This window comes from Dromiciops gliroides, chromosome 2, assembly GCF_019393635.1.
Source record: "Dromiciops gliroides isolate mDroGli1 chromosome 2, mDroGli1.pri, whole genome shotgun sequence".
Classification (NCBI taxonomy): Eukaryota; Metazoa; Chordata; class Mammalia; order Microbiotheria; family Microbiotheriidae; genus Dromiciops; species Dromiciops gliroides.
In genome coordinates this window covers 617,929,366-618,001,454 of record NC_057862.1, presented here as the reverse complement: position 1 = coordinate 618,001,454, position 72,089 = coordinate 617,929,366, and positions in this window count along the sequence as shown.

Here is a 72,089-nt window from a genome sequence, read left to right as displayed (position 1 = left end):
ATAAGAAGAGGTCATGAAAAGATCAGTCCACAATAAATGAGTGGCCAAAGAATAAAGAAAACAGTTCTCAAAAGAATTACCAAACTATTATCAATATTATGAAAGAATCTTCCAAATCACAAATAATAAGAGAAATGCAAATCAATACGACCCTGAGGTTTGCTCCATCCTCAGGAAAGATTTCAAAAAAGATGAATAGTCAATTTTGGATGTAATATGCAAGTGTGGCCACATTAATTCGTGGTGATGGAGTTGTGAATTGGTACAAACATTCAGAAAAACAATTTGGAATAATGAAAATTATATTTAAATGTTGGATATGTCCATGCTCTGAAATTCAGAAAATCCACCAAAAGGTGATGAGGCCAAGGACGTCAAGGACAAGAAAAGAAAAGCTCCCTATACATAAAAAATATTTTAGCAGCACTTTGTAATAGAAAAAAAATAGAACTAAAATACATGTCCATCAATAGGCAAATCAATAGCAAAAAGGCCAAGTGAATTCTAGTACATGAATATAAAGGAATACCTTCTAGTACTACCAGAAATGACAACTTTGATAAATATGGAGAAGCATAGGGAGATTTATAAGAACTGATGCAAAGTGAATTAGGCAGGCACAGGAAAAGCAATATACACAAGGGTTATAATACTAAACAAAAAGCAACGATAAAACATCGACGCAGAATACTGCAAAATTGTAATGACTAGCTGGGCCTCTAAGAAGGAATTTGCTCTGCTTCTTTGCATAGAGAGGATACTTTTTGATCAAATTGGTTAATTTTGGTGAACTATTTTTTTTTCCTTTTTCTTATTCTTTATTATAAGTAATGGCTCTCAAAAAAACAAGTAATGGCTCTCAGGATGGGTGGAGGAGGTAGGGGTTGGGGAGAAGAACATAGGAGAAGAATATAGGTGATATAATTATAAAACATCAATAAAATTATATTTAAATGGGTTATGAGATTCTTGTTTCCCATTCCTTTTCTTCCATGGACCCATTTATGTGAAGTTCCTCCCTCTCTTCCTCATTTCTTCTTTGATATATTCTTTTTTTTCTTCCCTTTTATTTCCTCTCTTAAAACAAAACAAAATACAACCACACTCAGCACCTATGTTTGTTTTGTTTATTTTCAACCTTAGTATTATGAGTGGACACTTTCCTCTTCTTCTCCAATTAGAGTTTAAGTCCATTAGCAACTTATTAAAAAGCAGACATCAGAGGACAGCTAGGTGGCACAGTGGATTTAGGAGGACTTGAGTCCAAATCTGACGTCAGACGCTTGACACTTACTAGCTGTGTGACCTTGAGCAAGTCACTTAACCTTCATTACCCTTCCCCCACCCCGAAAAAAAAGCAGATATCACCTTTCTGACAAAGGTCCATATATTCCATTACTAATAGAATGTATGGCTATGATAGCTGTACTATAATGAAAATTAAGCACCATGATTGGTGCTGGAGAAGACTTTTTTATGTAAAACATTACTATATTAGTCATTTTGTATAAAAAAACCTTGAATAAAAGAAAAAAATGAAAGAAAGTGAAAAAATAGCATGCTTCAGTCTGTGTTCAATTAATATCGGTTCTTTCTTTGAAGATGGATAGAAAGCTTCATCACTAGTCCTTTGGGATTGTCTTGGATTGCTGAGAATAGTTAAGTCAATCACAGTTCTTCATCAAACGATATTGCTATCACTGTGCACAGAGTTCTCCTTGTTCTACTCACTTTGCTATACATCATTTCATGTAAGTCTTTCCCAGTCTTTCTGAAGTCATCCTGGTTGTCATTTCTTATAACACAATAATATTCCATCAACATCATATACCACACAGCTTGTTTAGGCATCCCCCAATTGATGGGCATTTTCTTGATTTCCAATTCTTAGCCACCACAAAAAGTGCTGCTATAAATATTTTTGTACAAATTGGTCTTTTTCTCCTTTTTGGTATGTCTCTGGGATATAAACCTAGCAGTAGTATTGCTGTATCAAAGGGTATGCACAATTCTATAGCCCTTTGGACATAGTCTGAAGAAGACTTTTGAGAGTTCCCTTGGACAGCCAGTCATTACTTAATTTTTTTTTTTTTTGCTGGGCAATGAAGGTTAAGTGACTTGCCCAGGGTCACACAGCTGGTTAGTGTCAAGTGTCTGAGGCTGTATTTGAACTCAGGTCCTCCTGAATCCAGGGCCAGTGCTTTATCCACTGTGCCACCTAGCTTCCCCCAGCCAGACATTACTTAAGGAACTAATTCAGGTTATTCACTGGAAGGTCAAATACTGAAGCTGAAGCTTAAATACTTTGACCACATAATAAGAAAGCATTGGGGAAGACTGAAGGCTAAAGGAGAAGAGGAAGGCAGAGGATGAGATGGAGAGATAGAGTCATGGAAGCAATGAACATGAGCTTGGACAGACATTGAGAGATTGTAGAAGAGAGAAGGGCCTGGTGTGGTGTGCTCCACGGGATCTTGAAGGGTCAGGCATGACCTAATGACTAAACAACACCACCTTTATCATTTAGTCCCTTCCAATTGTTTCTCATGAATTCTATGTTTACATTTCTTTCTTTCTTTTTCTTTTCTTTTTTTTTTCAGGACAATGAGGGTTAAGTGACTTGCCCAGGGTCACACAGCTAGTAAGTGTTAAGTGTCTGAGGCCAGATTTGAACTCAGGTTCTCCTGACTCCAGGGCCGGTGCTCTATCCACTGCGCCACCTAGCTGCCCTCACTCTATGTTTACATTTCAAAGTTTCTGCTAAGTTCTTTTCCATTTCATCAGGAATATTTGAAGTCTGCTGTTATAGTTCTGTCCAACTGAAAGAAATGAATCCTTATCTAAAATAGATTGACTTAGAAAACCACAAGTTAACTATCTATGGTGTGTTGTATTTGTTTATTTTGTTAAATATTTCTCAGTTACATTTAATCTTGTTCAGTTGCACTCAGGAGTTTTATGTCCACTGGGTATGAGTTTGACACTTCTGCTCTATTCTATTAAAGGTCCAGGTTTTCCCCCGTTAAATTTTGCTAAAAGTTACAGGTTGTCATTCTCGATTGTAAGCATTTTAGAATGACCTATTGTAAGATTTTCTCTTAACAGCAGTTTTTGCTAAATCTTATGTGATCCTGACTGTAATTGTTAGGTACTTGAATACCTTCTTTGTGACTGAAATATTTTTTCCTTGACTTGCAAGTTCTAATTTTTGGTTATGAAATTCCTGGGAATTCTGAGTTTGGAATTTCTTTTAGGAGATGATTGATTATTTTTTTTTTCTATTTTCACTTTGCCCTCTAACAGATTCTAACACATTATGATTTTTTTGACATCCAGGTATTTTGACCATGATTTTCAAAGAGTTGGATGATTTTTCATTTCTATTCCTTTGACTTGTTTCCATGTCAGTTGTTTTTCACAGCAAATTTTCTCCTATTTTCATTTTTTTATATTTCTTGTCATCTTAGGGAGTCATTGAATTTTGCCTATTTTATTCAATTTTTCACAGAGCTCATTATATGAGAAAGGTTTTCTACCTTCTGTTCTAAGGTATATTTATTATCCTGTCATTTTTTTCTCCTGTATTCTAATTTTGTTGTTTAGTCTTCATTTCTTCTGTCCACTCTTATAGTTTTTTGGCCATACTTTTTTTGTTGTTGTTATGACATTACTCTCTTATTCTATGGCCACCTCCTGGTCACCTCTTAATCTATAATATTTCTTAATTATCATGCATTTTCATCTATTTACTCATATTTTCAGCCTCAATTATTAGTTTGGATTTTTATACTTTGGTCAGTTCTCTCTGTCATGCCAGGAAGTGTTGAGTTAGAATTATTTGGCCCTCTCCTCTCTATAGTTTGGTGCTCCTAACAATCTTTACATGGTGACTGGTAGTGGGATTCGTCCTCTAATTTAATAAATTGATTATGTTTCAATCCCCTGGTGTTCCACTATAGGTTCTGGTGTGGGATGGTCCATTTCTCCTCCTCTTATATAAACATAATATGGAAATTCTATAAATACATTTATATAAATATGATATATAAATTATATAAATATAGCACATAGAACATAAATATAATAGCCAATGGATATTACATAATCTCCCATGGGGAAAATGGTTTCATCCTCTGCTGTGGCTCTGAAAAGGCCCCTGTGAGATGCTAGAGATCTCTAGTCTTGGGCTTCCTACACAACCCATTCAGCCCTCATGGCCTGCATTATTTCTGCCTCCTACTGTGGATGTCAGTGCCCCAAGGAATGCATGACCAAGACCTCCTCTTTCCTTGTGCAGGAAGCTGTGGAGATTGTTTCTATTCTGATAATCCAGGGCTGGGATCTGGCTTTAGGTGCTTGATTAGCAGAACTGGACTGGTTTATAACACTCTTGCTCAGAATAACAGCTGCCTACAGGAGTTCATATTGGCTCTTCGACTCCCCACCCCCTTTCTTGCCTCCACTATGTTTTGTGCTGGGTGAGACCACATCCCAAGTTATCATTAGTTTTCCTATTTTAGCACCTCTACTACTCTCCTCCAGCCTTCTTCTTGCCATCTTTTTTGTATTATGATGGACATTGACATTGAGGATTTCTTTATCATTGGTCTTTCTGAGGCTGCTTTCCGATATTTGCTGGATTTTATGTGGTAAAGTTAGGCTCCTCTGTGTCTTTTCCTCATACTAACTTCTAAGTTAGGAAGACCTGAGCTCAAGTCCCACCTCAGACACTAGTTGTGTGACTCTGGGCTAGTCACTAAACCAAACTAAGTTTCCTTATGTACACAATGAAGATAACAATGGCATCTACCTCACAGCCTGGTTGTGAGGAGCAAATGATTTAAGAGATGACAAAGAGCTCTGCAAACCTTAAAACACTAAGTCCTAGCTATTATGACCTTTTGAAGGTTCTTCAGAAATGATGAGAAAGAAGGAGGGGAGGGCGGATGTAGAGAATGGGATATTGAGCAGTATTCTGGTGGTATAATGATCTCCAGCTGAACTCTTTCCACATCCCTACAGTTCGTTGGTGGATCCGATGGGTGGGAAATCCATTTTCTTCCTGCAGTCCCTGCCAAGAATATCAGGTTTCATTTAACCAGAAAGTTCTGGCAAGTTTAGAGGAGAGCCTGGCTGTAGCCAGACCTTTCTGTTGGCTTTCTCTAGGGAGAAGGAGCTTTCCAATGAGCAAGAAATCTTTCCCTTGGATCCGAACTAGGAAAACAGCAGGGGAAGAAGATTTGCTGCCAGGAATTAATCCCAAGCCTCCTTAGCCCAGACAGTCACACTCCCTCCTAGATTAATAACAATGTAGTTAATTAGCCATAAAAGAATGTGTGTGCTCACACCCATATCTTACACTGATACAAAACCATTTACAAATCTGCCATTGCACAAGAGAACCCAGCAGCCTGTGCCGGCAGTTACCCTCACACACATCATCTTGCTATAAAATTTACCTCCTCAGCAGGAGAGCTGCTCGGAAGGTCCCCAGAGGAACATCTCCCAACCATAAATATTAATGATAATGAACTTGAAAAGGCCAGCTTAATAAAATATCTACAAAGACAATTAGATATCTTTATCATTACTGTTTCTTGAATCCCAGGCTCTGCAAGGTGGGAATGCCAATGTGGGGCCAAGCTAATGCTTCTCTGAGAGATAGGAGTCAGTATAGGGCCATATCGTACTGATCCTGCCTCCTTTTGTCCCCCACCTCCCCGTGTGTTGACTTCTAAAGGACACACAGCTCAAGGAAAAGAGCAGGTGTGCTGGCTCCTTCCCTCTTATACTGGAGCAATTACAAACTCTCTCCAGCAGATGGAAGATGTACGGCAGGATAGCCAGCCTCTGCCAAGCTCAAGAAAAGAAAGCACCCTATGTCTCCTAAATCTGTTCCTTCCTTTCCACTCCCATTACCACCTTTCTATTCACAGGAAGGAATTCCTATTCACTGTAAAAGTTCTGACTTAGATGGGACCTCGGTTAGCATCTAGTCTAATACCTATTAGCCATGATTTGTCATTATTTTTGCATCATGGACCCCTTTGGCAGCCTGCTAAAGCCTATGGACCCTTTCTTAGAATAACATTGCTAAGTGCATGATGATGAAATACATAGAATTACAAAGAAAACAACAACACTGAAATATGTTTTTAAAAATAAGTTTAGGGGGCAGTTAGATGGCACAGTGGATAGAGCACTGGCCTTGGATTCAGGAGGACCTGAGTTCAAATCCGGCCTCAGAAACTTGACACTTACTAGCTGTGTGACCCTGGGCAAGTCACTTAACCATCACTGCCCAGCAAAAATACCCCAAAAAACAAAAAACAAAATAAAAAATAAACTTGTGGATGCCTGGTTAGGAACCCTACACCAAACTGAAAAGAATCCATTCTAAGGCATCTCTGGCAAGTACACAAACACTTCCAGGGATGGACAAGTCCACTATTGATTAAGGGAGCACCTTCCACTATCAGGTAGATCAAATTGTTAGGAATCTCTTCCTTACATTGAGCCAAAATCTAACTCTCTGTAATTTCCAACTAATTATTCCTGGCTATGCCACTGGGTTCCAAACAGACCCTATCTGGTTCCTCATTCATATTGATAGCCCTTACAATACTTGAAGACAGTTAACATCTTCCCCTCTAAAGTCTTTTCTAGCTACTAGCTGCTTTGGAGCAACTAGATGGTTCAGTGGATGGAATGCTAAGACTCAGGAAGATCTAAGTTCTTAGATATTTAGTGGCTTGGTAACCCTAGATAAGTCATTTAACCTCTGACTAACTCAGTTTCCTGATCTGTAAAATGGGGATAATGATAGTACACACCTCCCACAGTTGTCATAAGGATCAAATGAAATAATATTCATAAATATTACACAGTGCCTGGCACCTAATAGGCATTACTTAAATGTTAGAAATTACTGTTATTAATTTTCTAGAGACTAAATATACCAAGTTCCTTCGAGTGACTTCTTTGATGTTGTTTTTTGTTCCCTCACCATACTGGTCTCTTGTAAACTCACAGAATATCACCATTGGAAGGGGGTTCCAAATAAATTCCAGTTTTTGCATACCTTTCCTAAAACACCATACCCCAAATTGAACATAATAGTCCAGTTGTCCAAACAAGGTATACCAATACAAGCATATGCTTCATTCTAGACACCTACTCTACTGCAGCCCAAAGTCTTAAGAACTTTGATCCATGTAGCACTGATGATTCATATTGACCTTGCTGTTCAGTAAAACTCATGGATTTTTTCCTTCTCCTTTCTTGTCTCTTCTTCTTGGCTTCCTTTAAATTTTATCAAAAACCCCAAATTCTTCTGCAAGAATCCTATCCTGATTCTTTTGATGTTAATGCCTCCTTTCTACAATTATCTTCAATTGATCCTTTATGCATGTTATTTGTAAGTATGTTGTCTCCCCCATTAAACTGTAAGCTCTTTGGGACTGTTTTAGCCTTTCTTTGTATACTCAGTGACTTAATAATGCTTATTGGCTTGAATTAACTTGACTTTTTTACACAATTCCCCCAGCAGAATATAAGGTCCTTGAGAACAGAGACTGTTTTTCATTTAGTCTTTGTATTATGTGCCCAGTTTTTACTACTCACTTAATAAATGCTTACTGACTAATTTAAAAAATTAAAATATAAGTGGAAAATGAACACCTACTAATATCATATAGTGGAAAGAGTCCTTTACTTGGAGTCAGGACAAATATTTGAATTCTCTCTGGCATTTTTAATCTAGATGACCAAGTGGAAATCATTTCACCACCCTGAACCTCAATTTCATCATCTGTAAAATGAGGATAATAATACCTGTAGGGAGAGGCAGTTTGGTACAGTAGACAGAGAGATGGCCTCAGAATTAGGAAGAAGTGGGTTTAAGTCCCACTTCTGACACATATTGGGTGTGTGACTCTAGATAAATCACTTAAACTTTTAGTTCCCCAGATACCAATCTTCACTGGTTGAAGAAATTCCTCATTTGGAGCTCCCTACGTGATGAGAATGTAGGTTGCCATTACAGTCCTCACCTCTCAGGGCAGCTCCCTGACATCATGTATCCTCATCTTCATCCCAGCCACAATCTGTCCTTCTGCTCCTGCTCTGTGATCCAAATGAGACCAGCAGAAACAATGGCTGGGAAGAGCTTTTCCCCTCAACTCTTCCTTCCCTAGGAGCATATCCTCTCATTTCCACCTGGGCTTTTCTCAGTATTGCCACTGCTGCTGTTGCTGTTGCTCCAAGATGTTTGAATAGACTTAATTCTTTCCCTCATGGATCACATAATCCACTTCAATTAGGGGCTGGGGCATGTGCTAACCCCATCAGCTCGCTTAGATGGTGTTTTCATGTGGAAGATGCTAAGAAGCTTCTTCTGGAAGAATCATGAGGATGAAGGAAGTGGACGTGTGGTCGTTCTGTAACTGGTTTCTGATTTGCCTACCTTAGAGTTTGGAAAAGCACCCTCCCCCTCCAATTGGCTGTTATATCTTGAAGTCAATATCCCTTTGTGAAAACCAAGAAATATTATTTAGATTAAATGGAATTGGGGTACTAATTGTCCCTTAACAAATAAGAGGGAAAATAGCTGGTGAGGCTCCAGCAAATAGCCAAGAAAACAGATAATCTCCCAAACCCTCAACGCACTCCTGAATTTAAAGAGAAGATGTAGGTTGCCTAGCCCTTGGGGAAGTGTAGAGCATATGTGTTTTACTAGTAAGAGATAATACACTTACACACATAATTAGTATACACAACAATACTTAACAACTGTCTAGGGAGATGCAAGCAAAAATGAAAGTGGAGTCTGAAGGAAAAAAGTACTATTCATTACAACATTTAGAGGGGCACTATTTATTGAAATTAAGGAATGATTAGGAACTCCACACGAAAAGAGGGCAGATTTGGTACTGGCTAAGAAATAGACCGTTGGATAAATTAAATAGGTTAGGCACAGGGAGACAAAGTAGTAAATGACTATAGTAATCTACTGTTTGATAAACTGAAAGACTCAAACTTCTGGGATAGGAACTCAGTATTTGACAAAAACTGCTGGAAAAACTGGAAGATAGTTAGCAGAAACTAGGCATAGATCAACATCTTATATACCTTATACTAAAATAAAGGTAAAAATGGTACATAATTTAGACATAAAAGGTGATGCCATAGGTAAATTAGAGAGAAGGAATAGTTTACCTCTCAGATTTATGGAAAGGAGAACAGTTTATGACCAAACAAGAGATAGAGATATTATGAAATGCAAAATGGATGATTTTTGACTACATTAAATTGAAAAGGATTTGTACAAACAGAAGCAAATGCATCCAAAATTAGAAGGGAGACATAAACTGGAAAAAACAATTTTTAACAGCTAGTACTTCTGATAAAGATCTCATTTCAAAAAAATTTATAGGGAACTAAATCAAATTTATAAGAATGCAAGTCATTCCCCCAAATGAGAAATGGTCAAAGGATATGAACAGGCAGTTTTCTGATGAAGAAATCAAAGCTAACTATTGCCAGTAGAGAAAAAATGCTCTAAATCACTATTGATTAGAGAAATGCAAATTAAAAACAACTCTGAGGGTACCACATCATACGTAGTCACATTGACTAATATGACAGAAAAAAGAAAAAAATACAATGTTGGAGAAGCTGTTGAAAAATTGGAACACTAATGCATTGTTGGTGAGCTGTGAAATGATCCAACCATTCTGGAGAGCAATTTGATCTATGCCCAAAGGGCTATAAAACTGTGCATACCATTTGACCCAGAAATACCACTATTAGGTCTTTATCCCAAAAGATTTACAAAAAAGGGAAAAGGATCCACATATACAAAAATATTTATAGCTGCTCTTTTTGTGGTAGCAAGGAATTGGAAATTGTGGGGATGCCCATCAATTGGGGAATTGCTGAACAAGTTGTAGTATATGAATGCCATGGAATATTATTGTGCTGTAAGAAATGAGTAGGCAGATTTCAGAAAATCTGGAAGGACTTACATGAACTAATGCTGAGTGAGATGAGCAGAAACAGGAGAACATTGTATACAGTATCAACAACCTCATGTGATGATCAACTGTGATAAACTTGACTCTTCTCAGCAATACAATGGTCCAAGATAATTCCAAAGGACTCATGATGGAAAATGTTCTCCAAATTCAGAAAAAAAAAGAACTGTGGAATCTGAATGTAGATTGAACCATAATGTTTCTACTTTTTTTGGTTTTGTTTTTGTTTTGTTTTTGAGGTTTTTTCCCCTTTTGTTCTGATTCTTCTTTCACAGCATGACTAATGCAGAAATAGTTTAATGCGATTGTACATATAGAACCTATATCAGATTGCTTGCTGTTTTGGGTAGGGGGGAGGGAGAGGAGGGATAGAGAAAAATTAGGAACTAGAAATCTTATAAAAACAAATGTTGAAAACTATCTCTACATGTAACTATAAAATAATAAAATACTTTTATGATTAAAAAAAAGAAAAAAGAGGGCAAGAAAGGATAAGAAAGCACTTTGCCTGAAGCATTTGTATCATTGGAAGCCAAGATGGCAGAGTAGCAGGAATAACAGCCGGAGCTCTTTCCCTCCATCTCTTCCACAAAAGTCTAGAAAATATATTCTATCTGCCCTGAATGGAAATCTAAGGGAAAAAAATCACAGCAGATCCTTTTTCCCGCCCTAGGTGGGCATAAGGAAACAGACATGTCTATGGACACTGGGGGTTTGAGGTCTGGTTAAGATCACTCTTCAGAGAATTTGGAGTATAAGGACTGAATAGGCTCAGCGCTGCCCAACTGGCACCTCAGTCACGTCACTATCCATCAAGTCCCAGATCTGGAGGGGGGGGGGCTGAGGAAGGGATTTGCATCTACTGGTGATGTTCCAGACTGTACCCAGTGAGAGAGCAAGCTCCAAAGCAAAATAGTAGCCATGTGCTCTGACCCTTAGGAGTAAAACAGGGTCTCAGCTCCAGGATTTAGCCAGTCTGAAACCTGCAGAGGGATAACCATTGACAGGATCCCAGACCAAAAAGGACCCTGCAGTTCTGGTCCTTTGAAAGCAGCGGAGCTTTCCAACTGGCTAATAGTGGCTGAGGCTAGCAACAGTCTGTCTACTGGAACTTGCTACCAGAGGCAAGATGCAAGGAATGTTATGCAGACCCAAACTTAGGTCAGAAAGCTGTAGAGCTCAGGGATTCGATTTTGCTCTGAATCAGACTACTTCAAAAAGCTCCAATAGCCTATAGACCACACACCCCACCAAGCTGTCCCTGAGATCGTAGCATAACACAACATTCACTACCCCCAAGAAAATAGCAGAAGGCCAGGAGAGGACAAAAAGCTCAACTGAGGCAAAGAGCCCAACCTTAAATTAAATTAAATAAACTAATTAAAGTCTGAAGTCTGAAAGTGGGCTGGAAGAATAAGCAAACATGAAAAGAATCCCACCCCAAAGAGCTATTATGGTGACAGGGATGCCCAAGGCATAAACTCAAAAGAGTATGATTTCAAAATATATACAAACAAAGCCTCAAAGAAAAACACAGGTATGGCAATCAGAATTTCTGAAAGAGATATAGCTTGAGAAGCTTTTATTTTTTTTAAAAATCTAAAGTATTATTTTAAAAACCAAATGAGAGCACTTGAGGAAAAAAAGGAAAATAAATAAAAAGATATGGAGGAAAGATTTGGAAAGAGAATTAACATAAGTATAGAACCTTAATTAAGGGGGGGAGGGGGAGGACAATCTCCCTGAAATTTAGAATCCACCAAAGAGAAATTAGTGACTCCTTGAGAAAACAAGAAATATTAAAAACAGAAGACTGAAAACAATCTTAAAATGTAAGATTTCGGGGGTGGCTAAGGTGGCGCAGTGGATAAAGCACCGGCCCTGGATTCAGGAGGACCTGAGTTCAGGTCCAGCCTCAGACACTTGACACTTACTAGCTGTGTGACCCTGGGCAAGTCACTTAACCCCCATTGCCCTGCCAAAAAAAAAAATATGTCAGATTTCCCATAACTGGGGCAGCTAGGTGGTGCAGTGGATAAATCACTGGTCCTGAATTCAGGAGGATCTGAGTTCAAATCCAGCCTCAGGCAGTTGACACTTACTAGCTGTGTGACCCTGGGCAAGTCACTTAACCCTCATTGCCCTGCAAGAAAATAAAAGAATACATTCAAAAAAAAAAAAAAAGATTTCCCATAACTAAAGCAGTTGTACCCTGGTAGGAGTTTGGCTGAATGTTGTGTACATGGATTTTGATTACCCTGCCCAACACCAACTCTAACCCTGCCATACTATAGGATCAGTCCTCCTCAGGTCTCTTTCCAGATTTAGATAGCGATCTGGTCTGATGAGGCTCAAAGATTACGAAAAAAAAAAAAAGGCAGACATTTTCTTTCTAGTTGGCTTGTCTCTCTTAAGACTAAGCTAGAAAAAAAGCTTATCCTCTCAACACTTTTTGACTTGAACTAAAATCATATAAATGACCTTTTTTACTATCAATTTCAAATAGCTTAAGGGCTGAAACAAGCATTAAATACATGGCATAGTGGACTACAATATATTTCAGGGAGGTTGACTCTCCTCCCTCCCATCCCTCCCACCCCTCATCTCCTAAGAAGGTAAATTATTGTTGTTGGTCCATCCTTTTTTTTTAGTGAGGCAATTGGGGTTAAGTGACTTGCCCAGGGTCACACAGCTAGTAAGTGTTAAGTGTCTAAGGCCAGATTTGAACTCAGGTACTCCTGACTCCAGGGCCAGTGCTCTATACACTATGCCACCTAGCTGCCCCTTGGTCCATCCTCCTTGAAGAAGACCATGACACTGGGGTGATTCCATGACTTGTACTGAATTGGATTTTAAGTGAGGTAGGGCTGTGAAAGGTCACCAACCTCACGCTTTCCTCCAGAGTCATCTGGGTCCAGTAGCAAGATATACATCAGGATGACTGGATATGGCCCTGGATATTTAAGGCAACTGGGGTAAAGTGAATTGCCCAGGGTCACACAGCTAGTAAATGTCTGAGGTAAGATTTGAACTTAGGTCCTCCTGACTCCAGGTCCAGTGCTTTAATCACTGTGACACCTAGCTGCCCAGGAGGAGCAATAGAGAAGAAGTGATTAGATAGGATCGACACTGCTCATTGTTTTCCTTCTCTTCCATCTCTCAACGTAGCCTCTCTGCCTCTTCTCAGCATGGTTTTTCAGTGGAAGAAAATTCTCCCAAGGTCAAAAGTTCTGGAAACTTGGGCAAACCCTGGATATTGCTTTCATATCCCCCACCAGGTCTCCAAGGTAATATCCCTAGGGAAGGGGACATCACACTTATAGGAAGGTAAAACATTATTAAAATGGTTTTATATTTATATTACAGTTTATATGATATTACTATATTATTAGTTCATGTTAATTAATTGAATGATTGATAGTAATTAATATTATATATTTATATAATTAATACTATAATTATAGTTGGCTCTTGTGTTTCAGTTGCCTTGCAAATAGAAATACATCCTGTTGGGAGGAAGAGCCAGGTCCATTTTTTCCACTGGGAAAGATGCACATTAATCAGTAGTACTGAACAGATGGATGTTGGTGTAAAAAAAAACAAAACTATAAAATCTGGAGCCAGAAAACCTGGGTTTAAATACAGGCTCTACTTCAGATTTCTTATGTGGCTTTTGGTGCCCCTCCAAACCTCAGTTTCCATATCTATAAAATGAAGAGATTGAACTCAGTAGCTTCCAAGGCCATGCCCAGCTCTAAATCTAGCATCCTTTGACTTTGATCAAGTTGATTCCCGATCTCTGCCACCTCAGATTATCCATTTTTAAAGCGGGGATGACATTATCTGTACCACCTACCTTGTAGAAAGGCAGGAAGGTTGGATCCCAGGATTGTAGATCATACAATTTAGAATTAAAAGGACCTTCGTGAACATCTGGTTCTCATTTTATCATTTATATTTTATACAATGTATTATATTATATAATTTATAAAAAGATTCTTATTTTATAGAGGAGGAAATTATGACCTAATGACTGGAGGTGACCTTCCTAAGGTCATACATGAAGTGAAAGAGGTAGCGCCTTTTCTTATGAGGAAGAGTCTTCCTAGACCTGATAGAAATCAAAACCCTTCTTACCATTGATAGACCTTAAGATTTCCAGTGGAAAAAACACCAGTTCTAGAGTTGGAGAACCTGTTCAAGTCTTACCTCCAATGCTTATTAGCTGTGTAACTAACTTACCTAGAGCAAGTCATTCAGCCAGGGGCTTGGGGTTTTTCATCTAAGAGAGTTGGGATAGATGGTCCCTGAGGTCCTTCCCAGCTCTGCAGCTATGGTCTTACAAGCTGTGTGCAAATTGTAGCTTTGATGCCCACTACCTATATGGCCTTAGGCACCTCAAGCACTAGACCCCAGCAGGCTTCAGTTCCCTCACGTATAAAATGAGGGGGTGGAGCTGGATGGGCTCTGAGGCCCCCTCCATCCCTAGATATATTTTGCTTTGATTTGTGATTTTAATTTAAGGTGACAAAATACATTAGAGCTAAGCTTCTTTCCATGGTACTCCTATATAGATTTCTACTTCAAAGATTCCTAAAAGAGAGATTTCTGGGATAGCCTGTAAAAGGGTCATCCACCACAGGACTGGAGGCTGGACTTTAAAAAAAGAGAAGTATCTGAAGACAGAGCTACACCCCACATGGTAGAGAGGGCACAAGCATGTGCAGACAAGTTCCTAGCCTCAGGGGAGTATCTGGTGCCAACTTCATCATGCAGAAATGCTCCCAAGGAGCACAGTTGACCACAACATTCATCTTCTGCACAAACATCAACTTGTTCACTCTCTTCTGAGTCCTTTGGCAAGAGTGGGCATTTGATACTAAGTGGAGGTGGGGGAGGGGGAGAAGAATGTCTGGTCTAAATGGAAAAGCAGCTCGTTGTCAGTAAGGGCTGAAGGACGGGAAAGGCGATGATATCTGAACATGTTTATCTACTGCCCGCCAAGCCAGCAATTTTCTCAAGATGTGATGAGACATTCCTCATCATCTTTTGTGAGATTTCTAGACAACATGAGCTCAATCTGGGGAGTTACAAGAAAAGGAAATTAGCTTCTTAATAAAAAGCCTTGATGTTTAATATGTATGCACATATAATCTATAGTTATATAACATCTCTCTATCTATCTACAATGACTACAATCATGTCAACAAAAAAGAACAATAAAAAGCCAAAATTCTGGAAAAGAGAGGAAAAAATGAACATCTCTCCTTATATAGGAAAAGTGAGAATCTATAGATAGGAAATGCTGCACAGCTTTGATAGATGTGGTCACCGTCTGTTGATTTTCCTAAACTGTTCCTTCTTTGTTACAAGAGAAGGCTCGGGGCAGCTAGATGGCGCAGTGAATAGAGCACCGGTCCTGGATTCAGGAGTACCTGAGTTCAAATCCGGCCTCAGACACTTAACACTTACTAGCTGTGTGGCCCTGGCAAGTCACTTAACCCCAATTGCCCCTCAAAAAAACCAAAACAAAACAAGAGAAGGCTCACTGAGGAATAAGAGGATGAGGATATCTGGAAATAATTAATGTTTCAATCAAACTTTTAAAAATAATTTAAAGCTTGTTTTTGTTCAAAATGTCCTAGTCTATATAAAAGATGTGGACTTTAAAATAATAAACATTTTTATTTAAAGTTTTGAGTTCCAAATTCTTTCTCTCCTTTCCTCCTCCCCTCCTGAGGTGGCGAGCACTCATATATAGGTTATACATGAGCAATCATGTAAAACATTACCATGTTAGTCATTTTGTATAAGAAAACATGAATAAAAGAAAAAAGTGCAAGTGAAAAATAGCATGCTTCAGTCTGTGTTCTATCAATATCAGTTCTTTCTTTGGAGGTGGACAGTATGCTTCATCATTGGTCTTTTGGGATTGTCTTGGATCATCGTACTGCTGAGAATAGTTAAGTCATTACAATTCTCATCAAACAATATTTCTATCACTGTGCACAGTGTTCTCCTGGTTCTGCTCACTTTACTATATACATCAGTTTCATATGAGTCTTTCCAGGCCTTTCTGAAATCATTGTTTATCATTTCTTTTAGTACAATAATATTCCATCAGGCAGCTAGGTGGTGAAATGGATAAAGCACCAGCCCTAGATTCAGGAGGACCTGAGTTCAAATCTGGCCTCAGACTCTTGACGCTTACTAGTTGTGTGACCCTGGGCAAGTCACTTAATCCTCAATTGTCCTTGCCAGCAAAACTCATAAATAAAAAGACAATAATATTCCATCACAGCCATAGACCACAGCTTGTTTAGGCATTCCCCAAGTGATGGGCATTGACTTCAAATTCGTTTTCTGGAGGCAATTGGAGTTAAGTGACTTGCCAAGGTTACAAAGCTAGTAAGTGTGTGAGGTCAGATTTAAACTCAGTTCTTCCTGACTCCAAATCCAGGAGTCACTGTACCACCTAGCTACCCCTGATTTCAAATTCTTAATCACCACCAAAAAAGAGCTGCTAGAAATATTTTTGTACAAATCAGTCTTTTTTCTCTTTTTTGTGATGTCTTTGGGATATAAACCTAGCAGTGGTTTTGCTGAATCAAAGGGTATGCAGAGTTCTATAGCCCTTTGGGCATAGTTTCAAATTATTCTCCAGAATGGTTGCATCTTTTCACAACTCTACTAACAGTGCATTAGCATTCCAGTTTTACCATATCCCCTCCAACATCCATTATTTTCCTTTTCCGTTATATTTGCCACTCTTATGGGTATGAGGTGATACCTCAGAGTAGTTTTAATTTGCATTTCTTTGACCAATAATGATTGAGAGCATTTTTCATATGACTAATAGATAGCTTTGATTTCTTTGTCTGAAAACTGCCTGTTCATATCCTTTGATCATTTATCAATTGGGGAATGACTTGTATTTTTTATAAATTTGACTCAGTTCTCTGCATATATGAGAAATAAGACCTTTATATAGGATATTTGTTTCAAAAAGTCTTTCCCAGTTTTCCATTTTTCTTATAATATAGGTTACATTTAGTTTTGTTTGTGGAAAAGCTTTTTAATTTTATATAATCAAAATTATCTATTTTACATTTTGTATTGCTCTCTATATTTTCTTTGGTTCTAAATTCTTCTTCTGTCCATAAATCTGACAGATAAACTATTCCATGCTCTCTTAATTTGCTTATGATATCACTCTTTATATGTAAATCATGTACCCATTTTGACCTTATTGTTAGTATATTGTGTGAGATGTTGGTCTATACATAGTTTCCGCCATACTGTTTTTCAGTTTTCCCAGCAGTTTTTGGCAAATAATGAGTGTTTGTTCCAAAAGCTTGGATCTTTGGGTTTATCATATACTAGATTACTATAGTCATTTACTATAGTATAATTTCTCCCTATTCTATTCCACTGATCCAACTCTCTATTTCTTAGCCAGTGCCGGATTGTTTTGATAATTAGTGCTTTATAATACAGTTTGAGATCTGGTACTGTTAGACCACCTTCTCTCACCTTTTTTTTCCAAAAAAAAAAAAAAAAAAGCCTTGAGTTTCTGTTCTTCCAAATGAATTTTATTATTTTTTTCTAGATATACAAAATATTCTTTGATAATTTGATCAATGTAGTACTAAATAAATATATTAACTTAGGATTGTCATTTTTATTATATTGACTAGGCCTATCAATGAGCAATTATATTTTTCCAACTGTTTAAATCTGACTTTATTTGTGTGAAAAGTGTTTTATAGTTGTGGTCATATAGTCTCCTGGGTTTGTCCTGGCAGGTAGACTCCCATATATTTTATATTATCTACAGTTATTTTAAGTGGAATCTCTCTTTCTGTCTGTTTATTGCTGGACTTTGTTGGTAATATATGGAATTGCTGATGATTTATGTGGGTTTATTTTGTATCCTGCAACTTTCCTAAAGTTGTTAATAATTTCAAGTAGTTTTTAGTTATTTTCTAGGACTTTTCTAAGTATAACATCATATCATCTGCAAAGAATGATAGTTTTGTTTCCTCATTACCTATTCTAATCCTTTAATTTCTTTTTCTTCTCATTGATATAGCTAAAATTTCTAGTACAATATTAAATAATACAGCTGATAATGGGCATCTTGCTTCATCCCTAATTGTATTGGGAAGGCTTCTAGCTTATCCCCATTATAAATAATGATGTTAGGTAAATACTATTTATCATTTTAAGGTAAGCTCTATTTATTCTTAGCTCTCTAGTGTTTTTAATAGAATGGGTGCTGTATTTAAGACATGGACTTTTAAAGAACATTTGGCAAAGAAATATTTCTGACTACTCTAAACCACCATCTCAAGACAATCCTGGAAGCAACAGGCAAAGAAATAATAAATAATATATCCCAGTATAGTGGCCACTAGGTCCATCTAAAGAAACTAAACACCTGATGGGAGGGGAAAACTAAAAAGAGTGAAGTGGAGAAGTACTATTTCTAATGGGAAAAATAGTTGGGAAAGAGGAAAGGAAGTATAGTCTCAGTGGTGTTTACCCTCTGTTACTCTTTCTATTCCTCTCATGGGACCTTAGGGGAGCACTTGATTGATCAGATAAGTGGGGGGACCAATCCCAGGAATCCCAATTAGGTCATGAAGAGAGGGGACTAGGACAGGAAATATGTGTGGGTGGCTACTCATTGGAGAAGACCACCCGAATGAGTCAGCAAACAGTCATAGTCATGGCAGATGGCAATGATAATTGCAAGGATTTAGAGAGAACTTTTAAGACTTTTCAAAACACATGTGTCATCTCATTTTAATCCTGATAATAACCTCATGAGGAAGGTGTTATTATAATCTCCCTGTTTTATAGATGAAGGAACTGAGGCTGAGCAAAGTTAAGTAACTTGCCCAGAGTCACTCATCTAGTATTTGTCTTAGGCAGGACCCCAGGTTAAGCATAGTATCCATTATATAACTTAGCTGCCTTAGTAGAACAGATGTGTGTTCAACAGAAAAAGTCAAGATTAGAATAGAGGAATGGTGATTAAGTCTGAGGCTGAGCAGAGGTCAGAGAAAACAGCCAGAGTGTCTTCTAGAAAGGGCAGAAACCTGTTACTATCAAGTGACATTTAATTATTAACTGTCTGACCCCTAGGCAAGTCACTTCGCTTCTCTGAACCTCAGTTTCCTCATCTTTAAAACAGATGACAGCCCCTTCTTCACAGGGTTGCTGAAAATATCACATGAGAAAACAGATAAAGCTCTTTGCAATCCTTAGAGAACTATATTATGCTAGAGATACTAAGGATGAAGCCAACCGTGGCTGCTGATGCTGGCAAAAAAAAAAATAATCATTCTCTTATTTGCCCTACCACCATCCCTCTATATCCTCTTCCCCTTTTCCCCCTTTTCTGCTCAGATATGAATGATACATAGCACCTAGCACGGTTGTCAGGGACATAGAAGGTCCTTAGTAAAGTTTATTTTCTGACCAACTTCTAGAGTTTCTTCTCCCACTGCTCTCCCACTTGGTCTTCTTCCAGCTTTTGATGATCTTTGAGTAGGTGAAGAGAGACGTGGCATAGTGATGATGTGATTACCCCCGCTTCTCACTTGGAAAACCTGACTGTGAATCCCAGCCCAACATACTAAGGGAGGAAGGCAACACTTAAAGGGTGGTGTGAGAGGAGACTGAGCTGAAGAAGTGGACAAGACTGAAGAAGAAGACAAGCTGGGAGGGAAGCGTGAGCATGATCCTTGAGAAATGGTGGTCCAAGCTACTGGATCACCAATACTGAGGGGGATCTTCAGGGCAGAAGAATCTCAGGATGAGGAGCCTGCTGCTGAAGATGTGGAGAAGTCCAGAGAGTGAGTTGAGTGGGAGATACCGGTGATGCCTGTATAGCTCTGCATTTGGTATTCTTGGGGAGATCAGGACAGTGGAGCTGGGTTTTAGGTAATGTTTTCCAGCATCTCCAAATTTCTTGATCCCCATCCCCACTCCCCAGAATGTGTTCTAACCTGGAAACTGGTCAGAGAGAGGCTGCTCTCCTAGCCTAAAGAAGTGACAGAAGCTGAAGCCACAGGAGAGTGAAGAAACAATAAGCTGGCAACAATGGAAAGTGGGAGAGAGGGAGAGAAAAACTGTAACAAGAAATAAAGCTGGAGACCAGAAGAAAGTGGGAGTAAGGAAAAGAAGTAGAAAAACACATGAGATCTTCAATGTCAGACTCCAGGACTTGATCTGGGTTGATATATCATACATGGCATGTATTAGAATGGTTGCTGTGTGAATAACTGCCCCTCCCCCCATTCTCCTCATTCCCCCAACTTCAAATCTCCCAAAACGATTTCTTCATTTACCTTTCCTCCTCCTCCTCCTCCTCCTCCTCCTTCTCCTCCTTCTCCTCTCTCTCTTTCGTTTTCAAAAATATATTTCCCTTTCTTAAGAATTCCTTTCCAAACTATGTCCCAAAGTTACAAAAACATGCATACCCTTTGACCAACTATTAAGTGTATTCCCTGAAGACATCATATAGAAAGGAAAAGTACCCATGTGTGTAAAAATATTTGAAGCAGTTCTTCATAGCAGCTGAAAACTGGAAACTACAGGGGTAGGTACTGAGGAAGGGCTTAACAAATCATGGCACATGAATACAATGAAATATGATTGTGATATAAAAAAGAATGCCATAATTTCAGAGGAAATGGGGAGGCCCTCTATGAGCTGGTACAAAAAGAAATGAGCTAAACTAAAAGAACAATTTTACAATGGCATTATGAAAAAAATTTTTTTGAAACACTCTAGATCTCTTTGCAATGATAAACCATGAGTTCAGAGGACAGAAGATGAAGCGTACCATCCATCTCCTGCCAGAGAAGTAATGGCCTTCATACGAAGAATAAATAAGATATATATTTTTGGACATAACCAATATGGAATTTGTTTTGCTGGACTATTCATACTTTTTATAAAGGTTTTTTTTTTCTTATTTCTAATTGTTCAATTCAAGGGGGCAGCGGGAAGGAGAGATAATGAATGCTTATAAAAATGAATGAATGAATATTTTTTAAAGTTCATCTTTCCTTTCATATTATCTTTTTAGTATGACAAATGTGGTTAACTGTGGTATTGCTGACCTAAGTGTATCTTTGCTCAAATGCTTCATTGAAGGGCTATAAGGGAACACTTCAGAGAAGAGAGAGATAAGTAGGTAGTGCTGGACTTGGAGTCATGAAGATCTGAATTCAAATTCTGCTTCAGTTACTAGCTGTATAATCCCAGGCAACTTAACGTCTCAGTACCTCACTTCATTTACCTGTAAAATGGGGGTGACAACAGCATCTTCTCCTACAAGATAGATGTGAGGATCGAATGAGATAACATGCTGCTTTGCAAACCTAAAAACATTTTATAAATGCACCACAAAATTCAAGATATAAATCTATTATTACACAACTGAAGCATTTGTCTAGAGCTGTTTTCTGTTTGATGATTCAGAAGTCAAGAAAGAGAATTATTGATTTTCTAAAAAGAATTTTCCAAGGAAAAGGGAACATTTATACCACAAGGAAGGAAAAGGAGAGAAGAAACAAACATTTATTAAACACATTTATTAAATGTCTTGGTATAGGTTATACCTATACCAAGGTCTCTAACCAAGCTATAGGTCATCAGTATGAATGGGGGATTGGTCCCCAGAGGCATGTTTTTCACCTTTTCTTTCCCTTTCTCCCCAGGCTTGACTGGAAAGGAAAACCCATCCCAGAAGGAGACTAGGGAATGACTGGGGAGAAATTCAGGCTCTATTGCAGTGGTATCAAACTCAAATAGAAAAGTGGGGCATACATAAAGATCCCTGCAGGCCAAATATTGACTTAGAAAGCTACTTATTAGCATGACTTATGTTCTATTATGTTTTTTATTTATTTTGTTAAATGTTTTGAGGGTTACGTCACATTCCAGAGCATTTCCCAAAAGCAGGAGTGTGACCTCTCTGCTCTAAAAGAAGGCTAGAAAGAGTACCCCAACCCACACAGGGATGGGGAAGAATAAAAAACCCAGGCAGCTCTGACAACCCTGCTTGCCAGCTTGGCATTGCACCACATCACTGTACACCACCTACACAAGAAAAGCCCAGTGGGCAGCATTTTGCCCAGATCTCTCTTCTGTATTTATCACATTGTGCTTTGTTTCACAGGTATTAGTATCCTCACCTTAAACTTTAATCTTCTTGAAGGCAGATTCTGTCATATCTATCTTTATATCTATGTCACCTGGAACCTAACTTCTTAAACTGTGGGTTGAGACCCCATATGAGGTCGCATAACTGAATGTGGCAGTTGTGAAAAAAATTGGCAACTATAAAAAGTTATGTATACTAATTTTATATACCTATATACCGAGGGTCACGAGTGGAAAAGGTTTAAGAAGCCAGAATCTAATTGAATTCTTCGATTTGTCCATAGAGAGTATAGGGAGAGAGTTAAGATCGATGGATAGAAGATGATTTCACCAGGAAGGAAGGAAGGAAGAAGAGAAAAAAGAAGCATTTATTAAACACATTTATTATGTAACAGGCAGTGTTCTCAGTGCTTTACAAATAATATTTCTTTTGATCCTCACAATAACCCTCAGAGGTAGGTATCATCATTATCCCCTTTTACAGTTGAAATTCAGTCAAGCAGATGTTAAGTGACTTGCCCAGGACTGCACAGCTAGTAAATGCCTGAGGTCAGATTTTAATTCAGGCCTTCCTCACTTCCAACCCAATGCTTTATCCACTGTGCTACCTATCTGCCACCAACATTTTATTTTATTTTATTATTTTTTTTTGTGGGGCAATGAGGGTTAAGTGACTTGCCCAGGGTCACACAGCTAGTTAAGTGTCAAGTGTCTGAGGCTGGATTTGAACTCAGGTCCTCCTGAATCCAAGGCCAGGGCTTTATCCACTGCGCCACCTAGCTGCCCCTGCCCCCAGCATTTTAGAAATAACTTTCTAAAAATTAGAACTGATCAAAAAAGAAACAGGCTATCTTGAGAAACATCACCTTCCACTTGGAATTCTTCAGTGCTAACACTTCACCTCTCAGAGTTTCAGTATCTCAGTGTCACTTGAGGCATATGAGCAGAGTAGGGAGGTTTCCTACAATGGGTGGGAATTAGACCAGCTAATCCCTAAGGTGATTTCCAGTTTGGGAATTCTCTGACTGTAAAATTCTTTCTTCACTTGGATATGTGTAGACACCAGTGAGTTCCATGATGTATAAAAATGAAGCACAAAAGACCGGTGATTTTGCTGCTGAAAGGGATGCATAATAAAGTTAGGACATTGGAACGGGGCAGATGACCCCACTGACTCCACCTAGACCTTCTGTTCTTTCCTACAGGTTTCTTCTGGGTAGCTAGATGGCACATTGGATAGGGTGACAAGCCTACAGTCAGGAAGACTCATCTTTCTGAGTTCAAATATGGCCTCAGACACTTAATAGTTGTGTGACCCCAAACTGTGTTTGCTTCAGTTTCTCATTTGTAAAATAAAGGGGAGAAGGAAATGGCAAGCCACTCCAGTATCTTTGCCAAGAAAACCCTAAACGGGGACATGAAGTGTCTTACAAGACTGACAATGACTGAATAACAACAGCAGCAGAAGCAAAGTGAATAAATAAATATATATTTTTTTAAGTTTAGTTTAGCTTTTCTCAGAGAGAAGCTCAGAAGTCACTTCACTCCAGTAGATAGTAAAAGAGCAATAGATGATCGCAGAGAAAGTATAGAGTTTCCTGATGACATCACCAGAAAACACCAGTTACTTTTCAGATTAAAAAACAGGATCTGGAGGCAGCTAGGTGGCACGGTGAATAAAAAACAACACAAACAAACAAACAAAAAAGGGATCTATCCTTGATTCAGGCATTCCTAGAAAATATTCTTCTATCCACACTTTCTCAGCCCATATGAATGTTCCATGGACACCCATGTTTTCTGAATGCATTCCTTCCCCTGGTGGTACTATAGGTAACTTGTGGGAGAGTATACATCTGTGTGTGTAGGGGTGGTTATTTCTCTTGAGCTGCTTAAGAGAAAGTTATGCATAATGTTTCTTTCTTTTGGGGGGGGGCGTGTTATATCCCTACAGGGCCTGGAACATAGCTTGTCACTTAGTTTTCTATCATATTTAATTCAATTCTTTTGCTTTGAATTAATGTGTCCTCTGGCTAGTAAAAGTAGACATTTCCATAGAGGCACATGAGAGAATTAGAGTATCTTGACCCTGAAATAGCTTTCTGGGAGGCTAGGGCAGGTTAAGGGGGAGATTCTTGGTACTCCTTAAGTATTACCTTAATTAAGAACCATCTATTTGTTTTTACCAGAGTTCAGTAAGTATCCTCTCCTGGAGTCTTAGCCAGATTATAATATTGTCTTGAAGCAGAGTCCCTCTCATTTCCAGAAAAACACATAAACTTAAAAATCATCCCTAATGAAAAAGGTAACTAGGTTACAGAGCCATAACCAGGACAGGGCAACTGAGGGTTTATCCCAGAGAAGGGTTTTGCCAAGGGAAAGAAATTGACTTCAGAAGAAGAAAATTTAAAGGCGCACTGACAAGTATTATGTTTCTCTAAGGTTTCTCTAAGATTGGGGAGGGAGAGGGGCAAGAAGAAGGGGCCTAGAGTTGTGGTTGGGTGAAGTCAGTGATAGTTAAAGCCAAAGTAGACAAATCAATTGTCTGAATGAAGTTTCTTGCCAAGAGGAAGTGAGACAAATTCAAACCCTAAGAGAGTTTCTGGGTAATTAATAATCAATTTATTAATTAGGCTAGCCTGCAATCAATAAATTAATGGAGTTTATCTCCGTAACCAAAGACAAAAGAGACCCTGAAATGCCTTAAATCCCTTCTGAAAGGGAATTCCCCTGACAAGTGAAAATGAACCCTGATTGGTGAACATTTAATGAGAAGGTGAGCTAAAAATTTTCAACTCCTCCTACTGAGAACCTGGGCTGATCATAAGACTCAGCATCCTCAAGGTATCTGGTGTAAGGGCCAAATTTTAATTGGGGAGTGTTAATTAGATGGCTCTCCATAATATTGGGGTAAGAAAGGAAATTAACAGCCTCTTTAAAAAACAAAACAGGGTTTATTAATAGGAACAAATTTAAAACACAAATAAGGTTAATAGAATTAGAGATAAAGAAAAAAGGGAATGGGGAAGGAAAAAGATAGAATCCACAACTCACCACCACCTAGAAATCAGCAATTTCAAGAGAACCCGCTGTACAGAGCTCCAGCATCTCATTCCCTTCCCTTCTCTCTCCCAGCAACCCCCTCTCTCACAGGAAACAGAGCGGCCACACTCACACAGCCCCAAGCTAATTGGCTGGCAGCCCTGATTGACAGAATTAACAGGCAGCTGTAGAATTGCCAGCCTCCCAGCTTCCTCACACCAAAGGTCACCTGACTACCCTCACCAGGTTTCTCATCATGGTAATTTGGCCAGGCCCACATAGGTGTCAGCAGGTAGTGATGATGTGAGCTGCAGCACCATGGTGACAACTGCAGCCACACCATGCTGACGCAGAGCAGGGTAGCATCTGAGGCTGGCCAGGGCACGCCAAGGCTTCTAATTTTAGCCAAAGATGGAGTCATAGAAACCTCAAATCACAATTAATTCTTTACACTGGGCAAGTGAAACCATCTCCATCATGACCTCTCTGCCTAGTTTTCTCCTTCATGAGCTGGGTTTCCCTAAACTCCAATGGAGGAAACCAAGCATAGGTGTTCCTCCTTCAGACAAAGCCTCACTCAGATGGGATTCTGTTTATATTCCTTTTTTTTTTTTTTTTGGTGAGGCAATTGGGGTTAAGTGACTTGCCCAGGGTCACACAGCCAGTAAGTGTTAAGTATCTGAGTCCGGATTTGAACTGAAGTACTCCTGACTCCAGGGCCGGTGCTCTATCCACTGCGCCATCTAGCTGCCCTGTTTGCATTCTAAATAGAAATGAGGTCTCCCATTTGGATGGGGTCCTGCCTAAAGTTAACAAGCATGTGCCTTGAGAGCTAGGAGCAAAATCAGTCAGCCACGCCCTTCAGAGACTGATTGACTTTAACAGATTTTGGTTTTTAACAGAAATAGAAGGAAAAGGGTGAATCACAAATTTAAAATTAATTATTTATTTAATAGTATAATACTAATTTCTCTCAGGCAGACTAATGAGACTCAAACTCTGGCCTGGCCCAAGATATCAATGGAGGTCCAACCCTGGCACCAGCAAAATAATCCTTCAACTAGAGAACCAATGATGTCTCCCATATAGGCAGTTTTCCCTTTGCGGACAACAGTGTAAACATCTAGCTACACAGTGAATAGAACATTGGACCTGGAGTCAGGAAGACTTGAGTTCAAATCCTGCCTAAGACACCTACTACTTACTAGCTGTGTACCCTGGGCAAGTCACTTAACCTCTGTCTGCCTCAGGTCCCTCAGTTATGAAATGGGCACAATAATAGCACCTACCTCTAATGGCTATTGTGAGAATCTAATGAAATAATTTGTTTCATTATTTTTTTTTTCTTTTAGTGAGGCAATTGGGGTTAAGTGACTTGCCCAGGGTCACACAGCTAGTAAGTGTTAAGTATCTGAGGCCGGATTTGACTCCAGGTCCTCCTGACTCCAGGGCTGGTGCTCCATCCACTGCACCACCTAGCTGCCCCTGAAATAATATTTGTAAAGAACTTAGCATAGTGTCTGGCACAAAGTTGATGCTTAATAAATATATGCTTCCTTCTTTCCTTACAGTGTCCAGTGACCACCTGGTAGCACTTCTCACTTCCCTGGGAAAGGGATGATAGCACAGAAACCACCAGCAAGATACAAAGGTGTCCCTCCTCCCCTGCCCGTGATCAACCTGAAGGATTTCTGTCCTTTTCTTGGGGGTCAAGACAAGAGTAGGAAAACATCACTTCTAATTCTGCTGAAGGTTGGTGCCTTTCTGGGGGCAATCTACTTCCCTAATCCTAGGAGTTCCCTTCTTTCCCATGAAATTCTTCCCTACCTGGCTTTGCCAACTTTCCAGAGATCTACCTTGGAGGCTTCCCAGTGAATGAAAGAGCACTGAATCCCCAAGTCAGAAGGAGTGGGTTCCACTGGGACACTAACTCTGGGATCCCTATTATTTCCTCTCAAAAATTAAAAGGTTAGTCACAGTCAAATACCTAAAGGCAGAAATAGTAGATGCATCCTTTTCAGATCATGATGCAATAAAAATTATATGTAATAAAGATCCAATGAAAGATAGAACAAAAATTAATTGGAAACCAAATAAGATCATTCTAAAGAATGAGTGGGTCAAACAACAAATCATAGAAACAATCAATAACTTCATCCAAGAGAATGACATTGAGACAACATACCCAGACTTATGGGATGCAGCCGAAGCAGTTCTTAGAGGGAATTTTATATCCCTAAATGCTCACATGAACAAAATGGAGAAAGAGGAAATCAATGGATTGGGCATGCAACTTAAAGAGCTAGAAAAAAAACAAATTAAGAATCCCCAATTAAATACCAAATTAGGAATTCTGAAACTGAAAGGAAAGATGAATACGATTGAAAGTAATAAAACTATAGAATTAATAAATAAAACTAAAAGCTGGTTCTATGAATAAAACCAATAAAATAGATAAACCTTTGGTTAATTTGAGTTAAAAAAAAAGGAAGAAGAAAACCAAATTTCCAGCATCAAAGATGAAAAGGGTAAACTCAGCACCAACAAATTACAGCAATAATTAGGAGCCATTTTCCCCAACTATATGCCAATAAATTTGACAATCTAAATGAAATGGATGAAAATCTATAAAAATATAAACTGCCCAGATTAACAGAAGAGGAAATAAAATCGTTAAATAGGCCCATTTTAGAAAAAGAAATTGAACAAGCCATCGATGAACTGCCTAAGAAAAAATCTCCAGGATCAGATGGGTTTACAAATTAAGTCTATCAATGATTAATTCCAATACTATACAAACTACTTGGAAAAATAGGTGAAGAAAGAGTCCTACCAAATTCCTTTTAAGAGACAACTATGGCGCTGATACCTAAGCCAGGAAGAGCAAAAATAGAGAAAGAAAATTATAGACCAATCTCCCTAATGAATATTGATGTAAAAATTCTAAATAGAATATTAGCAAAGAGATTACAGCAATTTATTACCTGGATAATACACTGTGACCAGGTGGGATTTATACCAGGAATGCTGGATTGGTTCAATATTAGGAAAACTATCAACATAATCAACTACATCAATAAGAAAACTAACCAAAATCATATGATTATCTCAACAGATGCAGAGAAAACTTTTGACAAAATACAGCACCCATTCCTACTAAAAAACACTAGAGGGGGCAGCTAGGTGGCACAGTGGATAAAGCACTGGCCCTGGATTCAGGAGTACCTGAGGTCAAATCCAGCCTCAGACACTTGACACTTACCAGCTGTGTGACCCTGGGCAAGTCACTTAACCCCCAATGCCCTGCAAAAAAACCCAAACAAACAAAAACACTAGAGGGCCAGTAAGGTGGCGCAGTGGATAAAGTACGGGCCCTGGATTCAGGAAGAACCAAGTTCAAATCTGGCCTCAGACACTTGAAATTTACTAGCTGTTTGACCCTAGGCAAGTCACTTAACCCCTGTCTCCCTCCTGCCCCCAAAAAAAGAAAACACTAGAGAGCATAAGAATAAATGGAGTGGGGCAGCTAGGTGGTGCAGTGGATAAAACACTGGCCCTGGATTCAGGAGTACTGAGTTCAAATTCGGCCTCAGACACTTGACACTGACTAGCTGTGTGACCCTGGGCAAGTCACTTAACCCCCATTGCCCTGCAAAAAAAACAAAAAAAAGAAGAAGAAGAAATGGAGCTTTCCTTAAGATAAAAAACATTATCTTAAACAATAAGCAAGTATTATATGTAATGGGGATAAGTTAGAGGCCTTCCCAATCAGATCAGGGGTGAAACCAGGATGTCCACTATCACCGCTATTATTCAGTATTGTACTAGAGATGTTAGCCTTAGCAATCAGAGAAGAAAAAGAAATGGAACGAATTAGAATAGGCAAGGAAGAAACAAAACTATTACTCTTTGCAAATGATATGATGATATACTTAGAGAATCCTAAAGAATCAACTAAAAAAGTCCTTGAAACAATTAACAACTTGAACAAAGTTGCAGGATATAAAATAAACCCACATAAATCAGCATTTCTATATATGACCAACAAAGTTCAGCAGCAAGATATAGAAAGAGAAATTCTGTTTAAAATATCTGTAGACAATATAAAATACTAAGGAGTCTACCTGCCAAAGCAAACCCAGGAACTATCTGCACACAATTATAAAACACTTTTCACACAAATAAAATCAGATCTAAACAAATGGAAAAATAGAAATTGCTCATGGATAGACTGTCCTAACATAATAAAATGACAATTCTACCTAAATTAATTTACTTATTCAGTTCCATACCAATCAAACTACCAAAAAAAGGATTTCATAGGGCTAGGAAAAAAAAAACAATAACAAAATTCATATGGAAGAACAAAAGGTCAAGAATATCAAAGGAATCAGTAAAAAATACAAATGAAGGTGGCCTAGCTGCACCAGATCTAAAACTATATTATAAATGAGCAATCATCAAAAGTATTTGGTACTTGGGGACAGCGAGGTGAGGTAGTGGATAAAGCACTGGCCCTGGATTCAGGAAGACCTGAGTTCAAATCCTGCCACAGACACTTGACACTTACCAGGTGTATGACCCTGCGCAAGTCCCTTAAGCATTACTGCCCCACGCAAGAAAAAAGTATTTGATATTCCTAAGAAATAGAGAGGTGAATCAGTGGAATAAGTTAGGCACACAAAACACAGCATTAAATGAATGTAGCAGTTTCCTCTTTGATAAACCCAAAGACTCTAGCCTCCAGGATAAGAAATCACTATTTGAAAAAAACTTCTGAGAAAACTAGAAAATAGTATGGTAGAAACTAGGCATAGACTGACATCTTATACCATACACTAAAGTAAAGTCAAAATGGGCACAAGATCTAGACATAAAGGGTGATACCATAGGCAAATCTATGGAGAGGGGAAGAATTTATGATGAAAGATGAGATAGAGAACATTATGAAATGCCAAATAGATCATTTTGACTTCATTAAATTAAAAAGTTTTTACACAAACAAAACCAATGCAATTAAAGATGGTGGAGAGAAGCCAAAAAGCTGCCTGAGCTTTCCCATGTTTCCTTCAAAAACAGCATTAAATCAAGCCTCTAAACAGATTCTGGAACTACAGAACCTACAAAAAGAGAGACACCATCCTCCTACTTGAGATAATTAAGAAGACTTCAGGAAAGGTCTGTCTCCCCTGGGTGAAAGGGGAGGGAGGCTCAGCACTGCTCAGCTCATCTGGCAACTCAGCTCAACACAACTCAGCTTGATGAGCAACTCAGCTCAGCATGGGTCAGCTCAGTGTGCTGCTTGACACAGCTGAGAGTGAGGCAGCTGAAAATAGGGCAGCTGAGAGCAGTAAGATGCTTGCAACAGTGAACCCTATGCCCCAGGAACAGACTTCAACTTTATAAGTTTAAAATAGGCTACAACATGAGCAAGAACCAAAAAAGGACCTTTACCATTGACAGCTTCCATGGTGAAAAGGAAAACCAAAACTCAAATTCAGATGAGTTTGTCAAAATTACTACAAGTGAAGACTCAAGGGGGAAGACGATTTTGTTTCAAGACCAAAAAGCCTTCTTTGAAGAGATCAAAAAGGCTTTTAAAAACCAAATGAGAGGGGAAAAAAGAGGGGCCAGCTAGGTGGCACAGTAGATAAAGCACTGGCCGTGGATTCAGGAGGACCTAAGTTCAAATCCGGCCTCAGTCACTTAACACTTAGTAGCTGTGTGATCCTGGGCAAGTCACTTGACCCTTATTACCTCGCAAAAAAAAAAGAGAGGTAGAAGAAAAAAATGGAAAAAGAAATGAGAAAAAGGAGAGTTACACTGCAAAAAGAAACACAAAAATTGACTGAGGAAAACAATTCCTTAAAAAATACAATTGGCCAAATGAGAGAAAAAAAATGGCCAAATGGGAGAAAAAATTGACCAAATGGGAGAAAAAAATGGCCAAATGGAAAAAGAGGTGCAAAAGCTTACTGAGGAAAATAAAGCCTTAAAAATTAAAATTGGGCAGACGGAAGATAATAACTCCATGAGACACCAAGAATCTGTCAAGCAGAATCAAAAGACTGAAAAAATAGAAGAATATGTGAAATACCTCATTGGAAAAACAACTGACCTAGAAAACAGATCCAGGAGAGATAATCTGAGAATTATTATACTATCTGAAAGACATTATCAAGAAGAGTCTAGACACCATATTTCAGGAAATTATCAAGAAGAACTGCCCTGAAATTGTAGAATCAGAGGATAAAATCATCATTAAAATGATCCACTGATTACCTCCTGAAAGAGATCCCAAAAGGAATACTTCAAGGAATATTGTAGCCAAACTCCAGAATTATCAGGTGAAGGAGAAAATACTCCAAGCAGCCAGAAAGAAACCATTTAAATATCATAGAACCACAGTCAGGATTGCACAGGAGCTGGCAGCTTCAACATTAAAGGATTGCAGGGCCTGGAATATGATATTCAGGAAGGCAAAGGAGCTTGGATTACAATCCATAATCAACTACCCAGCAAAACTGATCATTCTCTTTCAGAGGAAAAGATGGACATTCAATGAAATAAGGGACTTTCAAGACTTCCTGTGAATAAGACCAGACTGAACAGAAAATTTGATCTCCAAATACAAGTCTCTAGAGAAATATAAAGAGGTAAACAAGGGGGAAAAGAGTGTTCAAAGATGTTAAAGTGCTTGCATCCCTATGAGGGAGGATAATACCTTTAACTCTTGGGATCCTTATCTCTGTTAAGGTATTGTTGTTGTTGACTTTGATGTGATGATATAAAGAAACTTAAGGGGTAGAATAAAAGAAGACTAGGGGAGGGAGAAGAAGGGGGAGGTGGGATGGGGATAATTACATGATATGAAGAGGCACAAAAAGAACCCATTACAAAAGAGGGAAAGAAGGGAGGGGTGAGCATTTTTGCAACCTTACTCTTATCAGATTTGATTCAGGGAGGGAATAAAATACACTCCCATTTGTACAAAGGAACTTAGCTAACTCTTTAAGGAAACAAAAGGGGAAGGGGAAAGGGGTGGTATTGATAGAAGGGAGGACAGAAGCAGGGAAAAAAGGGGGCAAGAAAAAAAGGGCAGCTAATAATAGAGAGGCCAGATTGAAGGAGCCAGTGGTTAGAAGCAAAACACTGCTCAAGAGGAAAAGGGTGAAAGCAATTTGGAACTATGCCCAAAGGGCTATGGGACTGTTCATACCCGTTGACCCAGCGATACCACTGCTAGGTCTATATCCCAAAGAGACCATAGAAAAGGGAAAAGGACCCACATGTACAAAAATATTTATAGCAGCTCTCTTTGTGGTGGCAAAGAATTAGAAATTGAGGGGAACGACCATCTATTGGGGAAGAGCTAAACTAGTTGTGGTATATGAATGTAATGGAATACTATTGTCCTGTAAGAAATGATAAGCAGGTGTATTTAAAAAAAAAAAAGACCTGGAAAGACTTAAATAAATTGATGCTTAGTGAAATGAGGAGAACCAGGAGAACATTGTACACAGTATCACAACATTGTGGGATGATCAACTGTGATAGACTTAACTCTTCTCGGCAATACAAAATAATGCCAAAAGACTTATGGTGGAAAATGCCCTCCCACATCCAGAAAAAGAACTGTGGAATTTGAATGCAGATTGAAGCATACAATTTTCACTTTTGTTTTTGCTTTTTTATTATTGTTCTTATTTCTTCTTTCTGTGTTTTTTCTTTTCTTTTTGTTCTGAACCTTCTCTTACAACATGACCAATGTAGAAATATGTTTACCATTATTGTAATGTATAGCCTATATCAGGTTGCTTGCTGGCCTCTGGAGCGGGGAGGGAAGGGAGGGTGAGAGAAAAATTTGGAATTCAAAAAATGTCTTTACGTGTAATTGGAAAAATAAAATAAAATTTTAAAAAATTTAAAAAATTAAAAGGTTAGACAAAGTGTTCTCTGATACCTCAGCTCTGCCAACCTATGAGATTTGGGCTCCATTTGATTTCACCTCAGCCTCCATTTCAGGAAAAATTGACCGAATTTGCTTTTGAGATGATGGGCTGATGACTTCCCCTCTAGGGACACAATTATCGCCTCTGTAAAACTAAATGTATCGGAGTAAATTATCCCTACAGTCATTTCCATGTCTAACGTGATGCTTTAAGGATAGAAGGTGGATATGGTTCATGATAATAGTTTCCAGTCCTTTTTCTGAACTCTTTCCCAAGAGCTTTTGTTTCCCACAAACCTTACTAATGTCACATTCTATCTACTCTGAAAGTGTCTTGTATATATTTATTTGTATACATGTTGTTTCTTCCATTAGAATGTAAGTTCCTTGAAAGTAGGATATAATTTTGCCTTTTCTTTATATCTTTTTTTTTTTTTTTGGTGAGGCAATTGGGGTTAAGTGACTTGCCCAGGGTAACACAGCTAGTGTTAAATGTCTGAGGCCGGATTCGAACTCAGGTATTCCTGAATCCAGGGCTGGTGCTCTATCCACTGCACCATCTAGCTGCCCCTTCTTTATATCTTTATAAGCCTAGTACTTAATGTTTGTTCATTAGTGGATTAATTGATCTAGGTTACTCCTAATACTCTAGGAATCATGCTATATAAGGGAAATCTTGAAGTTAAGTAATTTTCTATTTTGTCTGACTCTCCATGACCCCATTTAGGTTTTCTTGGAAGAGATACTGGAACGGTTTGTCATTTCCTTCTCTTCTAGGTGACACAGTAAATAAGATACGGGATCTGAAATGAGGTAGACTAATCTTCCTGAGTTCAAATCTGGCACCAGACATTGGATTTGTGACCCTGGGAAAGTCACTTAACTCTGTTTGCCTCAGTTTCCTCATCTGTAAAATGAGCTAGAAGGACTTACATGAACTGATGCTGAGTGAGATGAACAGAACCAGGAGAATATTGTACACAGTATCAACAACATTATGTGTTGATCAAATGTGATAGACTTGATTTTTCTCAGCAATACAATGGTCCAAGATTGTTCCAAAGGACTCATGATGGAAAATGCTCTCCAAATCCAGAAGAAAAAAAAGAACTTTGGAATATGGACTCAGATTGAACCATACTATTTCTATTGTTTTTGTTGTTGTTTTTCTTTTTTGAGGTTTTTCCTTTTTGCTCTGATTCTTCTTTCACAGCATGACTAATGCAGAAATATGTTTAAGGCAATTGTACATATATAACCTATATCAGATCTCTTGGTGAGAGGGGGGAGGGGAGAGAGGGAGAAAAATTTGAAACCAGAAATCTTATAAAAACAAATACTGGGGCAGCTAGGTGGTACAGTGGATAGAGCACCGGCCCTGGAGTCAGGAGTACCTGAGTTCAAATCCGGCCTCAGAAACTTAACACTTACTAGCTGTGTGACCCTGGGCAAGTCACTTAACCCCAATTACCTCACTAAGAACAAAAAAAAAAAAACCAAATATTGAAAACTATTTCTACATGTAACTGGTAAATAATAAAGTACTTTTATGGAAAAAAAATCCTGAACATTTCCTCTTTAATTTTCTTGACTTCAAGCATGCACTTGCATGATTTTAATAGTAACCTCATTTTCACTTTCACATTGACAACTATGCACATTTTTAGCTATGTGTAGTAGAGGGGAAAAAAAAGAGAGGTGTGATGCCCTCAAGTTTGTGGAAAGGCTGATATCCTACTAGGATCTGCACTGGTTTTGTTCACCCTACTATTGTAAAGAGTTCCCTGTGCATTAATTTCATTGCTTTCCTTTAAAACTAAAGTTTTGTGTTGCAGTTATGCCACCAAATGTAGTGCAAGTCCCTTGGGCTCTAAGCTCAAGCATGCAAAGTCAGATGATATGTTAGAAAAACTTCCTGCCAGAATGTCTGCTGCAACAGTCAAGTTGGTGAAGCCTTCAAGATCATCAATGTTATCCACCAACGTGGAAGGACAGAGTGTTAGAGGAGATGCTGAAAACTCACCAATCTTGGAGTCTTCTGATAGCATCAACTAAAGCCCCAGCAACCGCTCCCTCAGTTTTCCTAAGGCAGTTAAAGTAGAGAGGTTTACAGAAGTATAGTACACAGTGCAATGTCCCCCATACCACCACTGGACACAGTGGAAGATAAGATTCAGGTTAAAAAAAAGTTTAAGTTTTAAGAATTTTGTGTATAATATTGACAGTATTGTAGATTTCTTGTGTTATGAAAAATCAATATAATCTGAAATCAATTTTTATTTTATTGTGATACTAACACAAAAGGTCACAGAAGTCTAGGGAATTACCAGTGAGAAAAATGTTCAGCATGTTTATTTTTCCTTTACCAACATTTATTTATTTATAAAACATTTATTTATTATTTAGGGATTATTATTTATTTATTTTTCAGTATTTTTTTTTCTTTTTAAATGTTGAGTTTTAGATTCCACCCTACCCCTACCCAGTGAGAAGGCACATAATATAGTGATTATATTTGTAAAATAAAGCAAAACATATTTCCATGATAGCCATATTGTAAAAAAGAAAAAAGAAGGAAGGAAGCAAAGATAGACAGAAGGAAGGAAGGAAGGAAGACTGGAAGGCAAGCAGGAAGGAAGGCAGGGAGGGAGGGACAGATGGAGGGAGGGAGGAAGGGAGGGAGAGAGAGAGAGAGGGAGAGAGAGAGAGGGAAATTATAGTTCACTTTGTACTCAGAGTTCATCAATTCTCTCTCTGGAGGCAAATAGTATGTTTTCATCATGAGGCATTTGGAATTATATTGGATCATTGTATTGATCAGAGAAGCCAAGTCTTTCACAGTTGATCATCATTATGTTATTGTTCTTACTGTGTACATTGACTTCCCAATTCTTCACTTCTCTTTGAATCAATTCATATAGATTTTACCGTGTTGTTTTTTTTTTTTCTGAAACCACCCCCTTATTATTTCTTATAACAGAACAGTACTGAACAGTTATAGGCCAGTTTGTTCAGTCATTTCCCAATTGATGAGAAACCCCTCAATTTCCGATTCTTTATCATCACAAAAAGAGCTGCTATAAATATTTTTGTGGGGGCAGCTGGATGGCACAGTGAATAAAGCACCGGCCCTGGATGCAGGAGGACCTGAGTTCAAATCCGACCTCAGACCCTTGACACTTTCTAGCTGTGTGACCCTGGCAAGTCACTTAACCCTCATTGCCCCACCAATATATATATATATATATATATATATATATATATATAATATATATAAATATTTTTGTACATGCAGATCCTTTTTCTGTTTCTTTGATCTCTTTGGGGTGTTGCTAGGTCAAAGGGCCACAGTTCACAGTTTGATAGCCCTTTGGGCATAGTTTCAAATTGCTCTCCAGAATGGTTGGACCAGTTCACTACTCCACAAAGTATTCATTAGTATTCCTATTTATCCCTTATCCCCTCTAGCACTTGGCATTTCTTATAGTTGTGAGGTGGCATCTTAGGGTTGTTTTAATTTGAATTTCTCTAATCAATAGTGATTTAGAGCATTTTTTTCACATGTCTATAGATAGCTTTGGTTTCTTCTGAAAACTAACTGTTCATGTCCTTTGATAATTTATCAGTTGGGAAATGGCTCTTATTTTTTATAAATTTCACTAAGTTCTATACTCAGTATATTTGAAAAATGAGGTCTTTGTCAGAAAAACTTGCTGTAAAAAATTTTATATTACTTCATTGTCTATTATAACTTTTAACATAATGTAGTTTTGCTAATTATCTCTTATTAAGTCTAATTTTGCTTTCACTTTGCCTGAGAAAGTGCCTTTGTTACTTCAGTGAAGCACATTAGATTCTACTGCAGCCTTCTATTTTAACTTTGTGTATATCTCTCAGTTTCTTGTAAACAACATATTGTTGGATTCTGGTTTCTAATCCCTTCTGCTAGCTGCTTCTGTTTTATGGATTAGCTTATCCCATTCATATTCACAGTTATGATTACTGTGTATTTCCCTTCATCTTATTTTCTGCTATTTATACTTCCCTCTCTTTTTATCTTGACCTTCCTCAAAAATCTATTTTGCTTCTGGCCATTGCCTCCCTTAATCTACCCACCCTTTTATCATCCTCCCTCCTATATTACTTATCCTCTTTCCCTAATATTTCCTTACCAGATAAGTTACATTTCTATACACCACTGATTTATACACATACATACACACACATTATATCTTCTTCCCACTTTGAACCAATTCTGATGAGAATGGGGTGCAAGCATTGTCCTCTATCCCCCACATTTCCCCTTCCACCATAAATGCTCTTCCTTGCGTCCCTCTTTTATATGAGAAAAATTTCCCCATTCTACCTCTCTCTTCCCTGTTCTCCCAGTGCATTCCTCTTTCTCATCTCTAAATTTTTTGGAGATCATCCTGTAACGATTGGAATGACACCACCTGCTGGAGACTTACTATAGGAAAGCTCCAACATGAGTAGAGGGCCTCTGAGGGCAGGCCCATGTGGCTTTCTTTGGCGTCAGGAAGTGACATTGGCTCGTGGGAGGAGGAAAGGGGAGGTTGGTGCACTGGCTCACTCTCTTTCCTGAGGACTCTGGTGGAGAAGGGAGCTAGAAATGTGCTCTCCCTTTAATAGACAGATGAATCTAGGCCTTTCTCTCTCTCTTTACCAAATTCTTATTCTCTTTAATAAATGCTTAAAAGTCTAACTCTTGCTAAGGCTTATAATTTATTGTTGACCACTCATTAGATATTTTAGACAGTATAACTAGAATTTGAGCCCTTACAATCCCAACATAAATGACTCACACATATGTTCTCTGTCTATATAGACTCCTTCTAACTGTCCTAATAATGATAAAATTCTAGGAATTACATGTATCATCTTCACGCTTACCTTTCTATGCTTCTTTTGAGCCTTCTGTTTGAATGTCAAATTTTCTATTCAACTCTAGTCTTTTCATCAAGAATGCTGGGAAGACTCGAAAAACTCCAAACAGCCATAAGACAATTCCTGGAGGAGCAGAACCCAGAAAAGTATGGACTGAGATAATTTTCCTGCCAAGACAGCTTAGAAGTTTGACAGGAGGGGCCTATTGGGATGGGGTGGGAGTGGAGTCCAACCCTGTGGTTGCAGCAACACAGATCCAGCCCCAGGCAGGCTGAGCCAGAGAAATTTACTCCTGAGCCTCTGAATCAGCTGCAGTGCCAGTGTCTTCTGGCATGTCTTCTAAGCTTATGGTCTGATGAGAGGGCTGAACAGCTGGCTGGGGAGGAAGACTACAGGGGTTTCTGTGGGAACTGAGTTGGAATTCGATTATTCTACCCCAGCAGGGAAGCAGGAAGAAATCTTGAGCAGCAGAGGCCCAGGAGGGGAAGAAGCACAGATTCATTAGAGCTAACAACCACAGCAAACAAAATTTTGTTACCTGGTTAATTAGCAAGTTGGCCTGGGCTTGTTCACAGACCAGAGCATAGGCCAGGTGAGTGAAGAACCTGCCCCTCCTGAAATCATACCACATGGGATGCCCTGAAGCTTGGGACAGTGCAGTCTAGAGGCAGGGCCCCACTTTAAGACAGAGTTAAAAGTCAAGAAATAGCCTGGCAAGATGAGCAGGCAGAAAAAGGTGCAGACCATAGAAAATTTCTTTAGTGACAAGGAAGATCTAGGTGCACCCTCAGAAGAGGATAACAAAGTCAGGGCTCCTACATCCAAAGTTTCAAAAAAAAAAAAAAAGAATTGGTATCAAGCCATAAAGGTGCTCAAAAAGGAATCTGAAGATTAAAAAGAGAAGTAAAGGAAAGTAATGGAAAGAGAAATGAGAGTGATGCAGGAAAGTCATGAGAAAAAAGTTAACAACTTGAAAAGCCAAATGGAAAAGCTCTCTGAAGAAAATAATTGCCTAAGAATTAATATTGAACAAATGGAAGCTAGTGACTTTATAAGAAGTCAAGACACAATAAAGCAAATCCAAATGAATATAAAAAATAGAGGGTAATGTAAAATATTTTCTTGGAAAAACTGCTGATGTGGAAAATAGATCCAGGAGAGATAATTTGAAAATTATTGGACTACCTGAAAACCATGATCAAAATAAGAGTTTAGACATCATCTTCCAAGAGATTGTCAGGGGAAATTGCCCTGATATTCTAGAAGCAGAAGGTAAAATAGAAATTGAAAGAATCCACTGATCACCTCCAAAAAGAGATCCCAAAAGGAAAACTTCCAGGAATATTATAGCCAAATTCCAGAGCTCCCAGGTCAAGGAGAAAATATTGCAAGTTGCTAGAAAGAAACAATTCAAATACTATGGAGCCACAGTCAGGATAGCACAAGATCTAGCAGCTTCTACATTAAAGGACCGGAGGGCATCGAATATGATATTCCATAGGGAAAAGGAACTAGGATTACAAGATACACCTTTATTATTAAAGGTATTATTAAAGATATTAAAAGATACACCTTTCAATGAAAAAGAGGACTTTCAGGTATTTGTGATGAAAAGACCTGAACTAAATGGAAAATTTTACTTTCAAGTGCAAGACCCTAGAGAAGCATAAAAAGGTAAGCAGAAAAAGAAAACATGAGGGATGTTAAAATGTTAAACTCTTTACATCCCTACATGGGAAGATGGTAAGTCTAATTCCTAAGAGCTTTCTCAGTATTAGAGCAGATGATAGGAATAAATTTAGACACAGGGCACAGGTGGGAATTGATTATGAATGGATGATATGTGTAAAGCATTTATTTTTTATCATTTTTTTGTGGCACAGTCACAGTTGAATGGCTTGCCAAGGTTTGCTAGTTAGTAAGTGTCTTGTGTCTGAGGCCAGATTTGGGCTCAGGTCCTCCTGGGTCCAGGGTGGGTGCTTTGTCCACTGTGTTACCTAGCTTCCACATGATGACATCTTTAGGGTAAATTTGAGAGGGAAAAGGATTGCACTGGAGAAACGTGAAGGGGAGAGGTAGAGGGCTTATGGAGTGGGAGGAGAGATGGAGGAGGAGTTGAGTAGTGAGTAAGCCTTATGCTCATCAGAATTAGTTCAAAGACCTTAATCTCATCAGAACTGGCTCAAGGAGGGAATAACATACACACTCAATTAGGTGGAATAATCTATTTAACCCTGCAGGACAGTAGGAGGGAAAAGGGATAAGGAGGGAGGGGTGAAAGAAGGGATGGCAGAGCAGGGGTGGGGGCAGTAAGAAGCAAAACACTTTTGAGGAGGGATAGGATAAAAGAAGATAGAAAATAGAGTAAATATTATGGGAAGGGAATAGGATGGAGGGAAAGAGTTAACAATAGTAATTGTGAAAAATTTTGAAGCAGAGGAAAGAGTAATGTAGGATGATGATGATTAATGATGGACTGATTGATTGACGGATTGATGATGAGTCCTGATTGATGAGGAGGATTAAATGAAGAAGATGAGGATTGATTGACAATGATGAGGATTGACTGAGGATGATGATGAAGATTTATGGGTGATGGTTGATTGATGGTTGATTGATGGTGATGATAATGGCAAAACTGTATGGTACTTTGCTGGGCTATTGTGAAGAAAATTTTTTGTCAAGTATGAGGCACTATATAAATGTTATCTACTACTGTTGTTGCAATAATCAACCTTATGGGTTGATTGTAAGGGAATCTCTCTTTAAAGTACTATATAGGGGCAGCTAGGTGGTGCAGTGGATAAAGCAACGGCCCTGGATTCAGGAGGACCTGAGTTCAAAACTGGCCTCAGACACTTAACACTTACTAGCTGTGTGACTCTGGGCAAGTCACTTAACCCCAATTGCCTCACCATTCCCACCCCAAAATAAAGTATATTATAAATGTTGTTTACTATAAAATAAAATGATGAGCAGCATGCTATCATAAATACCTAGAAAGACCTGCATGAGCTAATGAAAAGTGAAATGTACTGTATACAAAATAACAGTAATATTGTGAAATGATCTGCTGTTAATGACTCAGTTATTTTCAGCAATGCAGTGATCCAAGACATCTCTGAAGGTTTTATGAAAAATGCAATATAACTACAGAGAGAGAACTGATGGTATTTGTTTGTTTGTCTTTATTTTTGTTTTTGTTTTTTTGTGGGGCAATGAGGGTTAAGTGACTTGCCCAGGGTCACACAGCTAGTAAGTGTCAAGTGTCTGAGGCTGGATTTGAACTCAGGTCCTCCTGAATCCAAGGCCAGTGCTTTATCCACTGCACCACCTAGCTGCCCCCCTGAACTGATGGTATTTGAATACAGATTGAAACATAATATTTTTGTTAGTTCCTTTATCTAAAGTTTTGTTTTTGTCTATTTTCTTTCACAACCTGGCTAATGTAGAAATGTTTTGTATGACTGCTCTCGTATTGCTTATATTGAATTGCTTGAGTTCTTGGCTGTGGGGGGGGGGGAAGGGAGGGAGAAAGAGAATTTGGAACACAAAGGTTTTTTTAAAAAAACTGATGTCAAAATTCATATTTTACATGTAATTTTGAAAATAAAATTCTAAATATAAAAAAAGGACAAACAACACCTGGAAAAAAAGAATGCTGTGAAGACTTCTATTCTGTTGAATATCCATATTTTCCCAAAAGATTATATTCAGTTTTGCTGGTAGGTGATTCTTGATTGTAGTTCTGGTTCCTTTGCCCTCTATAATATCATATTCCAAACCTTCCATTCCTTCAATGTAGAAGCTGCTAAATCTTGTGTGATTTTGACTGTAGCTCCATGATATATTAATTATTTTTTTCTGGCTGCTTATAATATTTTCTTCTTGACATGGTAGCTCTAGAATTTCATTATAATATTCTTAGGAGTTTTCATTTTGAGATGTCTTTCAAGACATTATCAGTGGTGTATTTCAATTTCTAACTTACTGAGGCAGTTTTCCTTTATAATTTCTTGAAATATAATTTCTAGGCTCTTTTTAAATTATGGTCTTTAGGTAGCTCAATAATTCTTAAGTCATCTTTCTTCAATCTCTTTTCCAGGTCAGTTGGTTTTCCAATGAAATATTTCACATTTTCTTTCTGTTTTTTTTCATTCTTTTGACTTTGTTTTATTGTTTCTTGAAGTCTCATGGAGTCATTAGCCTCCACTTGCCTAGTGAGCTTTTCTACCTTCTTTTACATTTGGCCAATTTTGATTTTAAGGGTGTGATAAGATAATGGGATTTGGCAGACACCCAGGGGTCCCACCTGAAGATTGATTTAGAATCGTTTGAATTGGGTGAGACTGAGAAACTGACTGAGTACCTACTTAAGGGTAATTGGATCGAGACCACACCTGTCTGGTCCTGAGTGATGTGTTGTTCTAAGAGGCTGTATACTAGTGACATCAGCAAGAGACCACTCTCAACCAATCAGCTTGAAGGACCTCCCCTTTTCGGGAGGGAGAGAGGAACTAGGAAGCAGAGGTTAGCTCAATGGATCTTCCTCTTTCTCGTGGAGGAAATGGTTTGGTGGAGGCAGAGACAGAGAAGAAAAGGAGGGTCCCCCCTTTCAGGTCTGGACTTTGGCATGGTAGGGGACTTCACGTGGGCTTCTAGGAAAGGAAGTTTTTGTTTTTTTGTTTTTCCCTCTGGCTATACTGAATAGATCTAAACTAGGATTTTCCATGCTATAAGAAATCTGTTCTCAATGTCTCTCTCTTCACTAATTTCTAATACACTTTAATAAATACATAAAAGCCTAAACTCTTTCTGATTTTATCAGTGATTTCAGCCAGCTTCCCCCGAAAAACTAGGGGGGGGGATTAGAATCCACATTTAGACTTTAGACGTCACAAGGGAGCTCTTCTACCATTTAGCCAATTCTGTTTTTAAAGTGTTATTTTATTTAGTATTTTTTGTACTTCTTTTACTAAGCTACTAATTATCTTCATAATGTTCTCATATCACATTTCTTTTCCCAATTTTTCCTCTACCACTTTTATCTTTTCTTTAAATATTCCAGGAATTCTTGCTGGCTTTGGATCCAATTAGCATTTGTCTTTGAGGCTATTCTTATAGTTGTTTTCGCATTGTTGTCTTTTAAGTTTATGCCATGGTCTTCCCTGCCACTGTAGTAGCTTTTTATGATAAAGTTTCTTTTGTTGTTTGTCCATTTTCCCAGCTATTTCTTGACTTTTAACTTTGTATTAAAGTTGGGCTCTACTCATCTGAGTATGAGGGGTTTTTTTGTGCTGCTATTTTCAGAACTATTTCTGGGGGGTCTACAAGTTTTTTTGTGCTTCCAAGATGATGTGGTGTCAGGAAAGGTGTGGTAACCACTCTCCTGGTCTGTGCTCTGGTCTTTACCCAGGAAGGACCCCTGCTCCCCTAAAGTCTCAAGAATTAGAATTTCTCTTGGCATTGGAACTGAAATTCAAATGGTTTACATGTTACTGATTTTACTTCATCTTTACTGTGTTAATAAAAGTGTATTGTCAACATTAATGTTTTGTTATAAAGAATTATATGCAGAAATATTTTTAGTAATCACTAGTGAAAGAATACAGCTGTATTATTAGGCTACAGGAAATTAACTTCCTATTTCCCATAAATTCAACATTATCAACACTCTTGTTTTTTACTTTTGTGCCATTTTCTAGACATGTTACCCTTGCTCATATTGAGGGTTGACTGCAGTTTAAATAGTAACCCTCTACATATCCTACTTCCTCTAGTGGGTAGGGGTGAGCAGTCTTTAAAAAAGTGATCTCATGGGGTAGTATGATCTGTCTCTCCCAACAAAGCAGTGCCTGGTACCTCCCCAACCCAATTGAGGACTCTTTCTATACAACTTGCCCCACATGCCATTGGTGATGCTTGCCCTAAGTACAAAAACTCCTAGTTATGGCTCTGCATGGATGCTACAGTCTGTGTTCATGTCATAAGATCTTATAACATGAAACTTTTAAGTATTACTTTGAACTCCCGGGAATGCATTATCATCTCCAATTCACAGATAAAAAACCTGAACCTCAGAAAGGTCTCAGTTTAATAATAAAAGGTGGGGACCAGAGGAAGGGAAAACAAAAGTAGACAAAACAATCTGAAGATCATGAAGGTAAGGATCAGAAAGGATTCATCAACTTTCATCTCCTTTCCAAGGTACATTGATGGAAAGGATGAGATAGAAGGATATAAGCATTTATTAAAAATCTACTATGTAGATATTACCTCATTTGAAGGGAACAGAGTATTGCAACTAGGTATAAAAGCCTTCATTCTTGACGAAAAGTGTTTAGATTATAACAGGATTCAATCCCAAGCACCTTCCAATCTAGGTCACAGAGAGATCTAATCTTTCTCCTTCCTGAAAGACAGGTCCACACCTACGTTTAGCACAGCTGGAAGAGAGAGGGAAGCTCACCTTCTCAGGAACATCTCTAGGATCATAACTGCACCTGGAAGAGGTGAGGCTGCCTGGTAGGTGTTGAGATGGGGCACAGATCCTGTATCATCATAATAGGAAAAGAAACCCAAAATTTCTCCGCAGCTCTTCCAAAGACTATTTTCTTCAACCTCTCAGTCTTAATTTCTTCACTTGTAAAATGGGTGTAACCTGGGCTCTGAGGAGGGGCAGAGGGAGAAAGAGAGGGATAGTGAAAGGGAAAGGGAAAGACAGAGGGAGAGGGAGAGGAGAGGAAAAAGGGGCTAAAGAGGGAGAAGGCGAGAGAAGGGGAGGAAATGCTGCATAAATGTGAGTTCTTATAATTATTCTCCCTCTCTGGGCCTCAGTTTCTTCTTCTACAAAATGAGGCTAAATCCCTAAGGTCCATCCCAACTCCAAATCTATGTTATATTCATCTTATGATAATGACAGAAAGAACCACACTCATTTTGCTTTTCTTAATGCTTGGGGAAGACTGAAAAGGACAGAACCTTTCCAACTGTCCGTTTTTCCATTATTCTAATCCTTCTCCACTGAATGCAAACTCTTTGAAGGCAAAGAGTGTCTCATTTTTTTGGTCTGTACTCCCTGCCTCTAGCTTTGCAGATTGCTTCTCTCTCTCTCTCTCTCTCTCTCTCTCTCTCTCTCTCTCTCTCTCTCTCTCTCTCTCTCTCTCTCTCTCTCTCTCTCTCTCTCTCTCTCTCTGCAGTTGGGGTTAAGTGACTTGCCCAGAGTCACAGAGCTAGTGTCAAGTGTCTGAGGTCAGATTTGAGGTCCTCCTGAGTCCAGGGTCAGTGCATTATCCACTGAGCCACCTAGCTGCCCCAGTGTGTTTGGGTTTTGTTTGTTTTGGTTTGTTTTTTTGTCGGTTTTTTCATTTCTCTTTATAATTATATAATTCAAAATAAAAACTGTGGTGTTCAAAAAGCCATTGGTCTTCAGTGAGTAGGTAAAAAAAGAGAGTATCCTCCCTATTCCTTCTAAGAAAACCGGCCCCAGAGAAACTCCATCCCTTGGGTCTTCCATGGGCAATCACAGTTCTTGACCACACTCCCTCCCCAGAGCAGTGCTGGGGTATAACTCATAATCCCACACAATCAGTGGCAGCCATCTCTAGTGGAGATTGGAGAGATAGAGGGCGGATATTAAAAGGGAAGCCTCTTCATAACCTGCCCCGGCCATGTGAACAGATTGCCATCTAGCAGCGTCTCCTAGCATCGCCCTCCCCCACCTCGCAGGCAGCTGGCTCGCCCCGCCACTGGGGGCCACTCGGGCCAGCAGAGGGGAGCGGCTCTGTGAGAGCCTGACCCTCCTGGGGAAGCGCATGATTAAATCAATGGCAGGCACGCGACTGTCTTTTCTATAAGGCCAAGCAGCAGCGTGGAATTGCTTTCTTATGGGGAGTCGCAACACATCCTTTAAACTCCTCAGTTGGGGCTTATTCAGGGAAGGCTGTAATTTACCATGAAATAAACCATGAAATTTGAGGCAGTGGCCAGAGGGAATAATACTGAGCAAGGCTTGGAGGCCAGAAGAAGAGTTAGTGCTGGCCATGATATCTGCAGGCTGTGCGAGCCTGACTAGGTCACATAACCATTCGTGGTCCTTGGGAGTAATTGGTGAGTCCTGTGGCTCAAGGAGGTTCCTCACTGAGAGTTTCCTACATGACTGAGATCACTAATTAGATATAGATATGTGTGTTTGGATATGATGTGAATAGAAGAATGTACCACATGTCTAGTGTAGATGTGTGACTTCATTAGCTGGGCTGGGAGGGAAATCAATTGATCAGAGGTACTAAGACTTCCTCATATGTATGTGTGCTTGCACACATGTATGCACATGTATATCTGTGTGCACGTGTGTGCATTTGTGTCCATATTGAAGTATATATCTATATGTACATGCATGTATACACAAACACAAAATAGGTATTCTTATGTATGTGTGCATATTCTGTATATATATACATATATGTGTATGTGTGTATATGTGTATATATGGAGGTGCATATTCTGTGTCTCTGTGTATATGTATGCATATATGTGTGTATGTGTATTATGTATGTATGTATGTATGTATGTATGTATGTATGTATGTATGTATGTATGTATGTATGTTTTTCTCTCTGTCTCCCAGGGAGTCTACAGAATCTCACAGAGATGCTCCCCTCTGTCAATGACAATGACCTCCAGTAGCGTGATGAGCTGCCTGAGAGGTGGGGGAGGGTGATGCTAGCAGATGTTGCTAGATGGAAATCTGGTCAGATAGCCAGGGCAGGTAGAGAGAGAGAGAGACAGAAAGAGAGACAGACAGAGAGAGAGACAGAGACAGAGAGAGAAAGAGAGACAGAGGCAGATCTAATATGTCTGTCTGTCTATCTATCTATCTATCTATCTATCTATCTATCTATCTATCTATCTATCTATCTATCTATCTATCTATCATATATCTAATATAGAATAAGAAAAACCTGAGTTTATATCTATCCTCAGAAACTTATTAGCTGTGTGACTCTAGGCAAATCACTTTACCTGTCTCAGTTTCCATATATGTAAAATGGGGATAATAATAGCATCTACTTCCTGGGGTGGTGTAAGGACAAAATGAGATCATGTTTGTAAAGTGTTTTACACTCTATGAATGCTAGCTGTTATTATCAGTACAGACACCAGAAATGTCCAGAAGAAAACTTATTTTTCTTTGGGGTAGAGGACACATTAAATGAAACTATCAACTAGAGGGTGGAGAGGGGCTTTGATCTACAAGGTGTAGGAAACAAACATGATGGATTTTGTCCTGAATAAACCTGGTTAAATAATAAAGGATTGAAAAAAGGCTAAAGATGAAAGCATCTTTAGTGGTGGGGTTTGTCAGTGGGCACTGGCAAGAGTTATTTTATGGTCTAGAAAATAAACTAACCCACATGCTGTCTGTTTCCTGCCCCAAGCCTTAGCAGGTGACCTCACCTCAGTTACCGAGATCAAAGGCATTTAACTTGAATCCCTTCCTTTTTGCTTCCCCCACACCTCAAAAATTTGTTGTATCTTCGGTAGTATCCTCTTCTTCTTCCATCCTATCTAGTGTAAAAAGCACTCTTCCTTTTTTCCCTAGGGATAAAACCCACTTAGATCCTACACTCCATTGTCTGCTGCCTCCTCTAGTACTTCATCCCATCTGCCATTCCCTCTTCATTGCTCCCTAACTCTCCACCTACAAACATGGTCACTCTCCTCCCATCCTCAGAGCAAATGGCAGAGTTGGGAGGTACTGAGGAGAATATCTAATAATAATAGCTAGTCAAAGACAAAAGGTATCTACTAAGCACCTACTATGTGCCAGGCACTTTGCTCAGGCTAGGGACACAAAGAAAGAAAAAACACTGCCCTTAAGGAGGTCACAATTTGAAGGGATGGGGGAGAACAACAGGCAAATAATTATGTACAGGTAAGATCAAATAGGGGTAATCTCAGAAGAAGGCCACTAAGATCAAGAAGAATTAGGGAAAGGCTTCCTGTAGAAGGTGGGATTTTAGCTGAGACTTGAAGGAAGCCAAGAGGCAGATTGAGTGGGCAGAATATTACAGCCATGTAATATGGCAGGCGTGGGAGCCAGCCAAAGGAAAGGTTGGAATTCAGAAGGTGGAGTGTTGTGTTGGAAGGAACTTCAAGGAGGCCAGTGTCAATGGATGGAAGAGTAAATGGAGGGGAGAGAGGAGACATAAGCTGGGACAGGTAGAAAGAAGGCAGGTTATGAAGGGTTTTCAAGGTCAACCAGAGGATTTTATATTGGATCCTGGAGGTACTGATATTTACCACCTATGGGAGAGAGCTGACATTGTTGGACTTGTGTTTTTCAGGAAGGTCAGTTTAACAGATGAGTGGAGGATGGATTAGAGTGGGGAGAAATTTGAGGCAGAAAGACAACCAGAGGGTATTGACACAATCCAGGTGTAAAGGGATAAGGGCTTACATCAGGGTGATGGTAGTGTCAGAGAGGAGACTGGTGCATACATGAGGGATTTTACAAAGATAGGATAGAAAGGACTTGGTAACAAAGTAAACATAATAATAACAACAATAACTAAAATTTATATACTGCCAGGTACCTTGCTAAGGACTTTTTACAAATATTATCTCATTTAATCCTTACAGCAACCTTGGGAGGTAGGAGGGAGAAAGGTGTTATTCCCATTTTACATATGAGGATACTGAGGCAAACAGAGGTTAAGTGACTTGCCCAGGGTCACACAACTAGTTGTGTCTAAAGTCAGAGTTGACCTTAGGTCTTCCTGACTCCAAGCCCAGCACAAGTGAAATAATATAGAAGAGTAAGAGAAGAGGACCAAGGAAAGAACCTTAGGGGATAGCCACAGCTAAGCTGAATGAAGGTCCAGCAAAGTGGGCTGAGGAGTGGTCAGAAAGATCAGAAGAGGACCAAGTTAGAGTAATGTCAAAGAAACACCGAGAGAGGAGAGCATCAAGGGGAAGAGGGTGATCACCAGTAACAAAGCTTTCAGAGGGGCCAAGAAGGACAAGGATTGAAAGATTAGATCTGATAGTTAAGAGAGATCATTGGTGACTTTGGAGGTGCAGTTTCAGTTGGATGATGGCCTAGAAAGGACCAAAGGATGTAGGTATTGAAAGTCACCATGAAGGTGAAGAACAAGGATAAGGGCTTTAATGCACTGGTAGGTTGACATCATATTATGGCAAGAAAGGGGAATTTCAGAGTTCATGAACATGGGAAGTGGAGTATTTGTGGGTGATGGAAAGATCAAGGGTATGACCCTCTCTGGGTATAACTGAGATGAAGTGACAAAGGTCATCAAAAATGAGTGAGTTGAAGAACTGGGTGGTAAGGGTGTTTGAGGGAGCATCAGTAGGTATGTTCAACTTCCTTAGTATGAAATCTAGCACTGGGAAGGAAATAAAGACTGTGATACAGGCACTGAACTCACTGAGGAAAGAAGGTCTAGAGATAACACCCACCACAGTCTTGACTGGGTAGTAAACATGGATTGTGTGAACCTCAAAGTGGGAGAAGTTACTGAGTGATGGTGGTATATGGAGACCCTGGGAGTGGCAATGGGAAGCAAGGAGTATGCCAATTCCACCACCTCAACCAGTGAGTTGATCAGAAAGAACAAAAGTACAACAAATGCTGAATAGGATGGCCAGGGAGACTGTCATCAAGAGGGAGACAGGGATGAATTAGAGCTAGAAAATGTAAGGATTGGAAGGGAAAGGTTTAAGATGAAAGTATTATTGTTACTTACAGATCAGACATTCAAGTGGGACATTGGGGGTGGGGGTGGGAAGTTGGTTTAAGGGGAATAGGAATAAGGAAGTGTACAGTAGAGATTGTATTGGGGTTTTGTAGTAATATTAAGTTTTAGAGAGTGTTTAAATTTTTGTTTTTATTATGTTTTCATGCATAACAACTGTAAAATCTCTAAAAGATTATGAATTTCCTTAGACATGTTTTGGACAACTCTCATTGTTTGATTTGATTATTGAGAAAGCTATTTAAAGTTGTGTTAAGCTCAATTTTGTAGGAAAATTTCCCAGCTGATTACCAGTATCTGAAACATCTGAGGGACTTTACAATCACACCTCAAACTCTACAGCTGAGACTTGCTAGCCTTGATCATCAGCATCCACACCTGAAAGACTTCCATTCCACAACTTCACCCCAGAGGACATTCCAAGAATCATCTGAGAAAAGGCTTCCAAAGACTTAAATGGACATTTTCCTGTTTTCCTTTTCCACATTTTATACACTGTTTATAATGTCCACTTACTAAGGGGGAGTGCCCCCTTTTGTTTTTCTCTGTTTGTAATGTCCACCTGCAAAGAGCTTCTGCCCAAGGGGAACAGGGGATCTTTCTTTTGGTTGGAGGTCTCGGTAGGAGCAGCAGGTGCAGAAAGCTAGGCTCTTTCCTTCTGAACTACATGTGTCCTTCCTCTCTCTTTTGCTAAGTTCTAAATACTTTAATAAATGGTTAATGCCCCAAAGACTAGTGCTATAAGTTTCTAAATTAGGGTGACCATGGGGCAGCTAGGTGGCGCAGTGGATAGAGCACCAGTTCCTGGATTCAGGAGGACTTGAGTTCAAATCTGACCTCAGGCACTTAACATTTACTAGCTGTGTGACCCTGGGCAAGTCACTTAACCCCCATTGCCTTGCAAAAAAACCCAAAAAAAACAAACAAAAAAGAAATTAGGGTGACCACACACATTAGATTTTTAGCCACACACAGTTAGATTTTATACATAACAGTTTGAAGCATGACAGCTGGGGGTTCAGAATCAGGGGGATAGGGAGGGCACTAGGTAGAAGGGACCAGCTCTAAAGACCATCAAGTTCCACCCTCTCATTTTACAGATGAGGAAACAAGGCCAAGAGAGTTCAGTTGCCTTACCCAGGAGCACAAAGCTATCAAGTGTCTGAGGTCAAATTTGAACTTGGGTCTTCCTGATTCTAAGTCCAACCCTCCATTCCCTAACACCACCCAGCTGCACCCACTAAGTATGTTCTTCTCCGAGTTGGACTACCCCAGTTCCTTCAACAGTGCTCATAAATCATTGTCTCGAGGCCCTTCTTCATTCTGGTAGCCTTTAATGGACATTCTTCAGCCTATCAATGCCTTTGTTTTCATTACACTATGTCTCTCTCTGGGCAGATATGTAATTGCCTTTCTGTTGGCTCTTAACAAACCATGAACTCCATAAACCCTCCACATTTTTTACATGAACCTTTGTTTATCCAGATATCCCTCCTCATCTGAATCCAAGTATAGGACTTTACAATGCTCATTTCTATTACATTTCATTTTATGAGGTTTGGACCACTGACAAAATTTGGCTTGCCAACATCATTTTAGATCCAAATTTTGTTTGAACCAACATGTTAGTTCTCCCTCTAAGGTTGGTACCATCCACAAAATTGATCAACATGCCATCTAGACCTTCTACCCCCTCAAGCTATCATCACTCTCCATCTCTTCACTGCCAAATAGCTAGAGCAGGCAGATTTCACTCACTCTCTCAATTTCATCTTCACCCATTTACTCCTCAAACCTCTCCACTCTGGTTTCTGCCCCTAATCGGGAAGTAAAACTACTCTCTCCAAGATCACAAGTGGCCTTCCCAACTCACAAATACAATCATCTTTTCTCATTCTACAGTCTTTATAACCTCTCTAAAGCATTTAAAAGCCATTCCCTTTTACTATTATTTCCTCTTCGCTTGGCTTCCATGACACTGCTTCTCCTACTGTGCTTTCTTATAGGATCATAAATTTGGAGCTAGAAGGAATGCTAATTTTGCATTTGGGAAAATTGAGGCACAGAGAGGATAACTAACTTGCTTAGGGTCAAACAGCTACTAAAGGCAAGTTTCAAAGTTGTTTTGTTTGTTTTTACTCTAAATGCAGTGCTCTCTCTCTCTCTCTTTCTCTGTCACAATACAGGGACTATGACAAGGTCAGTTTGACTGGAGTGTGTGGAATAGGCTTCTAAGTCAGGAAGTAGTTGGGAATTGTGAAGAGTTTTATATGCCAAATGGAGGAGTTTATATCTGATCCTGGAGATAATAAAGAATCAATGGAGTTTATTGAGTTGAGGGGGATAGCGGAGAAGCAGGGATATGCTCAGACCTGTGTTTTAGGAAAATCACTTTGTCAGCTAAGTGAAGGATGGATTGCAACAGAGGAAAACTAGAAGCAAGCAATCAAGCAAACAATAAGTTAGAGACTATAGCCATGGTCCAGGAGAAAGTTGAGAAGGAACTAAATTAAGGTGGTTGCTGTGAGTGGAGAGAAGAGGACAGATATGAGATGAATGTGGAGAAACTTCCATTTATCGCTCATGCTCCAGTCTGGAGTATTATAACCATTATGCTTACCACATATACCCTACTCCTATCCCCACAACTTCCCTCCTACCCATGCTCCCAAATATAACACATCAAGCTACCCCTTCAATTATTGCTGGAGTGATCTTCCCAAAGTGTAGCTTCTAATCACGTGACTTCTATATTTAAATAACCATTGGTGACTCTCTAGTGCTGAAAGATAGGCCAGGCTTCCTTAGCCTGGCATTTAAAGTCCTCCACAATTTGTATCTAATCTTCCACCATCCTCCCTTCTTATCTTCTCCAATACACATCCTTTATTCTATCCAGACTAGACCAAGGGCAATTCCTCATGCATACTTTGTACCTCTCCACCTCCCAGCCTTTGGTCTTCCTGTTTGTTCCATCTACATAAAGTGTGCCTACTCTAAAAGCTCTAGCTATAAAAATTCTACTCATGTTTCAAAGCCAGACTCAAATAGCCTCTTCCCTCATTAGAAATGATTTCTTCCATGTGCCTTTATGGTGCCACTTTTTACATAATGCTTTGTTTTAGAATTATTTCTTTTTTCATAAAAGTATTTTATTATTTTCCAGTTACATGTAGAGATAGTTTGCAACATTTGTTTTTATAAGATTTCTCATTTCAATTTTTTCTCCCTCGCCCTCCACAAGACAGCAAGCAATCTGATATAGGTTATATATGTACAATCACATTAAACATATTTCCTCATTAGTCATGCTATAGAAGAAGAATCAGAGCAAAAAAGAAAAACTTAAAAAAACAAAAACAAAAAAATAGAAATAGTATGGTTCAATCTGCATCTAGATTCCATAGTTCTTCTTTTTTTCTGGATTTGGAGAGCATTTTCCATCATGAGTCCTTTGGAACTATCTTGGACCATTGTATTTCTGAGAAGAGTCAAGTCTATCACAGTTGATCAACACACAATGCTGTTGATACTGTGTACAATGTTCTCCTGGTTCTGCTCATCTCCCTCAGCATCAGTTCATGCAAGTCCTTCCAGGTTTGTTTTAGAATTATTTCATGAGAATTATAGAATACTAAGAATTGACAATGACTTTAAAGGGCAACTTCTGCAACCTCTCAAGAAGAAGGAAGAAACTGAGGCTGAGAGGATAAAGCAACTTAATTGCCCAAGGTCACACAGATAGTGGAAAAGAGTCACAGAGTCTCACAGTTGGAAGGACCCTCACAGGTAATCTGGAACCTAGCCAACATTTGGCCAGAAATCTCCTCTGCTATATCCCTGTTAAGTAGTCGTCCAAGACCTTGCTTGAAGACTCCTAGCAAAGATAAATTCCTCCTATGGTAGCCCACTCCTATTTCTTTCTTTAACTCTTCTAGGAATTCTTCTTGGGTTTGGGTCCTGTTAGTATTTTCCTTTGAGGCAAACCAAATTGTTAGAACCAGAACTCTAACTCAGGTCTCCTGATTATAAATCCAGAGTTCTTTATACAAAATTTCACCATATTGCCTTCTTATCCTAATACTGGGCTGAAAATTCCATAAGGGCAGAACTTGTAAGTAGTACAGTGGATAAAGATCTGGACCTGGAGCCAGGAAAACCTGAGTTCAAATTAACCCTCAGATATTTGACTTAGTTGTGTATCTATATGAAAGTAACTTCATCTCTGCCTCAGTTTCCTCAACTATAAAATGAGGATGATAATAGCAGGATTGTTGTGAGGGTAAAATGAGATAATATTGCAAAGTGCTTTGTAAAGAGATATATAAATGCTAGAAGTTATTATCATTGTTATTATCTATCCTTGTGTAAACTTTTATATTGAAAATAGTAGCAATTAATGAATTACATTGATTGTTTTAGTGAGTGTCACTACTATGTCCTGTCAATGAGACTATTTTTTTGAGGACCAGGCTTATGTCATCTGTTTTTAACTCCTCACAAGTGTCTTCCCATAGGGGCAAATAGCAGAAAATTAATGGGGCAGTAATTTCAACTTAAACTTTTAAAAATATTTTTATTTATTTTTAACATCTTTCTTTTCACATTTTGAGTCCCAAATTCTCTCCCTTCTTCCCACCCACTCACTCACTGAGAAGACAAACAATATGACATAATTTATACATGTGAAATCATGTAAAAAATTTCCATATTAGACATATTTCAGAAAAAGCAATATAAATTAAAAAGTGAAAAATTATTCTTTAATATGCATTCAAAGTTCATCAGTTTTCTCAATGGAGGTGGATAGTATTTTTTCTTCATGAGTCTTGAATTATCTTGGATCATTGTATTGATCAGAGTAGCCAAATCTTTCACACTTAATCATCATTACAACATTGCTGTTACTCTGCACCATGATTTCCCAATTCTCACTTCAGGTCATAAAGGTCTTACCTTGTTTTTTTCTAAAAGCACCCCTTTTGTCCTTTCTCAGAGTACAATGGTACTCCATCACAATCATATGCCACAACTTGTTCAGCCATTCCCCAATTAATGATCATCTCTTTGGTTTCCTATTCTTTATTACCACAAAAAGAACTGTTATGAATAATTTTTTTGCTATAAATATTTTTGTACATATGTCCTTTTCCTTTTCTTTGATCTCTTTGGAGTATAGACCTAGTAGTGGTATTGTTGGGACAAAGGGTAGGCACAGTTTGATAGTCCTTTGGGCATAGTTCCAAACTGTTCTTCAGAATAGTTGTACCAGTTCACTACTCCATCACCAGTTCATTATTGTTCCTATTTATCCCTCATCCCCTCCAGAATTTGGCATTTCTGATAGTTGTGGGGTAGTACTTCAGAGTTGTTTTAATTTGCATTTATCTAATCAGTAGCAATTTAAAGAGTTTTTTCATATGACTACAGATAGCTTTGATTTCTTCTTCTGACAACTGCCTGTTCATATTTTTTGACAATTTATCAATTGAGAATGGCTCTTACTTTTATAAATTTGATTCAGTTCTATACTTATTATATATTTGAGAAATTAGGCCTTTATCAGAGAAATTTGCAGTAAAATTTTTGGATATATCATTGTCTAGGATATCTTTTAGCATAACATAATTTCCATGATTATCTCTTTTTATTGTCTATTTTTGCTTCTCCTATGTCTGAGGTCATGTTTACTACCTTCGTCTTTTTTACTTCAGCTGAAGCATATTAGATTCTACTCCAGCCCTTTATTTTAGCTCTGGATGTGTCTCTCTGTTTCTTGTAAACAACATATAGTTGGATCTGGTTTCTAATCCATTCTGCTATATGCTTCTATTTTATAGGTGAGCTCATTCCATTTACATTTTCAGTTATTATTACTATGTATTCTGAGATTATCCCATTTACATTCACAGCTATGAATATTATGCATTTCCCTCTATCCCATTTTCTTCTGTGTCTTCCTTTCTCTTTTATTTTGTCCACTCTCAAAAGTCTATTATACTTCTACTGCTTCCATTAATCATTCCTCTTTAAACAAATTCTGTTCAAAGTGAGGTGCAAGTGTTGCTTGCTATCCCTCTACCATTTCCTCCTCCATCGTAAAAGTTCTTCCTTTTGTGCCTTTTCTATGTGAGAAAAATTTCCCCATTCTATGTCTCCTTTACACTTTCTCCCAGTGCATCCCCCTTTCTCATTTTTTTAGATCATTTCAACATAATTAACTCACATCCATGCCCTCTGTCTATGTAAACTCCTTTTAACTATCCTAATAATGATAATCTTAGGAGTCACGTGTATCATCTTCCCATATAGGAATGCAAACAGTTTAACTTTGTCGAGTCCTTGGATGGTTACTCTTTAGTATTTACCCTTTCATGCTTCTCTTGAGTTTTGTGTTTGAATGTAAAATTTTCTATTGAGCTCTGGTCTTTTCATCAGAAATGCTTGAAAGCCATCTATTCCATTAAATATCCATCTCCCCCCCCCCCCGAAAGATTATATTCAGTATTGCAGCATAGGTTATTCTTGGTTGTAATCCTAGTTCCTTTGCCTTCTGGAATATCATATTCCAAGCTTTTTGATCCTTTAACTTGGAAGCCACTAAATCTTGTGTGATCCTGACTGTGACTCCATGATATTTGAATTGTTTCTTTCTGGCTGCTTGAAATAATTTCTCCTTGACCAGGGAGCTCTGGAATCTGGCCATGATGTTCCTGAAAGTTTTCATTTTGGGGCCTCTTTCAGGAAGTGATCATTAGATTATTTCAATTTCTATTTATCCTCTGGCTCTAAGATATCAAGGCAATTTTCCTTGATAATTTCTTGAAATATGTCTAGGTTCTTTCTTTGATCATGGATTTCAGATATTCCAATAATTCTTCAATTATCTCTCCTTGATCTATTTTCTCAGGTAAATAGTTTATCTGATGAGATTTTCAGATTTTGTTCTTTTTTTTTCATTCTTTTAATTTTATTTTATTCTTTCTTGCTGTTTCATGTAGTCATTAGCTTCCACTTTCCCAATTCTAATTTTTAAGGAATTATTTTCTTTAATGAAATTTTGTACCTTTTTTTCTATTTGACCAATTCTGCTTTTTAAGTAGTTCTTTTCTTCAGTGAATTTTTGTACCTTCTTTCACATTTGGCCAATTCTACTTTTTAAGGTGTTATTTTCTTCAGTATTTTTGTGTCTCTTTCACCAAGCTGTTAAGTCTCTTTTCATATTTTTCTTGCATCTTTTTCATTTCTTTTCCAAATTTTCCCTCTACCACTTTTATCTCTTTCTTTAAACCTTTCCAGGAAATCTTGCTGGAGTTGGGTCCAATTAGTATTTGTCTTTGAAACTTTTTTGGTAATTGTTTTCACATTGTCTTCTGAGTTTGTCTTGGTTTTCTCTGCCACTGTGTAACGTTTTATGGTTAAATTATTTTTGTTTGTTTTCTCATTTTTTCCGGCCTATCTCTTGACTTTGAAATTTATGTTAAAGTTGGGCTCTGCTTCCAGAGCTAGTTCTTGGGGTCTATAATGTTTGGTGCTTCCAAAGCGGTATGACCCAGGGAAAAGTGTGGTCATTGCTCTCCTGGTCTGTGTTTTGGTCTTCATCCTTGAAGGGCCCCTGCTCCCTTATACCTGCAAGCCTTAGTGCTCCTCTTTACTTTGGAACTGTGACCCCAGCCTCTGCACCTTTGTGACTGACCATCAATACTGTTCTCCATTATGGACCTGGCACCCAGAACTGTGTATGTAAATGCAGCTGTTAATCAGTGCCAGATGAACCCAGTGCCAGCAGAGGGTCCCCTGTAATCTCTTTTTGACCAGTTGTCTCAACTCCCTTATAATCTCTGGACTTACATTTCCCAAAACTGATGCCATTGAGTGTTTGGGCTCCAGACAGACCTCCACCTCAACATCACATACTTCTGCTGCAGACTTCTTAAATTTTTTTAAACTGGAAAAATCTAGCACCCTGGCCTTTTTTTGACTCTGCTTCTCCAAAATTTGATTTGAGGAGTCATTTTAAAGATGTCTGGAGAAGAATGTTGGGAGAAGTCAGACAGGTGGCTGCCCTTAATCCACCATCTTGGCTCTTCCTTAACTTAGACCCCTCAAAAGTTTTATCTTATCTACTCTACACTCAAAAGGCATACAAATAGGGAGTTAAATGTATTATTACCCAATTCCTAGCTATAGATTTTCCTAGTCTACTAATATCTACAAATACTCAGAAGCTAGATGACACAATAGAGTTAGTGATTAACTCAGAATCAGGAAGATTTGAGTTCCTGTGTGACTGTGGATAAGTCTCTTACCTTCTGTCTCTCTTGATTCAATTATTTGTAAAATAGGAATTATAACAGCACCTACATCCACAAGTTGTTGTGCTTTACAAACCTCATAGCACTATAAAAATTTCAGCTATTTTAATTATTGTTACATAGATAAGCCTCATGCTATAGTGGATAGAGGCTCTGCTTTGGATTCTAGACAACCTGAGTTCAAGTCCTGCCTCTGACACATATGATCAATGTGACCCTGGACAAGTCACCAAACCTCTGGGAGTCAGAAGGCCACTCTCTGAGGCTATATATTTCAGAGGAGTTGTCAATGTGCACCTGTGGATAGAGTTTCCACATCCTACACCAGTGAAATGACAGATACAGTACTTCCCTGTTTACCTTCTTTTTATTATGTCCCACCACATGCAAAAACAAATATTTACAAATAAGGGGAAATAATGGCATTGGAGACAGACAGAAGCACAACAGGAGCCCACATGGTGACCAGGCCCCATTCAAGCAGGGAGGTAGGCAGCAAGCGGTGGGAGTGAGTTGTTCTCAATGCATTATTCATTCCATCAGACATGAACAATGGATTTGAGTTCCCATGGCTACGGTATCAGTCCCACCAGCCTCAGAATCCAAGCCCAGTCAAGCACTACTATTGCCTGCTGTCTTTTGACTCTGGGCCAGTCTTTTTTAACCTCTATAAAGAAAGACAGAGCCACAAGGCCTTCACCCTGACCTGAAAGGAAGACACTTCTACTTTGTCCTCACACTCTTGGATACTCAGAACAAAGCCCAGACCAGCCTTCCTGTCCGTGAACTCTAAGCCCTGCTTGATCCATCCCACTGAAATAATGGTTTGGAATAGCCAACAGGGGATGCATGTGGTCATGACTAGCACGCTGCCACTTATCAATTACCCCTTCCATAGGACCTAGAGCTGGAAGAGTCATTGATCAAGTCAATCAATCAACAAGCATTTATTAAGGCACCTACTATGTTCCAGGCAGTATGTTGAGCACTGAGCAAAGAAAGACACAAACAGAACAGTCCCTGATCTCAAGGAACTGACATTCTACTTCAATCATCATAGAGTCATAGATTTAGAACTGGAACAAACCTTAAAAGTTCTTCATTCAGCTCCTTCATTTTACAGATGAGGGAACCAAGTCACAGTTCCTTGCCCAGTCTCACCTGTCTCCTAAGGGTCTGAGGCAGGATTTGAATTTGGGTTCTGACTCCAGGTCAAGCACTCTATCCATCTAGCTGGCTTATCATCTTCTTCATTTTAAGGGGGCTGGGACAGGGTTAAGGACCCACCTGAGGTGACATTGGTAGTAAATAGCAGAGCTAGGATCTCAGCTAAGGTTCTCTGAATCCAAACCTTGTCCACTTCCAGCTTCTTGGATTCAATTTTTTTAATCTTAGCTCTATTTTCCAACAAGTTTGATAGTATTTTTTATCTTTCTGTCATCTTATTGCCATCAATGTCTTCATCTAATTCCTAAATATCATAGACAGATCTCAGGAACACTTAACTAGAGTCCTATTTCTAAGCTGACTTGAACCATTGATAACAGTAATAAAAATATCGATAATACAATAATAACTAGCATTTATATCATGATTTAAAGTTTACAAATGGTTTTTATACATGTTATTTCATTTTATTCTCATAATGGGAGAGGTAGATTCTATGACCCATAATTTATAAATGAGGAAACTGAGGCAGAGGTTGAATGGGTCATCCAGGGTAATACAGCAAGTAAATATCTAAATCTGAATTTTAACAGGTCCAACACTCTATTTGCTGTGCCACCTAACTGCCTAATGACTACTTTTTGCATCCAGTCCTTTTAAGAGTTCCAAGTTAATCTACACAATTGACTAGCCAACGTGTCTCCGTACTGCTCATAGGCTAGGATATAAGACTTTATCAGAAGCTTTGTAAAAGCTGGGTAAAGTATATCTAAGACATTTCGTCTAAGCGAGTTCTTAATCTGGGGCCCAGGGATAAACTTCAAGGGGTCTATAAAATTGGATGGGGAAAAAAATTACCTATCTATTTTCACTAACCTCTAATGGAAATGAACATTTCCTTCAATTATTTTAAAACATTAATCTGAGAAGGGGTCCATAAGCTTCATCATTGGGCTTGGAGTCAGAAAGACCAGAGTTCAAATTTGGCCTTAGACACCCACTAGCTGTGCGACCCTGGGCAAGTAACAACCTCTGTTTGCCTCAGTTTCTGCATTTGCAAAATGGGGGTAATAAAGCTCTCAAGCTTGTTGTAAGAACCAAATGAGAAAATAATTATAAAGCTCTTAACATAGTGCCTAACACATAGTAAGTGCTATATAAATGTAAGGTGGTAGTAGTAGTAGTAGTAGTAGTGGTGGTGGTTTTGGTGGTGGTGGTGGTGGTGGTAAAAGGTTGAGAAACCTTATCTAAGATGATGAGACTGGATGAGGTCTATGACATCTGATGATAACCAGGATGAGGTCCCCAGTACAAAGAAAGATCCGTAGGTGATAAGAAATATGAGTAAAAAGTACTACCGGATTTTTAAGTTAGAAAGTCTAGGCTCAAATTCTGCTTCAGACGCTTAATATCTATGTGACCCTGGGCAAGTCACTTAACTGCTCAGCACCTCAATATCCTTATCTGTAAAATGATAAGGTTAGCTGAGATGACCACTAAGGTCCTTTCAACTCTATAATATAAATCACTATCTTTCCTCCTTATTCACCCATTCAGAGAATTATGGGGCAGTCAGTCAACTCTCTGCTTCCTTTGGTGAGTGGGTCTTAGGCCATGGGAGCCAGGGCAGGCCTAGACTAGATGCAGGGACAGAGAAGCCTCCAGGCAGGACTTATCAAAGCTGGTGAGAGACTCCTTTGGGTCCATCTCCTATTGTTAACTCAGGGGGTAGTGGCACACAGGCCTTTTTTTTTATTTTTGTGAATATAAATAAACAGCAGGAGCCAAGAAAGAAATGACACTCTGGAGGAAACACAATCCTGGTACAATTAGAGGGTTTCTATCTCGATAATTGCTTACTGAAATTGTAAGCTTAGATCTAATCCTCCGAGGATACTGGAAATTGGCTGTTACAGGCAGAGTTCTGAATGTCAGATCCAGGCTTCTTTGTCTGAGCTCAGACACGGCCCCAAAGCAGAGGACTCAGCCTCTCTCTAAGGGGAGACCTGATCTTTGTGTTTAGGAGTCCTAGAAGAGACTTGGGAACTCGTCAACTCAACCCTCTTATTTAATATAGGAGGCATTTGAAAATTGGAAATGAGAAAGTGTCTTTCTGAAAATCACAGATAGTAAGTAGGAGAAGCAAGAGTCAAACCCTTGGCTTCCGATTGAGTGTAGTTATGGGTACTCAGGCCACACATTCCACTGAGTTTAATTCAATTCATTGCCACAAAAGGAAACATTCAGAAATGTGTTCATCTTCCAACTATTCCATGTTATCTCTTTTTTTTTTTTTTTTTAGTGAGACAATTGGGGTTAAGTGACTTGCCCAGGGTCACACAGCCAGTAAGTGTTAAGTGTCTGAGGCTGGATTTGAACTCAGGTACTCCTGAATCCAGGGCCGGTGCTCTATCCACTGCACCACCTAGCCGCCCCTCCATGTTATCTCTTGATTACTTCTCTCTCCCTCACACTATTCTCTTGACAAACCTAGAGAAAATATCTGAAAAGGCATTGCCCCAAAGTGTGAATAATCCACCATGATCTTCCTACCTTTCTTTTCATATATCTTCGACTACCTTCTTGTGGACACAACCCAGAGTAGCTCTAGACCCAGAAGGGCCAAGAATTTAGAGGCACTATTTATCAGATTAGGATTTAATATCCAGAAAAGCAGAGATAATAATAATGAGGAGGAAGAAAAAGATGTGATGGGGATGATTAAAACAATATTATATGTATGTAATATAAAATTATTATATGCCAACTCTGCTATGAATTAGATGACCAAGTCTTATTATCCCTATTTTGTAGATGAGGAAACAGTCTCAACGAGATAAAGAAAGATACCCGTGGACACAGAGCTAATAAGTAGGAGCAAGACTTGAATTAAGCTCTTAAGGCACAATGCTTGGCATATATAAGATGCTTAATAAATGCTTATTGATTTGATAGGATCCCAAGTCTTTGGACTTCAAGACCAGTACTATTTCTACTAAACCACACTGCCTTTTGGGAAGCAGAAAACATTTTTAAGCATTTGGTGCCACATAAATAAACATGCGTTTACCCGATTTTCCATCTCAATTATAATGATGATGATGGCGACCACAGAATCTTAGAGTTGCTGGCTATATATTTCAACAAATAATTCAACAGCAACAAAAAAAAAAGACATCTAGCTTTTGCTTGAAGACCTGTGGTGAGGGGGAACCCACTACTTCCTGAAAATACCCCTAATTGTTAGGAAGTTATTTGGTGGGTTTTATTTTTTTTTTCCTGACATAAAGCCTAAATTTGCTCTTTTGCAAACACTCCATGTTGCTCCTAGTTCTGCCCTTTGATTTGTTTTTGTTTTTTGTTTTTTTGTTTTTTAGGCAATGGGGGTTAAGTGACTTGTCCACGGTCACACAGCTAGTAAGTGTCAAGTGTCTGAGGTCACATTTGAACTCAGGTACTCCTGACTCCAGGGCCGGTGCTTTAACCACTGCGCCATCTAGCTGCCCCCCAGTTCTGCCCTTTGAAACCAGAGTGGTTCTAATTCCTCTTCCACTAGAATAGCTATCAAAGGACCCTAAGTCTTTTTTTCTTTCTCCAGGCCAACCATTTGCCATTTCTTCAAATAGTCCTCAGTTATGGTATACAAGAAGCATCTTCCCTGGATGCTCTCTTAAGGTGCTTCCCTTAATAAACATCTTCCCTTTAGACAGCGTAAAATGTTATTTTGCCACAACCACCATAGACTTAAATAGAAACGAGTGTCATCATCTCTATTTTACAGATGAGGAAAATGAGGCTCAGATGAGAAGAGGACATTCATTAGCTCATCTTGAAATTCCTCTCGTGGTCCTATCACTATATGATAGTACTATCAGTTGAATTCAATTAAATTCAATAAACATTTACTAAGCACTTACTTTGTGCTAAATCCTGGGAATACAAAAAAAGGACAAAAGACAGTCCCTGCCCTCAAGGACTTTACCATCTAATCACATCCCTAGTCTCAGAGGAAGTTCATGGTCCATTCATCAGGTACTACACAAAAGCTGACTTTTCCAATATGGACAAATGGAGCTCAAGGCTTCTAATTAGTCCTCCTCTTTCTTCTTATTGTAAGGGGGTGAAGAACTTGATGAGTGTGTGACATCTGAGGGGAATACTTCATCAGTGAAATGGGCCCTCTCCTGGGACTGGGGCAGGATACCTCATTACCCCTGTAGGTAATTGGGAGCCCTGAGCTCATAGAAACATTCATTCAGATGGTTGGTAATAAGCCCTGGAATGACTTCCAGCCATAAGATTTTTTTCACTATCTCTGACTCTCAGTGTATTTGAACCCAGACATTTACAGAGGCACCTGTTTCTGAGGCTCCGGTTAATGGTGGGATAGTTCCTTTAATTACACATATCTACATCCTTTGAGAAAAGTGTCACTGATGCTCGGAATCATACATAACTGTTATGTGTACCGCTTTCATGAGCTCAGAAAATAGTCAAGGGATTTTAGGATTTAGCTCTGGATGGGACCCTACAGATCAATTAGGTTAGCCCCTTCATTTTACAGATTAGGAAATTGAAGTCCAGAATGTGGTTAGGGTCACATGCATCACTAAGGGGTAGAGTTAGGGTTAGAACCTGTGCCTCTTGAGTCAGACTTTAGAGAAGCAGGAGGAATAGTGAGGAATGCCACTGACTGATGATCCCTTGGCAGCCTGAGTGGGGTGTGTCTTCTCAACCCCCAGGGAACTGAAAGAGAAAAACACACCTACATGATCAGGCTTAGACAGGAGTTGAACAGAATAGCAGCTTCAAAGTGCTGTGTCTTGCCAAGTTTACTTTGAAAGGCATCCAGAGCTATCTTCCCTTCCCTCCACCCTCCCAACACACACACACACACACACACACACACACACACACACACACATCAGCCCCATCAATCAGGTGTGTTGGGAATGTGAATGCTGCACCTTGGAACCAGCTATGCACAGGGATTCCCTGGGACTGCAGACCCCAGTGGAGGTCAGCTTCTCATCTGATCCAATCAAGTCAAGCATTTTTTAAGCATGTACCAACTACCAGGTACAAGAATAGGTGTTAGGGAGTCTAATGCCAAAGCAAAGTAGTCATGGTCCTCAAAGAGCTTACATTTTAATGGGGCAGACAATATTCATAGATAGATAGATAGATAACAGAGAGAAAGACAGTCAGATTGATCAATTGATCTATTGATCAATAGATAGATAGATAGACAGACAAGTAGATAGATAGATAGATAGATAGATAGATAGATAGATAGATGATAGATAGATAGATAGATAGATAGATAGATAGATAGATAGATAGATAGATAGATAGATAGACAGATTCTTTCCATGGACATGTACATAGGTTGTCTAAATATAGAGACAGATACAGACATAGACATAGACACAGACACAGACATAGAAATGAACATAGACAGATGCAGTGCTAGGGTGACATGAATAGATGTAATCAACAGTCTTCCCTATTTCTTTGGAGAAGAGGAGAAACAAGGACTATGCCTGCATCACTACATCATGAGCTCACTAGCTGAAGTGCAAGCAAGCTCTGAGAAGTCCACTGAAGCTGGGTACTCTCTTCTTCAGAATCCCAGGAGGTGTATCTACATCTGTCTACTACTTGTTTTTAACATATATTCTTGCATCCATTTCCTTTTCTCCACTCAAATGATTATTAACAATGGTGTGCTCACAAATATTTAATTACCATCTATCTGGGGGGCATGGTATGGGAGGATGTATGCATTACATACTTTTAAGTTTAATCTGCATTATTAACATTTTCTCCATTGATTTCTTAAGTCCACTCAAGAAAAATAAATAAAGATCTGATTTGGTGTTGGCTAATTTCTGAGGTATAAATGCTCACACTAAGAATTGAACAATTTCACCTTATGATCTGGTTTGAGTTGAGTTGACTTCAGTACACTTCTGGATACAACTTGCTCATTGCTCACAAACTCCTAGGACATAGAGCTGGAAGAGATTTCAGATTCATCTAGAGTCAGGGATGTGCTGAAGCCAGCTCATACCAGGCTGATGAGAATGATTATTAAATTTTCAGTGTATTTACAGCTTGGAAATCAGCAAATGCTGCAAATTGGGGCTTGATTTATTGTTTTATTGATTTTCTAGACTTAAAAAAGTCATGGCAAAAATGTTAATAATGCAAATTAAAAGTGTGTTAGGTGTACTTTTTTTTTTCTTTTCTGAGAACAACAGGTATTAAATATTTAACAGCACATTGCTGTTTCCAGTCTGGCAGTATCCAGACTTTTTGGATTTCACAGACATACCGGTAAAGAAGAGCCCACTAACTCCAATATGTGTTTATTTATGAATCATTTCCATGCATGCTTATGTTCTGTGTAATGTGTCCATGTGGGTTCGAGAACTGGTTGGCTAACTGGAATTTATAGTATATAGGAAAATCATTATCTATCATAATATCATGATTTTTGAGTCAGAAAGAAGACATAAGTCATCTCTGGAAGTTCTTAAAAAGACACACTCTGTCTACAAGAGATAGTGGGAGGAAAGAAATAAGGAGTAGTCACAGTTGTGGGGAGGGGAGAAGAGCTCCCTAGCCCTACCTGGGACTAGGCAGCTGGGTCGGAGAGAATTGGAGCCATGGTGAAAAAAATTGAATGGAGAAACTAAAAGGGAGGCCTGACTTGGAGGTTCTCCTATGAAAAATGGAACACATGTAATTGTGAAGTTGTGTGAAAGAACCTGGTCTTCTCAGGCAGAGTTGAGGATAAACCTTTTACTGACCTTGGGACAGAGACACCAAGGGCAAGCCTCTGATATTCTTTGTGTCTAAGTCTCAAGAAGTTTGTAGCCCAGCTAGATGAGTGCCAAGGAAAGTAAACAACTTGGTGAGGGAACTAGACACCATTCAATACTGATGAGGGAACTGGGCATGTTCAGCTATGTAAGGGGGGTTTTAAAAAATCCCCCAGGTTCATTAAGCCCCATACAGACCACCAATCTGTAAGGGCCAAATTTAATATGGGAGGAGTTAATTGGGAGACTAGCTGCAATATTGGGACTCAGAAAACAACAGGGGACCTCTAGGTCCCGAGCCTCCTCTATTCCACACTGCCCCCTCCCCAACTGTTTCTCCCAGACTGATAAGAAAGGAGATTAAAAAGCCTCTTTTCAAAAATAACAAAAAGAAAATGGGGTTTATTGATGGGAAAAAATAAGGACAAAGAAAAGCAGGAAATACAACCTGTAAACTCACCCACCGGACTCAGCTGCTTTGCCTTTAACTCTCTCTATCCCCCTGCACGTCCCTGTTTAACTCTCTCACCTGCCTCCATGAACTCTTTTCTCTCTCTTCTTCTTGTCTCCTCCTCCCTCTTCTCTACCCCCCAAAATAAAAAAAACCCTTCTCTCACAGGAAACCCGGGCCAACCACCCACACACCCCAAGCTAATTCATTGGCACCCCTAGGGGTGGCACCCAAGGCTGGCTGGGGCACGAGGTTTTCTTACATACCCCCGCTGGGCAGAGGGAGTCAGGATGTGGGGGGGGAGGGGGAGCCATGCGGGGTACACCTGAGACTTTCTAATTTTAGCCAAAGATGGGATCCCAGAATTGCAATCAATTCTTTTTTTTCTTTCTTTTTTTTTTTTTTCCGTGAGGCAATTGGGGTTAAATGACTTGCCCAGGGTCACATAGCTAGTAAGTGTTAAGTGTCTGAGGCCAGATTTGAACTCAGGTCCTCCTGAATCCAGGGCTGGTGCTCTATCCACTGCGCCACCTAGCTGCCCCGCAATCAATTCTTACAGCTAGCAAAAAATGAAGATTTAGGAAACATCTTATAGCTGCCTTCATGAATCTGAGAGGATGACATATAGAAGGAAAAAATAGATTTGTTCTAGGTGTGCCCAGAAAACACAACTAGGAAAAATAAGTAGAAGGTGCTGAAGGCAAATTCCAGATCTACATAAAGAAAAGTTCCCCCAAATGAACTGCCCAATCATTGAATTGTCTGTTTTGAATTTATTGGGTTTTCCATGACTAGAAGTCTTAAAACCAAGACCAGATAACCAGTTGGAGGTTGAATTGAGACTTCAAAACTCCTTCCAGTCCCTGGTTCTTCACAAGACTTTCCTCAAGGAATGAATGAATAAAAAAAGGATTTACTAGAAATCACGATAGATAGATAGATAGATAGATAGATAGATAGATAGATAGATAGATAGATAGATAGATAGATAGATAGATAGACAGATAGACAGATAGACAGATAGAGATACATAAAAAATAAAAATAGTCCCTGCTATCAAGTTCATGTTCTCACTGGGGGATACCACACATAAAAAACAGAGCTTCAGGGCAGATGGAAATTCCCAGAATTACTAATGGTCTATGGCAAGATGAATTAGGGCCTGGAGTTCCCTAGGTTATATCAGTAGGTGAGATGCCAGAGTTTGAGAGATATAAGTAAGTGTAGAGTTGATGGTAAAACCTGGAGGACCAGAGGAGTCAGGGAAGTGGGGCTGATGATCCTGGTTGTCCTCCAACTCATGGGAAGGAGTAGAGTTAATGATTTATATCTCATCCAAGTTATATGAGCAGGCAACACAGATGGAGTCTGGGCAGGCAAGAGCAGATGATAACGATTAGGCACGTTGGGAGAGAAGGGTACGCCTGGTATTGTTGGGTCTTCCCATGTCCTTCCACCATCTTGAATAGGCTTGGGGAAGCTAAGGGAGACAAGCAAGGTTACAAGGGGATAGAAATGTTCTCCTGGTGGTGGTGGTGGTGGGTCTTGCCACCTCTACGATATCCCAGATTGATTTGGGAGACACCCAGCAAAGGGAGAAAAACCCAATAAGTAATCAGATCCTCTCAGGGTTGCATATATGCCAAGACAAGGTCCCCCTTACTTGCTCCCTATATTGTTCTTGTTCCAAGTTATCCCTCTCTCCAACAACTACAACTTCACAGTCAGTTTAGAAAACCCTTGAAGAGAGGCTCCAGTTTATCCTGTTTCTATAAGCTGTCTACAGGCTGTCCCAGAGTAAGAGAGAAGCTGTTACGCTCAGACAACTGGTAGAAACTTCTGCCTTCATGACCCCACAACCCAAGCACTGACCGTAGCAGATGGTTGGCTGAGGTGAGAATAGTTTTTACAGTCAGAGAACAGTAAAAAATCACCATATGAATATGAAACACAACCATGACCTCATTAACCCCATGCTCCAATCACAGGACCTAATCAGCCTACAGGAAAGTTCAGATGGGGAGCTGGGGGGAGATTCATACTCCAGCCTCAAAGGCCTGCCACAGTACACTTCAGCACACACCGCTTATGTTTCCTGTGGGAAAACACCTGGATTTAACCAGTTATGATGTTACGGGGTGACTTATGAGCAGAGCAGAGAGGCAGCCCCAGAATTAGAAGTGATAGAAACTAGAGCTCTTGGCCAGTCTGAAACCTCCAAGCAAAAGAAATGGGGCTAGACTTGATAACTAAGCCTTCTCCATTGCCCCCTCCCTCTCCTCCCCTTCCTCCCCCTCCTCCCCCTCCCCATCACCTGTCTGTTATCTTTCAGAGTTTCTGTCTTAGTCAGCTTGGTTTGGCCACTTCCCCTCTTTAGCCCAGAGCGAGGGAGATTTCATTGGCTGGAGTGGTTTTTGAGGTTTTTTTTTTTTTTAAAGTTCCTGGAAAACCCCTAAACCTAACCCAACTCTACGAAGCAAGTTTTAGCTATCTCTCCTCTGACTTAGAGACATATACCCTTTGACTCAGTGGAGTCTGAATCTTCTATTCCTTTCTTTCTTTCCTCCCTCCCTCCCTCCCTCCCTCCCTCCCTCCCTCCCTCCCTCCCTCCCTCCCTCCTTTCCTTCCTTCCTTCCTTCCTTCCTTCCTTCCTTCCTTCCTTCCTTCCTTCCTTCCTTCCTTCCTTCCTTCCTTCCTTCCTTCCTTCCTTCCTTCCTTTCCTTCCTTCCTTCTTTTCTCTCTTCCTTTCTTTCTTCTTCAGGGTGGGGGAGGCAATCAGGGTTGAGTGACTTGTCCAGGGTCACACAGCTAGTAAGTACCTCAGGCTGAATTTGAATTCAGGTCATCCTGACTCCAGGGCCAGTGCTTTATCTATTGTACCACCTAGCTGCCCCTGAGGTTTCTAACAGAAGGAATATGGAAAAGTAGCAGCTGCAATTGCTGGGTGGTCCCAAGAATGAGCAACCATTTCTATCTGTGCTTAAAACCTGAAAGGGGCAACTGCCCCTGCTGTTTCTTGATTGTGCTGGTGTACCAGTCCTTCCATTCCAGATGATTAATTCCAGGCAAGGGCAGCTAGAAGGGAATAGCACAGTGGGTAATGTCCCATACATCGAGTTAGAAGATCCAGCTCTGAATCCATCCTCAGTCACTATCTGTGAAATTCTGGGAAAGTCACTTGATTTCTTTAACCCTCAGTTTCTTCTGCTATAAAATGAGTTGAATAATATTTGCCCTATATGCCTCAGAGGGTTGTTTTTATAAAATTTGGTGCCCATTATCCCCATATTTATCATCATCAATAGCTTATTATGGAGCAGGAGCCCTAGTCACTTTGTCGTTACATCAGAGTTCAATCCTGGCTCGAAGACTTCCTAGCTGTGAAATAAAGGTAATAACTGTACTGCCTACCTCTTAAAAGTGGTGTGAAAAGCAAATGAAACGATAAAGCAAATGGATGAAAATGAGAGATAATGTATAAATCCAGTGCTGCTGTTGTTGTTTCACTGGTAAATTTATTATTTCTTCAGAGACTTGGCTCTTTGGAAGGTTCCTGATCACTAAGTAGGATCAGACATAGACACATACATAAACTTTGTTGTTTTTCAGTCATGTTCTAGTCTTCAGGACCCCATTTGGGGTTTTCTTGACAAAGCTACTGAAGTGGTTTGCCATTTCCTTCTCTAGCTCATTTTCCAGTTGTGGAAACTAAGGCAAAATAGATTAAGTGACTTGCCCAAGGTCACACAGCTAGGAAGTATATGAGACTGGGTTTGAACTCAAGAAGATGTCTTCCTACTCTATCCATTATGCCACTGAGCTGCCCCAACACACATAGAGACACACTAAAATTGATTATATTCTAGCAGATAAGAAGTGACTGATTACCAATATAGTAGTCATTTCCTTACCTGCTACCTGTACAGTCAGACAATCAGCTTGTTAGAGCAAAGATCAAAACCAATATCAAATGAGAAGAAAGAATAGAAATGAGAAGATATGGCATACAATGGAGGCAAATCCAACCTCATTAATTTTAACAAGTCATTGACCCTGAAAAATGAGACTTGAACAAAAGGACAGACATTAAGGCAGAATATCACTCCTCACTTATATACCTGACATGAGGAAACCTAAAAGGTCTGGAAACCACTCCAGGAAACACTTTTTTTCTTGCATTAAGCAGAGACATATGGTAGTCAAACATCACACTAGTTTAGAATACAAATTTATTTGCAAAATCATAGGGAGGAATATAGGAAAATATTACAAGTAGCATCAACTTATGAAACAACAATGAGTAAGAGGGAAACCAAATTTATAGCAAGTTTAGGGAGAAATTAAAATAAGTCACTTCAGAAGAATACCTAATGATAAAACTGGATGGGCAACAAAAAAAAACTAATCATAATCATAATCTGAAAAATAATAATAGATCCATGAACATTTCTACAAAAAACATTTTTCTCTATCAATCACAGTAGAACCATCAGCTTTCGATTCTAACATCACAGCCCTGATACTCATGAGAAAATAGAGAAGGCATTAAAAAATCTATCTATCCATCTATCCCTCCATCAGTCAATTAGCACTAATTAAGCATTTATTAAGTAATTGACATTGTGCATACCAAACATGGAAGCATCCAGTGCTAAGGCAATGGAATAATTTCTATAAGAAACTGCAATTAGGCCAATATGACTGGACCAGAGAGTGAGGAGAAGGGGTGTAATATGTAATTAGACTAGAAATAAGATATCAAGGGAGCAGGCTGTAAAAAAAGGGCTTTAAACGACAAATAAAGGTGTGTATATTTGATTATGGGGAGAAACTAGAGTTTATAGGGGTGACGGTGAAATGCTCAAACCCATACTTTAGGAAAATTCTCTTTGACAGCTACATGGAGGATGGTTTGGAGTGGTCAGAGAATTGAGGCAAAGACTAATTGAGAAGATATTGCGATAAGGGGCCAAATCAGTGTTGCAGTGGATACAGTTCCGGGTCTGGAGTCAGGAAGATTTATCTTAGTGAGTTCAAATTTAGCCTCAGATACTTACTAGCTGTATGACACTGAACAAGTCACTTAACCCTGATTATCTTACTTTCTTCATATGTAAAATGAGCTGGAGAAGGAAATGGCAAACCACTCTAGTATCTTTACCTAGAAAACCCTAAATGGGGTCACGATGAGATGGACATGACTGAAAAATGACTGAATTGCAACGAAAGGCAAAGGACGTCTGAACTAGGGTGCTGGTTTTGTGAGTAGAGAAGAGGGGAGGTATCTGAAAGAACTTGTGGAGAAAGAAATAACCAGATTTAGAAACTGAATGGCTATGTAGGGTGAGAAGGAGGACTCTAAGGTGATGGGAAGAATGTGAAACTTGATAAGTAGAATGATAGTGATGTCTTTGACAAAAAAAAATGAGTTCTGTTCAGG